At 43.1% G+C, this 71,722-nt stretch overlaps 2 protein-coding genes across 3 annotated transcripts; both read right to left on the bottom strand.

Moving 5' to 3' along the window:
• Positions 1 to 21,455: 21,455 nt before the first annotated feature.
• OTOR (otoraplin) lies at positions 21,456 to 24,044 on the bottom strand. The gene is made up of 4 exons (XM_003983798.3): positions 23,903 to 24,044; positions 23,404 to 23,543; positions 22,406 to 22,516; positions 21,456 to 21,521 (listed from the first exon to the last, which is right to left on the bottom strand). The coding sequence occupies exons 1-4, from the start codon at positions 24,015 to 24,017 to the stop codon at positions 21,498 to 21,500; spliced, it is 390 nt and encodes a 129-aa protein (XP_003983847.1). The 5' UTR covers positions 24,018 to 24,044; the 3' UTR covers positions 21,456 to 21,497.
• A 7,136-nt stretch (positions 24,045 to 31,180) lies between these two features.
• SNRPB2 (small nuclear ribonucleoprotein polypeptide B2) lies at positions 31,181 to 43,175 on the bottom strand. Of its 2 annotated transcripts, none has more exons than XM_003983797.5 (7): positions 43,040 to 43,175; positions 41,439 to 41,528; positions 40,941 to 41,113; positions 35,995 to 36,135; positions 33,504 to 33,554; positions 31,999 to 32,087; positions 31,181 to 31,547 (listed from the first exon to the last, which is right to left on the bottom strand). In XM_003983797.5, the coding sequence occupies exons 2-7, from the start codon at positions 41,500 to 41,502 to the stop codon at positions 31,388 to 31,390; spliced, it is 678 nt and encodes a 225-aa protein (XP_003983846.1). In that variant the 5' UTR covers positions 41,503 to 41,528; positions 43,040 to 43,175; the 3' UTR covers positions 31,181 to 31,387. The 2 variants fall into 2 exon arrangements, with proteins under 2 accessions (XP_003983846.1, XP_006930031.1); XM_006929969.5 differs by lacking the exon at positions 43,040 to 43,175 and adding an exon at positions 42,596 to 42,999.
• Positions 43,176 to 71,722: the final 28,547 nt, after the last annotated feature.

Here is a 71,722-nt window from a genome sequence, read left to right as displayed (position 1 = left end):
TTAAAAGGAAACTGTGTGTAGGGGTGCCTGGGTGGTTCAGTCGGTTAAGCATCCAACTTTGGCTTAGGTCACAATCTCACAGTTTGTGAGTTTGAGCCCCACGTCTGGATTTGTGCTGACAGCTCAAAGCCTGGAGCCTGTTTCAGATTCTGTGTCTCTCTCTCTTTCTGCCCCTTCCCCATGCTCTCTCTTTCTCTTTCTCTCTCTCTCTCTCTCTCTCTCTCTCTCAATAACAAATAAACATTAAAAAAATGTTTTAATAAAATAAAATAAAAGGAAACTATGTTGGGGGGCCTGTAGCTGGTATATTAAATTTAAAAATATGCAGATTATAACCTGCCAAGTGGGGAGACACAAGCTATCAACACAGTGTCAATCAGTAGCTTTCTCAGCATCTGAGTTTCCTCTTTGAGGAGGTGAAAACCCTGGGATCTTTGTGATTGAAGGCAGTTTCAGTACACTCACACAAAGAAAGTCAAGTCACAGTATTAACTCCTTACATGTCCCAGAAACAGGAGCAGAGATGTGCAATGAGTTGGGGGAAAGACGGTCCTCTGTCCTAGGTCATGAGGGAGCTGGGGATAGAGAACAGGGTAGCAAGCATCTATTACTTACAAGGTGGTTGAGGCAGAAGTCACTAATTTTTTGCAGGCTCAACTCTAAGTGGTTATTTTAAAAGGTGCTCCAGGAAAAGAAAGTGGGAACTTGGGGTGCAAATCCTAAACTCAGGTCCTGATCTAAATGCCCAGACTCTTTCCCTCTCTCTCTGCCCCTTCCCTGCTTGGTCTCTGTCTCTCTCTAAAATAATAAACATTAAAAAAAATTTTTTTTTAATTTTTTTTTCAACGTTTATTTATTTTTTGGGACAGAGACAGAGCATGAATGGGGGAGGGGCAGAGAGAGAGGGAGACACAGAATCGGAAACAGGCTCCAGGTTCTGAGCCATCAGCCCAGAGCCTGACGCGGGGCTCCAACTCACGGACCGCGAGATCATGACCTGGCTGAAGTCGGACGCTTAACCGACTGCGCCACCCAGGCGCCCCCCAAAAAAAAAATTTTTTAAAAAGGGTCGCCTGGGTGGCTCAGTCGGTTGGGCGGCCGACTACTGCTCAGGTCGTGATCTCGCGGTCTGTGAGTTCGAGCCCCTCATCGGGCTGTGTGCTGACAGCTCAGAGCCTGGAGCCTACTTGGATTCTGTGCCTGCCTCTCTCTCTGCCCCTTCCCTGCTTGGTTTCTGTCTCTCTCTCTCTCTCTCTCTCTCTCAAAAATAATAAACATTAAAAAACAAAAAACAAAAAATTTAAATGCCGAGACTCTGGATGTGAGCAGGGCTGTCATACCATAAAATACTTATGCAGCAACTCAAAAAAAAGCTGTTTTTTTTTTTTTTAATATCAGGAACATAGGTCTAAATCTCCATGATCTTGCATCAGGCCGTGGTTTCTTAAATATGACACCAGAGCACAAACAATAACAAAGAAAAGAGATTAGTTTGATTCATTAAAATTTGCAACTCTGGTGCATCAAAGGACAGTACTAAGAAATTTTAAAGACAGTCCACCTAATGGGAGAAAATAATTGCAGATTATATATCTGAGAAGAGTTCAGAAACCAGAATATAGCAAAAGAAACCCTCCAAAGACACAAACCACTCAGCTGAAAAATGAGCATAATACTTCAAGAGTCATTTCCCCAGAGAAGATATACAAATGGCACATAAGCTCATGAAAAGATGCTCAATATTGTTAGTTCTAAGGGAAATGCAAACCCAACCACAATGAGATACCATCTTTATATACATTAGGATGGCTATAATAATAATAATAATATTAATTGTTGGAAAGGATGTGGAGAAATCGGAACTCTAATACATTGCTGGTCAAAAAGTAAAATGGTACAGCCACTGTGAAAAACATTTTGGTTGTTGCTCAAAAAGCTACACGTACTATTACTGTAAGACCTAGCAATCCCACTCCTCTGTATAGACCCAAGAGAAATGAAACATCCACACAAACACTTGTCCGTGAATGTACATATACGCATTATTCAAATAGCCCCAAAGTGGAAACAACCTGAATGTCCATGAACTAATCGACAGATAAATAAAATGTATTATCTCCATACAAAGAATATGACACAGGAAAAGAAGAAATGAAATACCAATATATGCTACAACATGGACAAAGCTTGAAAATATTATGCTACGTGAAAAATCTAGATGACAAAAGGCCACATACTGTGTAATTCCATTTAGAGAAAATGTCCAGCATAGGCAAACCCATAGGGACAGAAAGTAGATTAGCGTTCGCCAAAAGCTGGGGGCAGGGCAGAACAGGGGAGCTACTGCTTCCTGGGTGCAGGGTGTCTTTTTGGGTGATATGCTCCAGAATTAGACTGTAATTATGATCACACAACCCTGAGAACGTGTTAAACACCACTGAGCTGTCCACTTTAAAAATGGTTAAGGGGCGCCTGGGTGGCTCAGTCGGTTGAGCGTTCGACTTCAGCTCAGGTCATGAACTCATGGTTCGTTGAGTTCAAGCCCCCCTTTGGGGTCTGTGCTGACAGCTCAGAGCCTGGATTCTGTATCTCCCTCTCTCTCTGCCCCTCCGCCGCTCATGCTCTGTCTCTATCAAAAATAAATAAACATTCAAAATAATTTTTAAAAAATGGTTAAAAGGGTGAATTTAGGTTGTAGGAATTTTTATTTCAATTAAGAAAGAAAAGAAGAAAAACGAATATGGCAGAAAGGAGAAAACAATTAAGAAGCCTGGTGCAGGTCTGTGTCCACAGCTGCAGCAGGACTGGACAGACCACAGAGCGGTGGGTGGGCACATCACAAGCACCCACAGCAGGAATCTTTATCCTGAGTGGTCTGTGAACTGCTAAAATTTAGGAACTTGCTACTGAAAGAAGAAGGAGAAAACGAATTTGAGGAATCAATTGGTGGCCTCTGTCAAATATCCCTTGACTTTTATCTTTAATGTTTTCTCAATAAAGCCACCAACAGGGAAAGTAAAACCAGTACCATGTAAAGGCCGGGGCCAGAACTATAGTCGGTATTTCTGCCGATCATTCCCACAAGGTCAGGCGCCGTGCCAGACTGAGGCTTTGTTACGATCCAGAGCTCTGTCTGCCCTCATGCATTCACTTGGGTCAGCTAATGCTGCATTGGCAGACTCTGTGTCCTTTCGGGTACATTCCTTGTCATGAGTGATACCTGAGCAGCTCTTGTTAGCGGTACGCTCCAAGGCAGGGAAGAACAGCTCTTGCTGCATAACTTCCTGTTTTAAAATAACATTTTTCCTGGGGCACTTGGGTGGCTCAGTCGGTTAAGCATCCAACTCTTGGCTTCGGCTCAGGTCGTGATCTCCCGTTCACGAGTTTGAGCCCTGCCTCAGACCCTCTACTGATGGGATTCTGTCTCCCTCTCTCTCTGCCCCTCCCCAGCTTGCTGTCTATCTCTCTCTCAAAATAAATAAAAATAAACTTAAAAAAAAAACTGCATGAGAATAACTTTTTTTTTTTTTTTTTTGCCTGTAAACATGCAGTTTGGGAAATTCTCTTGGAGGACAGCTCATCTCTGCACCACATTGTTCCACCAGAGCAGCTCAAAGGCTCAGGGGGGGCATCTTCTGAAGCCTCGCTCACTCGCACATCTGCTGCTGATGATACTGATGGTGGGTGATCAGTGCTGATGGTCTGCTAGGTTTGTGGCCAGAACATCTACAGTAGCCTTTCCATGAGGCTGGTGGCAGGATCCCCAGGTCAAGGATCCTGGGAGGCCAGCGAAAGTGCATTGCCCTTTATGACCTATCCTTCCAGCAGTCACGGGCCCACCAGGAGCAAAGGGAGGAAGAGAGACCCCCCACCTCTTGCTGAGAGAGAGTCTGTGTCCATTGTAAGAAGAACATGTTGATGGGACCATCTTTGGAAATTACAATCTTCCCCAACAAGCACAAGATTCAGAGTGTTCCTACCCAAAACCCAGAGTGCGTGCGTGTGTGTGTATGTGTGTGTGTGTGGTCTTTCTTCTTTAACCAACTCATATCCACGGGCTCCCTGCTGCCTAGAGTGTGACCTTGGCAAAAGCCCCTTATCTCTCCATGTCCCTGGCCACGGGACACCTTGAGAGGTGCCAGGCTTTATTTAGTACTTTATAATGAAATCCGCAGAGCTCTGAGGGTTATAAATCATGTTCCGAGAGTTTCGGCTTTGTGCTTAATGGCAAAGCTAAGACGAAATGCCTCCCTCTTGGGTTTCCAGCAAGTTATTAACTTGGGTTAGAAATATTACCACTCAGCAGTTTCCAAAGTTTTCTAATAACCCTTTCATCTTGTTAGTACACATTATAGATCTCTTCTCTCTCTCTCTCTCTCTTTTTTTTTTTTTTGTGTCCAAATGAAGAAATTCAAATTATCCTTCTTGGACTACCCTGAAGTACTTCTTTTTCCTAAGATTCTGCTTTTTACGATCCTCTCCTCTAACCAAGCCAGGCTTCTCAGTCTCCTTCCTTTTGACCACATGCCCAAGTTGTTACTCAGATAACAGACCATGGGCCACACACAGGGCATGATCCTGACAAGAGCTTATCAGTGAGGAATTCATTCAGCTGCAAGTAACCAAACTCTCAGCAGCTTAAATGGTGATTGATCTGCCTCACATGAAAAGTCCATAGATGGCTCCCCCTTCAAGTAGTGAGAGACTAGCTTATTTTTTAATATTTTTAATGTTTATTTATTTTTGAGAAGGAGCATGAGGGAGGTGCAGAAAGAGAGGGAGGACACAGAATCCAAAGCAGGCTCCAGGCTCTGAGCTGTCAGCACAGAGCCTGATGCTGGGCTCTAACCCATGAGCTGTGAGATCATGGCCTGAGTCGGACGTTTAACCAACTGAGCCACGCAGGCCCCAAATAGACTAGCTGATTGGATAGCATTACTCTCACCAAAAGCAACCAGAAAGGCTGGACAAAATACAGGAAATGTGTCTGAGCCATGAGAGTTTCCAAGGTGGTGAGGACTGGAAGGGAAGTGCAAAGAGCCCCGTCCCACCAGATCAGTATATCTGAGATTGTGTGGGCACCAGCCCATCAGAATGGAGCACAGTCCTGAGGACAGATGCTGTTCTGGGAATTAACCTTGTACCTGTTGGAAGCCCTGGTGATCCCAGAGAAGGGGCTTGTGAGATAGGGGTGTCAGTGAAGGGACACTTGAGGGATTTTCAGGGAAGTGGACTATTTACCAGCCAACAAAGCAGTCTTTCAAAAAATTAACTAGTACCAATAAATCTTGGAGAAGTTAACTAACTACCTGCCATTAATCTGAGACAGGCAAAACCATCTGTCCGAGTCAGGTATACCAGGGTATCATTTGTGTACCATGCAATGAGTCTGACAAGTTTCTGAGAGGGCTTGATGAAGTCACGGGATGAGCGAAGGTGCTGAGGTTGCTACAGCAGAGCGCGGCCAAGGCTTGGGAAAGCACCACACAGCACCCCCGCCTCTTGATTCATTTGGTTATGAAACAAGTATGCATTGCCTGGAGCCCGCTCCAAGTATTGGCAATCTCCCACACGTGGGGCTTTAAGAAAATGGGGGAGCCACCCAAACCTGGATATCGTCCCCAGAAACCTGCCAGCCTCTGTAATCCCTTCCTCTGGCAGAAGGGCACTGTGCTCGTGGTACCTGTACAATGTCGAGTATCTGGTCAAGGTTCCAGAATGGCTACTCTAGTCCCTAATGCACCTGTCCCCTTGGGAAATGGGACTCTGGGCCCGGCAATCTGGAACGTGGGAGTGCCTGGGGAGCAGGTGCTTTGAAGGAACAGGGCACTTGGTTGGGTCATGCTGGGAAAGGGGAGGTGGACACCTCCAAGTACTTGGTCATTTTCCTCCCATTTCAATGTGAGGCCGCACTGCGGGCCAGGTTAGCTTCACTCTTTGTTTTAGAGAACAATTGTGCTTCTAAAACTGACTATGAACTTTTGAAACTTTGAAAGCAGAGACAAATCTCCACTTAGAGCCAGTCTCCCTTTAAAAAAAAAAAAAAAGCCTATTTCACACTGTTTTTATCTTTCCCATTATATTTTGGTTTGACCTTTAAGTAAAGACCTTTCTTAACCTGGCAGCCATTTTATTCAGCTTCCGACTTGAGAAAATGTTCCCTGCCTGTTGAGGATGGAGGCGTTAAGCAAATGTTTGCCTAACCTTTGCTTCGAGCATAATCTTACCTTTTAATAAAATACACCCAAAAGGCTGCCCTACAAGTTTTTCGTAGCTCTGAGTCGTGTTCATAGCAGGAAGTGGAAGAATTTAAGAACTGTTTTGTTTGAATAGTTAAGTCCTAGCGCGATGAATCTGAAAGGGATGTGGCTCGGAATGGTATAAGAAGCTTTGAATATGAAATAGAGCCAAATACCATTCCATCTTGCTGCTGCGGGGATGTGAGTTTGCCAGGAGGTCTGAGCACAGTTTGGAATGTTTGCCACCCTGAAATGGGAATAGACCTGAGCTGTTGGGAAGAGAAATCTTTCTGTTCTGGCTTTTCTCTTTGCTCTCAGGGCTGGGGTGGGGTGGGAACCTGAAGGAAATCTCAAACTTTGCACCCCTCTCTCTTCCACCATCTCTTCCCCAATGAATAAGGAATCACAAATCTTTAAAAAAAATTTTTTTTAAGGTTTATTTATTTTTGAGAGAGACAGAGCACAAGCAGGGGAGGGGCAGAGAGAGAGGGAGACACAGAATCGGAAGCAGGCTCCAGGCTCCGAGCTGTCAGCACAGAGCCCGACGCAGGGCTCGAACCCACGGACCGCGAAATGATGCCATAAGCCAAAGTCGGAGGCCCAACCGACTGAGCCACCCAGGTGCCCCAAATCTTTTTTTTAAGTTTACTGATTTTGAGAGAGAGAGAGAAGGAGAGAGCTCACATGAGTCGGGGAGGGGCAGAGACAGAGGGAGAGAGAGAATCCCAAGCAAGCTCTGCATGGTCAGCATGGAGCCGGACACAGGGCTTGAACCTGGGAACCATGAGATCATGACTTGAGCCAAGATCAAGAGTCAGACGCTTAACCGACTGAGCCACCCAGGCGCCACAAGAAGGGTAAATCTTACAGGTCAGAATCCGAGACCTCCAGTGAGTTCTACTAGCGGAGAGGGACCACTGGGCTGAGAAGACACACGGCCTTGCCCTGCCACGTCCTGCACCCCTGCATGCCAGGCCTTCTTCCCACGTCCTGTTCTGCTTCCAGCTTCCCAGCACAGGGCCTGCCGGCCAAGGACAGCACCAGTCACATGTTTTGTCTTGGTTTAGAAATGGGCCCTGAGACCAGGATACGAGCAGAATTAATTTTGGGGGAGATGATTCTAGAGATCATAGTGGGGGGTGGGAAAGTGAGGTGGAGAAAGAATAGACAGGCACCGAGGGTGTCTTATCAAGAAAGTTCTCCCTGTGGACACCTGGCACTGAGTTTCACCTGGCACCTCTGGGAGATGGTGTAGTCTCTACACCCCTCCGAGGATGGGGGTGCTGAAGCTTTATACACCTACCCCCACCGGTCGTTGGTTAAGGGCTCCTCCCAGGAAGTGTCAATCCCCTAATACCTCTGGACCACCATGAAAGGGGAGAGCAAACTCCGGGGACTATAAAGGCTGCCAGGCAGAGATGCAGGTGTCTTGGACCAGGGGTCAAGAGTATCTGCTCTTCTTCCTCTCTATTGTTGTAACTTCTCCATCTATACTGGAGTGGGATGAGCCACCTGTCACATGGCGACTGGCATCTAGCGCCACAGACCCAGGTGGCCGAGACTCAAAGAAGCAGGAACCAGGAAACCGTATGCAGACCTACCTGCCAGTCCGAGCCACACTGCCAATCCGGCCTGTGCCTCAGAAGCTCTACATCAGGAAATGGGGGCATCTTCTGGTGTTGGCCTAACATCCACTAAGCTGCTATTCACAGCTCACTTGTTTCTTTCACCTTGTGGGTGCCCCTTCCTTGCAGGAGACGCGAGGGTGTAGGACCTGGAGCACCCAAGCCCACATCCCAACCCCTAGTGTGTATTTTAGCCATCCGATGCCCTCCTGTTGTTCAGTGTCGATTTTGAAAAATGTGATACTAAAAAAACAAGAAAACCAAAACTACTAAGTCACATGAGGGCAGGAGGTTTTGAAGAGAAGGGCAAGAATGTTTTTTTTTTTCCTTTTAAACTTAAATTCATTAGCAACTTCATAGAAAAAAAAGATGGGGGGGGGAGGCTGCCTGGGTGGCTCAGTCAGTTAAGCGTTCAACTTCCGCTCAGGTCATGATCTCACGGTTCGTGGGTTCAAGCCCCACCTTGGACTCTGTGCTGACAGCTCAGAGCCTGGAGCCTGTTTCAGATTCTGTCTCTGGCTCTCTCTGCCCCTCCCCAACTTGTGTTCTGTCTCTCTGTCTCTGAAATCGATAAACACTAAAAAAATAAAAATAAAAAAAAAGAAGACACAAGCCCCATTCAAACTCACGAGCCATAACAAGCAGGGGTTATATTCAGGCTTCCAGTATGAGATAAAGTAACACATTTCAACTCAGGCTTTAGTTCTCCAATTACGTATCTCTTTTAAACAAACCCGCAAGTGTAATATGTGAGGGCTGCATGGCCTCTTTCTCCCCTTCTCAGAACTGGAGTGTGCGCTGAAAAGTACATCGCACCTGTACTTACTAACGTCTAAGTAAATTCTTGCTCCAAGGAATGAGAAATGTCAACACTAGGCTAAGCACACAGTGTTTAAAATTTAATTGTGTAAGGGAGGAAAACATTTCCCTTCTTACCTTCTAGGTTCTTTGGATGGCCTAATAATTGAATTGACATAAAACAGATTAACAGGAGAAAAACGGATTTAATTTTGTCCACACAGGAACTCATAGAAGCAGGATGCTTGGAGAAGTAACCAAAGCTAGCAGCTTTCTGCCTTTTACACAAAGAAACAATAAGCTGTGAAAATTGGACAAAACCAAGAGGTTTGGATTTGGGTAGCTGGTTAGTGAAGAGGTAGCCTGTAGCTTATGGAGACCTCTCCGCCCGAAATTCCCTACCTCTGGTGATCAGGATGCCTCCTCCCCTCCAGGGGCAGGGAGGGTATCCTTCACATGGGGAATTTATTTCCTGCTTTCAGGGGGACAAGGGAGGGTCAAAGTGTCCTTCTTGCACTGGCTGTTTCTTAAGTAACTTTAATTCAAAATAATCAATATGCCAAATGGCATTTTTTGGGGTGATATATTCTGCTCCCCCTCAGTTGTATCCACAAATGTATAGATACTCCATAAATATAAGCACACAGTGCTTAGGAAGCTCTCCCAAGAAAGGTTAAACAGGATGACAATAGCAAAGGAGGAGGGGGGAGATAAAGGGAAAAAAGAGATTCATGTCGGGTAAAGACAGTTGATGCTATTGAAATTGACAGTGCATACATTACTGACGGGTAAGGAAGCACTATTTTTGCTTGAAAAATAATAGGACATTGTAATCATCTTCTGGAAGAAGCTGTAAAGCCAGGAGGACATGATAGCTGTTTGAAAAGCAATTAAGCAATCTCCTAGAGGAGACTGAAAGGGATGTAGGAAGAAATGCAAATAGCCTTCAGCCCCCATCATGTGTCAGCCCTTCACTAGCCCTGAACCTTCCTGCAGCTGATGAAGGGCGTTTGGTGAAATGTTACATCAGGAGCAAGGGCGTGCACAGCTACAGCATGAAGCAAAAGGACCGTGTTTCAAATTATAAAGAAAGGGAATTGCTGATGGTCATTTGTAACGAGCTGATTGCAAAATGGAGGTTCTCTCTGTGCTGTCATAGCTCCAGACGGTGTGGCGTGCATGTGTGAGGATAATCCAACTCTATCTAGTGGTTCATTACAAATTTAGAAAACAAAGTACCTGGATGGCTCAGTCCGGAAAACATGCAACTCTTGATCTCAGGGTCCTGAGTTCAAGCCCCATGTTGGGGGTAGAGATTACTTTAAAAAAAGAAAGAAAAGAAAACAGAGGAGAGGAGAGGAGAGGAGAGGAGAGGAGAGGAGAGGGGAGGAGAGGGGAGGGGAGGGGAGAGGGGAGAGGGGAGAGGGGAGAGGGGAGAGGGGAGAGGAGAGGGGAGAGGAGAGGGGAGAGGAGAGGGGAGAGAAGAGAAGAGAAGAGAAAACACAGGGCCAGATAATTGCCTAGGCCTTCCTAGCATTTGTCGCTCATTCAAAATTCACCTGCTGATTAATATCACCGCTTACAGTAGGCTTTCTCCACTTGAACATGACTGACGTTTGAGTCTGGATCATTCCTGAAGGGGGGGCCACTCTCATGCAGGATAGCGTGTTTAGAAACATCTACCCTCTAAATGCCAGTAGCATCTCCTCCGTTTGTAACAATCAAATGTGTCTCTAGACATTGCCAAATGTCCCCAGTAGGAGGGAGGGCTGAGGTCAAAATCACCCTGGGTTGAGAATCACCCTGTTAGATCAAGCAGAAACCCAGACTTTTTTCCTTTACTCCTATTTCAGCACGGTGTCATGGACAGCTTGTGAGCTTGAAGCCAGGCGGTCTATCTGCAGATCCTGCTCTCACGCTTTTAGGTCAATGATCTGGGACACTGAGCCTTATACCTTTCAGACACTCTGTGGCACCCCTAGAGGGGGCTGGGAATTGTGTTAATTTTTTTCTAGAGGAATTTCTACTCTCCCAGCTCAAGGTGCTATTGCTGCTTTTCTATAAGTGAATTAAATCAAATGAAACAATCTCTAAGCTCTGCAGGGTTCCATATTCAGAGCAAATATACAAAATGGGTCTGAAAGTGAAATGTCAGCTTTCCCCTAATGTGTGAATTTTCGAATCAGTTGAATTTATGAGAAGATCAGCAGTAAAGGCATAATACTACCCCTATATCTATGCCATGTGACAGGCAGATTTTAAGATTGCACATATTTGGAGGAAGGGGTGAGGGTGGAGAGTCCACCCAAAGAGGTGGCCCTGATATTGATGATCCTGAAAGCTATGAAGGACGTTCACAGGGTGGGCAGCCGACTCCTTTGGAAAGGTCTCTCTGTATGCCAGATCCCAAGCTTACCACTAGGTGTCACCCTGGTCCCTCCAAAGTTCCTCACTACAGCTACAGGGCATCAAAGTTTCAGGGACCTTGGAAGCTGATCAAGGGAGAAATCTGAGACTGGATTAGCCCCCACTGCAACCTTTAATCAGACATGGGCCAAAAGAAAGTTTAGCTTTCTTGCTGGGTCCAGACAGCCTCGGAGGCGGGGTGGGGAAGCCTCATGCAAGACACTGGTTTATAGGTGGTGTTCCAAAATACTGGTTCTTTTCTCCCGTGATCATCTCTCTGCCTGCTTTGGTGGGATTCAGGGACACATCTCACCTAGAGTAGTAGCCTTCTGCAGGACAGATCAGCATTGCAAGTCTATCCAGCTGGCCCATTCTCCTTGACCTACTGTCTCTCGAGGAGCCAGCTTGTCTGCATGTGTGGCCCCTGGGAGTCAAGACTCAAGTCCTGTCTTCTAATCCATGTGTGGTGGCATTAATCATTAGCAGTAACATAAGTCTCAGGGAAAGATCTAGAGTAGGCCTTAAATCATTTTGTCTCCAAGGGCAGGGGAGAGAAGAAAGACCTGGGAACCCCTGAGTGACTGAGGGTCCAGTGAGGTGAGTGGGTGGACAACCAGGGACTACAACTCGGGTTTTCTGCCCTTAGTTTATAGAAATCTATAAGGGGGTGGGGAGGATGTGCCTGGGTGACTCAGTTCATTAAGCATCGAACTCTTGGTTTCGGCTCAGGTCATGATCTGGTGGTTCTTGGGTCTGAGCCCCTCGTCAGGCTCGACTCTGCTCCTGTGGAACCTGCTTGGGATTCTCTCTCCCTCTCTCTCTCTGCCTCTCCTGCTTGTGGTCACTCTCTCTCTCTCTCTCTCTCTCACTCTCTCTCTTTCTCTCTCTTGGAAAATAAAACTTAAAAAAAAAAGTAAAAAAGAAATCTAAAAGCTGGCATGGATTCCCCCCAACCCAGCTTGACACAGAATTGCTTAAGCAGATTAAAATTCCCATCTCCACGAAAGCATTTGGCCAGGATAAATTCACCTGCTGAAACAAGTAGGAAAAAGGGGAGCGAGAGTAAGAAGAGATGAGAGGCGGGGAAAGCGGGTGAGATATTAGTAGCCTCGTCTTTACCTCCCAAATACACTCATTCCAGCACAGCTTACACTTGCAAAGAAATGATTAAAACAATTGCTCACGTGTGACAGAAAAGTCATTTCCATTTAGAAAAATATTTAAATCACAGCTTGGGGAGCATTTCTCTGTCTTTTTTAATGATGGGTTAGAGGGGGGATGCTCTAAAGCGTGCGGATCGATATGATATGTCATTTTCCTGATTAAATTACTGACATACGGTGGTATTTGCAGGTGATGCAGCTAAGACGTCGTAACGTTGGAAGGCCTTTAAAATCCCCAAAATTGTATTTCAAGGGAAGAGCATGGAATAGTATTAGCTTGTGTAATTTCTTTCTTACTTTTCTTCCTCACCATTTCAGACAGATGAGACTGATTGTTGAAGAAATGAGATTTTCTTCCTGGTGTTCACTCTTATTTCTTCTCTCCACTCAGAGCTGAAATGCCCACCCCTCCAGAGATTTGTTTAAATACTACATGAAGGCGCTTGATATTTCCTTGTATTAAATCAGATCCGGGAGGGCACAAGCGTCTGCTCAGCCAATAAACATGAGAAGCAATAAATGCCCCCATTTATCTAGGGTCAGGAGTGGGGGTGCTGAAGGCACCGCCATCTTGACTTCTCTTTCTTCTAAGCTTATGAAATATGCTAGGGTTTTCTGAAACTTGACTGCACAAAACCTGCTGCCGAATTTAGTCACGCTGCCAACAATGAGCTAAATCAGCTGTGACTCAAATATTTTTCACACAGACTGTCTTCACAAAAGCAGTTGGGGCAGGGGCTGAGGGGGGGTGGCGAGGGCCCCAATAACTTGGATGTTTCTGGTAAAGTCAACTTGAGGCCCAACATTCCAACAGTCACCCCAGTTACCCCATTTCTCCTAGCGTGTCTGAAAAACCTTGCTAAGCCTGGTTGGGAAAGGGTCTTATAAGTTCATGGTCAGGAATGGAAAGGATAGGTTTCCAATCTTAATGTCTGCCAGGGATTCTGATTTACCTCTCACAGGTTTGCATTCCCAGCCACTTGGCCCTTGAACAAAGGGTAGGACTTTTAACAAAAAGGATCGCTGTTAGTAGGAATATCCTGCTTGACCTGCAGGGATGAGCTCACGGTGCTTTCCTGGGATAATCAAAGCCCTGCCTTACATTGTCCTTTCTTGCCATTTGCTGACGTTTGTTCATTTGTTCGTTTGTTCCCAGCAAGTAGCCAAAAAAAGGGAATTCAAAAGCTCATACTCTGAACATGAGGTGTCCCTACACATCTATAGACTCATTAATTAGGTCAGTGTCCCCAGTTTCTGCAGGACTGCAAGAGCTTCACTCAAAAGGACCCCCAGCTACTTACTTATTAGCCAGCCCAAGCATATGTCACAATGCCCAGCACCCAGACGGAGTATCTGAAATCAAGTCAAGTCGCCGTTGGCGGGGCATCAGATAGCAGAGAGAATCCGGTGGCTTGCTGCCATTTACAACATTCTCTGAGGATAAGGGAGGACGTGCGAGGGACGGGCTGGAAGTTGGAGAGCACTGGGGCTTTATCTCAAGGGAACAATATCCCCCTGGTTTGCTCTGTTTTGCCAGGTGTTTTTTTAAATGTCTCTTGACAGACCAGAGACATTCCCCCGATAATGAAGGCAGGGAAGACGCACCATCCCAGACATTAGATCTCGCATTCGCCAAGCTCTGCATGTGTGTGTGTGTGTCTGTACTTTCGTGCTAAGTGTTTGCAGTATACCTTGCACACACCTTCAAAAAAGCCATGGAGAAACACAAAAGTGTTCTAGAAAGAAAAGATGCTCAAGATGTATTTTTGATTCACTTAAAACAACAACAACAACAAAGAACCGTAGTTCCTCAAAAGTTTCAAACGTGTTTTAAAAGCCTCTCATTTTGAACTTAATTCTACTACCATTTATTACATACCCACTGGTGTATGCTGGGTGATTTTTACATACTGTATCTTATTTAACCCGATCCTTATAATCACCCCCCCAAAGTTAGTTATTATTATCTCAGAGGCATTATTATTCCCACGTGTAGGCGACTAAAGTGGGGGACAAAGAGGTTCAATGACATGAACCTGGCCACACAAGCAACAGAAGTCTGAGCCATCATGTCACACAATGTGCAAGACCCCCAAGGGGTCTCAGGTCTACAACAGTTCACATTACAGGGATTTCACCGGCTGTGACATAATATGGGGAACCCACCAAATGCAGCCTATTCAAATTACTTGTATTTATTTTTTAAATGACTTGGATTTATCATAGGATCATTTAACACAACAAAGGTGCAGCCCCTAAGAAATCCTGTTCTCTAGTAATTTAGTCAGAATAAACTTCCCAGGACCCCTGGGTGGCTCAGTCAACTAAGCGTCTGACTCTTGATTTCGGCTCAGGTCATGATCTCACAGTTCATGAATTCGGGCTCTGCTTGGGATCCTGTCTCTCTCCCTCTCTCTCTGCCCCTTCCCCGCCTGTGCTCACTCTCTCTCTCTTTCTCAAAATAAATAAATAAACTTAAAAAAAAAAAAAGGATAAACTTCTCATTAGCATGCATTCCACACGCGCACATAATTTTTAGAGAAGTAGAAGCCACGGTACCTCAGTCTCAGGTGGGTGCCTGTTGAGGTCCACGGAAGCCTTCTCTCTTCCTCATGTCTTGTGCTTTGGATCCTGTATAAGGCTCTTTTCAGAGTAAGGGTCAAAATGTCTGGCCGGAGACATGAACTTCCAGCATCAGGAGAGCGGAGGAACAGTATTCACCCCTGCTGTCAGACGGAGTCCATGAAGCCTTGGAAACACAAGGCGCTTGTGGTCTGGTGGGACACGCCCCTTCCAAGGCTGATTTCCCAAGAGGTGTTGTTATTTACACCCTCACTAGGATGGCTATATGCAAATGAGACAACCCAACTTTGTTGAGCCTAAATAAGATTAAGTTACATACTAACATCCATCTGGCTATAGGTCTCAAAGATACACAAATACATAGATATATTTGATTCTTGTAAGAATAATGTCTTGATTCTTGTAAGGTATGGTGGCCCTCAGTGGGAAGTAAATGACCCTCACTTGCTGGTGTTAATGAAGGGCTGTGGCCAGAACCGAGACTTCAAATCAAAATAATACACTCCACGTCAGGTCACCAAATTGCTAGTGGAATGACTTGGGACTATTTCAGGTAATTTCAGGTGTTTTTTCTTAAAGAGATGAAACGACAAAAAAAAGCATGCAATCTGGAAATATCTTTGATTTAGAAATTCCAGATGGTCTGAATGGGAAATTGCAATTTCTTATCAGTGAAGCATCTGGCAGATTACAGCACAGCTCCTTGAAGGAAGGCCGTCCTCCTTCCAGCCCTCTCGGGTCAGGTAATACCGCTGCCACATAGGGGCCCCGGTCCTAGGGCCCCTGGATTCTATTCCACACCCCCATTATACTTAAGGCTCGCAACAACCCAGCAAGGAAGATGCTGTTAACCCCATTGATAGCTAAGAAAACTGAGGTCCAGCAAGGTCCAAACCGGATCCAAGCATGCATAGATAGGGGACTACAGCGCTGTAAGAAATATAGCCTATCTTGTTCCAGGGTGCCCTGGGCTCTCTTCTCCTCCAACTTCTCTGAGCTACCAATTACACAGTTCCCTTAAACAAGATTTCATTTCATTTTATTGCTTGCCAGTGTGTATCATGCCCTGACTGTTCTCACCCCTGATGGCTTTCAAGTACTTCTCTTGTCCTGTGCTGCCAACTCCTTTGAATAGCTCTGCTGTAGGCAAAGTCTCACCATTTGCCCTAAATTGGCTCCTGAAATCTACTTGCCTGTGCTACTCATATACATCCCCCGGTACTGTTTGCTGTGTTCTCTGAGGTCAGGGAGGATGAAATTCTTTTTTTTTTTTATTTGTTTCAGGTGTACAATATAGTGATTCATCAATTCTATACGTTACTCAGTGCTCATCATAATAGGTGTGCTCTTAATCCCCTTCCCCTATTTCACCCACGCCCCCATTCTCCTGTCCTCTGGCAACCACCAGTTTGTTATCTGTAGTTAAGCATCTATCTTTGGGGGGCGCCTGGGTGGCTCGATCAGTTAAGCGCCCGACTCTTGGTCTTGGCTCAGGTCATGATCTCATGGTTGGTGAGTTCAAGCCCTGCATCAGGCTTTGTGCTGACAGTGCAGAGCCTGCATGGGATTCTCTCTCTCCTCACTTTCTGCCCCTCCACCACCAGCACGCATGCTCTCTCTCTCTCTCAAAATAAATAAACTTTAACAAAAAAAAGGGTCTATTTTTCAGTGTGTCTCTTTTTTTGTTTGGTTTCGTAAATTGCACCTGAGTGAAATCATATGGTATTTGTCTTTCTCTGACTGATTTATTTCACTTAGCATTATACTCCATCCATGTTGTTGGGAAAGTCAAGATTTCATTCTTTATGTGGCTAATATCCCATTGTATACACATAAGAGATGGTGAAATTCTTATTTCTCTCCCAAGAGGAGACAGTACAAGCTACATGGAAAAATTTAAACACCACACACACACACACACAAACACACACACACACACACCCTCAGCTTGGGAATACCAAGGAAACCTACAAGTTGGAACTCCTTCATTCCCTAGGCCTAGTTGTTTGAAGTTATTTTCTTTCATGTCTGTTGGGAGAGGTCATCAAAAGGATGTGACTGCCAATTGACCCTAGAACTGCACGGGAACAGTCCGTAGAGGTTCTTCACCTGTCTTGCAGCCACCCATGACAAGCCTCCTGTGTAAGTCCCTTGCTTAAGGAAACTGTCACCTACCCTTATGGAGTGGTTTGCCCCTTTCCTGGTCTCCCCTTGCCCTCCCAGGGCCCAGTTTCAGATATCATGGGAGCTCCTGAGGTTGCAAAGCAACAATGTCAGTGATTGAGAACATCTGAGAGATATGATACATTCTTGCTCATGGGGCACCTGGGTGGCTCAGTTGGTTGAGCGTCTGACTTCAGCTCAGGTCGTGATCGCACGGTTTGTGGGTTCCAGCCCCACAGCTGCTTTGTTAGAGCCTGCTTCGGATTCTGTGCTTCCGTGTCTCTCTGCCCCTCCCCCCTCAAAAAAAAAACTAAATAAATATTACAAAAAATAAAAAGATATCCTTGCTCATTGTGGGAAGGGAGGAAGATTCCCCAAGTGGGGATGCATCCTAGAATGCCTCACTGCACCCCAAACTCTCAGTCCCCTACCCCATGGCTCCCTTTTCTCTAAGGTAGAGAGATCGGTAGACTACCAAGCCAGTGCCTGCTACATAGGGGAATACTGGTTTAGGAAAGTTGAAATCCTGCCTTTTAACCTCGGGAGAGCTGCTTCAACTCTCAGGTGCTCTAGCTTTTTTAATTTATTTCTTTATGTGTAAGATGAGAGGAGGGAATGAAAATCAGTGTTGCTCATAACCTTTAATGTCAAAGGGATTCAGAACATGCTACCCCAAAATATGCCCCTTTGACATATTGATTATTTTGAGCTGAAGGCAGTTGAGAAACCACAGATGCAGGAAGGGCTCTTTCTGCCTAAAAAACAGGTCATAAAATTTCTCATGAGAAAGGTGCCCTCCCTGCACTGGAAAGAGAACCCTCTTATCACCAGGCACTGGGAGTCGGCACTGAAATGGATCTGTACAAACAACCTACTGAAACAACCCTTATCTTCTGCTGGTTCCCTTGTATATTTCCTAGTCACTGTCCCACGATTTACTGCCCTGAGCCCCAGCCACTTTGTCTTGTCATGTCTCACAATTTATTGTTCATTGTCTCAAGAGGTATAGAAGTATGTGGATCTCACGGCTTCTTTGGGTCTTCATTTTCCCATCTACATGTAAAAATATTAAATTAAACACATACGGTTTTCTCCAGTAATCTGTCTATGCCAGTTTAATTCTTAGGCCCAGCCAGAGACCCCAGCAGGTTAGGGACCCCAGCAGGGTCTTTCCCCACAATGCATACACGTATCTTGAATCTGGGGACTTATTAATATGCCGATTCTGATTCAGAAAGCCTGCAGAGGAGCCTAGAGGTTCTGCCATTCCAACCGACACCCAGGTGGGGCCGCGCTGCTGCCGGGCCAGGGATGGCACTTTGCCTTTTGAAAGGCTAGATGGTGTTTAAAGTCCCTGTGGTGCTTTCATTCTGTGTGATGGGGTTTTGGAGTGGTGATGGCGGTCCGGAGCTGACGGCCAAGAAGGGATTCTTGAGACATCTTTGGTACAAAAAGGTGATTTTTATTGAATAAAGCACGGGGACAGGACCCATGGGCAGACAGAGCTGCACTGGGGTTGTGAGGAGTGACTGGTTATATACTATGGAGTCAGGGGACATAAAGTCAAACGGAGGCCTCCTTGAAGGACGTCCTTGAAGGACGTTCACATGCCAGAGAGGACAAAGAAGATACCAGAGGCCTGGCTATGTCAAACTAAAGTTGTTTTTTCTCTAGTAAGGCGTTAATGCTAAGACAGTAGGGCGTTCCTGGAGAAATGTTACACTCTGTATTTGCCTCAAGTATTTGTCAGTGGGCTGCAGGTTATAAGGACATTTAGTTTTACCTGCCAATTCCTTCTTGCCTTTGTTCCCACCTCACTATGGAGGGGACGTGACGTTGGGGCTCTAGGAAACCGGAGTCTAGGTTTCTGGAAATTAGAATATTGATAAGATTGCCTTTCTCTTGTAATTTACTAAGACATTTGTAACCTGATGGAGACTGTCCTGCATGGCTGTGATCTCTATCAGTTAACCTTTGGTTTTTCCCTTTCCTTGGTTCTTGGGCAGCCGGGAGTGCCTGAGGAATGTCACGCCCATCCCACCTGGGGGCAGGGAGGTTGTTTGTGGGGTGTCAGTTTGCCTTTTGCCCTCTCCTCATGTTGCGACAGATAGGCCCCCAGGAGACTGAAACCAATCAATGACCTCAAAACTCCTGGATGAGAACGGTTCTGGTGAATGGGAGCCAGGTGCGGCCAGGAGGGCCTGGAACCAGGAGCCGCATGCTCAGGGAGTGAGGTTAGATGCATGAGGCCAGACAGATGGGGCTTTGGCAGACTGAGGGTGTCATGGGGGTGCTGGGTGTTTCAAGGGATAATGGGGGTGCCAGCAAGTGAGAAGCAGATAGAAACAGAGGTAGGATAATGTCTCTTACCTCAAAATTGTGTTGAGTGCCCTGGATACTGCCTGAAATATTTCATGGAATACAGTACTAATGAGGGAGCATAAGCCAAGCTGATACCCCATAAGCCCATTCCCCTCCCCACCCCCCCACCAACGGGATATGTGTGACATTCTTCAGGCACTCCTGGCTGCCCAAGAACAAAGAAATAGGAAAAATTTTAATTAAATTTCATCTTATCAATCACATCAATAGCCTAGCCTCCAGAAACCCATAAATTCAGTTTCCCGGAGCCCTACCATCACCCTCCTCTCCATAGTGATGTGGGTAACAAAGGCAGGAAGGAAATGGTAGGTAAAATTAAATTTCCTTATAACCTGCAGCCCATTGACAAATACTTGAGACAGAGTATGACACTCCTCCAGGAATGAGAAGACTCCCTATTGCTTAACATTAATGCTTTGCTAGAGGAAAAAAAGAAACTTAGCTTGACTATTGCCAAGCTAGGCCTCTAGTATCTTAGGAGTCCTCTTTAGCATATGAAAATCCTTTTGGAAACCTCTGTTTTGCTTTACCACCACCCACCCCCCCCCCAAACTGAATATTATATAATCAGCCACTCACAACCCCAGTGCAGCTCTTTCTGCCCACAAGTCCTGTCCCATGCTTTGTTTCATAATATCACCTTTCTGCACCAAAGATGTCTCAAGAGTTCTTTCTTGGCTGTCAGCTCTGGACCCCCACCACCATTCCAAAACCACATCAATAAGACAAACAAATAGACTGGTGGGTTTGCGTTTGGGGGGCTTTTGGGTGGTACCATTTTACTTGATGGTAAATTCCCATAGGAATTTGGCAAAAACATATTCATCCCAAGTCACGGTGGATGCAGCTGGAAAAATGACCCTGGGGTCCCAGTCTCCAACTTGTCATTAATGCCCTCCTCCTCACGCTTGTGGGATGAACAGACCACCGAAAACTGAGGAACCAACCCCATTTCCAGGCCCCTCCCAGACTTCTGATACCCCAAGGTGAAAAATGTCTTCAAAAAATTTTGAAGCCAGAAATTGTGAATTTTTTTGACTACAGGCATTTTAATTACACGTAAACAAAGACCCAGGACTACATAAAAAGAATTACACCAGGAATACACAATCAAAGCAAATTTCCAATTAAATGTAGAAAAACTTGTGGGCCAATTGGCTCACCAGATTTCTTCACACATCACCCTTGACTGGGAGGATTTACATGGGAAGAGGAGATTCAAAGTTGAAACAGAAGTCGAGAAATAACTCACATGCTTTTCTTTCCCTCTGTCTTTTGACTTGACAGCACATATGAAGGGGAAACTATTCTACTACAAATATTTCATAAGCTACTCCACCCTTATTACATATACACATACTTATTTAAAATTTGGGGAGAGGTAAATCAATCATTTAGAAGATAAAATTATTCAGTGGAAATAATGGGTGAAATTTTTTTAAGTTTATTTATTTCAGTAATCCCTATGCCCAAAGTGGTGCTTGAACTCACGACCCTGAGATCAAGAGTCACATACTCCTCCAACTGAGCCAGCCAGATGCCCCCGTGAAATTTTTTTAAAGAGAAAGAGGCATAGTCCAAACGTCTATGAGTCTAAACAGCTCCCCCACTCCCACCAGCTTTATATCCCAAAGGCATCAAATACTAAAAGCGACAACAATCCTAGACAACAATCAACAAGAATACTCCTTGATGATATAGCCCCGTTGGATATAACACTGCAAATGGCCAGAGAGACAAATAATTAGAAAACAGCATGTCCAAAGGAAGACTTATGACCTACCAAGTTTATATAAGGAGCCAAAGAGCTGGCAAGAATTACCATTTGGAAATAATACAAACAAACCATCTTCTATATGCATCCCTGCATAAAAGAAGATTCTCTAGGCTGAAAAATAATCTCTGCTTTCAGTTCTCCCACTTGAGCCAAACATCGCCCTGCCGCAGAAAACTGAGTGGAAACCCCTCCTTCATCTCCGACCGCAGGCCCCGAGGGCCCAGCCCTCCTGTAAGGTAACAAAGCCTCGACACCAAAGTTAGGAATTAGGGATATGTATTTTTGTTGTTGTTGTTGTTATTTCACTTCTTTTTCTTTATTTCTTGATGTTTCCTTTCTATTTGCAGGTTTGTCTACTTGCTCACTCACAGAAGAAGTCAATATCCTGGGGGGGAAAAAAGCAAAACAAAACAACAAACAAACAAACAAACAAACAAAGCAAAGATTGAACTGAGCAGACAGGCCCAGAAAACAGATATCGTTTATTTAAAAATCACAGGTAATCAAAGGGAAATTTGGATTTAAAGTAAGGATGAACCCCAAAGAGTATAACATAATTATCACTTTGAGTCAAAAACTTCTTAAAATGAAGGTTCTCAAACACACTTCAAATTTGTGGTTAGTTGACACATTCAAGTTCAATGCTTAGAAGCAATGACAGGTGAGCCCGGTGTGTGGGTTGGGCAATGTTTTGAAGTTATTTCATGCAGCAATTAGCTCCAGGAGAATCTCTTCAAAACAACCACCCTGCAAAGTAGCTCAAAGGGGATCTTTTATTTCTGTTCTGGGGTTTGCAAGACCCCCGGGCATTGGAAAGAGTATAATTTCTTTTTCAAACATAAGTAGAATCTATTTACCACAGAAATAAATCATCCAAAGATTTCTTTTTCCAGAATGTTTCGATTTGATTAAATACAGGCGCTAATTTTTTCCTAGCCCAACTGTTTTAGTAGATAAATGTAACCATCAGTTAAGAGTGCGTTCATAACTATTTTATTTTCTTTGTGACATGGCCTCCTTTCTAGGATAACTTGTATCTAAAAACAAAAGGGGGGTGGGGGGTGTGTGGGGAAAGTTCACTACTCTTTCAATAGTGAGAGTAGGTGTGAATGCGCTCCCAAACCTCCCTGTTTCAAGGAAGCCCTCATTGCAAGTAGGGGCATTTGCTCCATGCATCTTGTAAGTGACATGATGCATTTTTAACACCTGCCTGCATTACCCCAAGATCTGAGTCTTTCTCTGGCCTGCCCTGAGCCCTGAGACACTTACCGTGGTGGGGACTTCCTTGGTAGCTTCTTGGTACACATGTTGCTCCTCTACCAAGCTGCTGGGGAAATACCCCACGGTTCCCATCTCATCCTCCTGGCCATCTCCATAAACCTGAGTGTCCAGAAGAGTAACAGTTAGGGGAGGGCGGATATGAGCACACTTCTAGAAAACCCACTGGCATCACATTTGTTACTAAGTGCCTCGCTTCCCCCTCTGGGTTGGGGGTGGGGGTGGGGGTGGGGGACTGGGACCCAAATCTGAAGTTCACTCACAGCAACTAAGTCAACCCACGGAAAGCATGTATCTGTTTTTCTGTGGCCTGGTCTTACCAGGCTCACTTAGCATTCCTTTACTTTATGCAATCTTGTGAGCTGCCTGTAAACAAAGTCAATAAATTTCGTAAAAAGTGAATAGGCATTTTGACTCTAAAGGACTGTCACTTCTCAGTTGTTAAAAATTCAAATGCACAGATCCTTGAGTGAATTTAAGAATTAATCCTTCATTACTTGAGAATCTATCTGTGAGGCTGCAGAGGAGGAACAGGAAATCAGTCCTGCTTCGTCCCTCCCTGGGGCCCACCCCTGCATATTTGCGCCCAAGAAAGCAGATTCTCTGGGATTGAAGCGGGTGTGAAAGCTTCCTTTAAAATATTGAAGCCGAGACTGACTGCCAACACGCATGCGTTTTACTTGGCAAATCCGCTCAAACATTTTTGAGTAAGTTTCAAACCCTTTGAGGCATTCAAGCCCCTGTGCGGTTAGCTGGTCCTTGCCAAAACATCACATACGCCTACATTTGGCTTTGTTACGGAATTGTCTTTGTTTCTTCGACATGCGATAAAAGCAAATATCTGTGAATTTGTGCACTTGTCTGCCATCTCTCCATTGTTCTAAGGAGCTAGTTTTAAACATTACAATGCATTGAAGGTAAGTCCCAGAGAAAAAGTTAAGAGCACCGTATGTCAAGATGTATGTGTATTTGTAAGAATCTCCTCTTACACTGCCAGCCCAAAATTCTCCAGCTCCATTTTCTTTTACCAGCTTTGAGTAAACATAAATCTGCTGCCCTTTTTTAACATTAATGAACCTACAGTCGGGGGCATTGAAATCTTCTTGAGCTCTGGCCAGAGAAATAGTATCTGGAAGAAAAACAAAAACAAGAACAAAAACATTGCAATGACTACATTTTCGTCTCCTGGAATTTATAACAGTAAAAAGGCCAAGCTTATCAGAAAACTTGGAAATCAGAGTGATTAATAACTCCCGGCTCACAGCTCCTGTTTAGTTCAAGAAGAGTAATCTATCCAAGGTATTAAAGCTATATCCAACAGAATCTTAACCAAGTAAATTCACCAAAGGTACAGACCAGGAGAAACAATGTTAACACACACGTCAGAGAAGATTCACTAAGAGCCCTATTAGATTTCACGCTGTTAGTGGATTTTTTTTTTCAATTATATAATGGAAAGATAATGAAAGGCATAAGAAAAGTCCTTACACACACACTCGTCATCTGCACACAGCTTCTTGGAAGCAAGTCTGTCCATAAATATTCCATGCACGGCACATATGGCCACAAGACCGGGGAGAGAAAGTAATAAGAGTCTTGCCATCTTCCCTTTTTGCTGTTTTTGCTATCGTTCTTTAACTAGAAGTGGAAACTGACTGCAGTGGTTCCTGTCTTTTATGTGGAAGCCAGACATCTGGGCAAGTCCCCCCGGCCAATGGGAAGGTGCCCACCGTTCCTTCCTCTGCTTTCATAACATCTCCTGGGCTCCAGGAGCTATTTTGCATCTGGTTTTCCAAAGAGACTCAAAAGCTGTGTCCTTTTTTATACACAAATGATATCCAAAAATGGTCCACCATTGCTTTAGCTGTGGCATATCACATCAGCAAGGCATTGTGCAAAGAACTATGAGAATTTTAAATTGTTTAAAACATTTTTTTTACTATTGTGGTGATCATGCAATTTTATTTTTCATTCTATAATTAATATATCATATTTATTGATTATGTATGTTGAAGTATCCTTGCATCCCAGGAATAAATCCTACTTTGTCACAGTGTAAAAAAAAAAAAAAAAATAAAATAAATAAAACAATTTTTTTAGCTCAAGTCTCATATTCTCTCAACTTATAAGCAAAGATGTACTGACTCTAGGAAATCTGCTGAAAATGTGAGATCTATATCCTTAGTACACATATTTTCATTGGAACAAATCCAATTAATAAACACCTTTATGGGGCACCTGGGTGGCTCAGTAGGTTAAGCGTCTGTCTTTGGCTTAGGTCATGATCTCGTGGTTTTGTGAGTTTGAGCCCCGCGTCAGGCTCTGTGCTGACAGCTCGGAGCCTGCTTCAGATTCTGGGTCTCCCCCTCTCTCTCTGCCCCTCCCCCTGCTTACACTCTGTTTCTCTCTCTCTCGAAAATAAATAAACACTAAAAAAAATTAAAAATAAGCACCTGGATTCATATAATAGATAAACTGAGGATGCTTAAGTTTACAAATCACTTATGACAGGATTCTCAGAAGTCACATCTGTCCTGGGGCAGACATGGTGTGTAACACATGAGCTGTTATCACATCTAGACCCTACGATTGGGGAAAGGAAGGGATAGGCGGGATGGAAAGAAAGGAACAGTCTCTTTTTTCCTCTCTGAGATCTCTGAAATTCCGTCTCAAAATGCTCATGGATAGAGAAAGGAGAAAGCAAGAGGTTTCTGTTATGGCCCTTCTTCCTGCTTCCGGGAATCTTTCCCATGGAGAGAGGGGCACTACTAGAAATCGCCAGAGTTGAAGTGCCAATACACAGCTCCATCTACTCAACAACTATTTCCTGAACACCTACTGTGTGCCAGGCACTGTCCCTAGGCACTAGAGATATAGCAGTGAATAAAAAAGGCCCTGGCCCCAAGGATTTACTTTCTCTTAGGAGAGACAGATTTTAGGTAACTGCTTTTTATAGTGTTTGGGGCTGGTATCTCTTTCATAAGGTGCATCCCACCTTCATTGTTTCTAGAACAGAGGTCCCTGTCAGGATGCCCTGTCCAACTTGGCTGATGATGAGATATCAGAGCAGAACCTCCTCCTCCCTCCCTCCAAAGGTGAGGGACAAGCATTCAACTTACAAAATAGTTTTGTACAAAACTGGGGATAAACTGGTAAAGCAAAAATACTCATAATAAAAGGGTTTTCTTCGGGGGTGGGTGTGTATGCATGTGTGTGTGTTATTATCAGGGGGCGATCTTTCCTACAGCTGGCCCAGATTTGGAAGCTTGTTTAATTCAGCGTCTTCATCGTAGATGAAGCAACCGCGGCCCAGCAGAGGCCAGAGTCACCTGTCTTAACCACCCCATCTAAAGCTTCCCCAGCAGGACTGTGTCCAGAGCTGTCTCCATTCATCCACTGTCACATTAGAATGGAGATGTTACATTCCTCATTTCCTGTTTTACTTCGAGGAAAGGATGAGTTAGAAATCATTTCTGAAAGCAAACTGCCAGGGCACTTTTCCTTCCTATAATCTAGGGGCCTAAGAGGGTCTCTGGGAAAACTAAAGCATTGATTGAATCTTCTTAATCCCGATCGGGCAGCTGTTTTCCAGACCGTTACAGTCTCAAGCCAGCCCTCAACAGGAGAGTTAAAAGACAATTGCCGTTTAAGAGGCACTTAACAGAAATGGGGGCTGCGCAAACTCAGATTGCCACACCGTGAACAAGCCGCTGCAAAGCGGAGGGAAACGTTGAATAAAGCCAAAACTAAGCCATCACAACAACTTAGCAAACCAAGGCTGATGCTAACACAAAGCCATTAGTGGCTATTCGAAGGTGAGAGAAGTAAAGAAAAGAGATGTCAAGCCTGCTGAGTGCATACTGGGTAGGCCTGAGATGTCCTAGCATTCTGTAGTGGGCAGAGATGGGATGGAAATCGCAGTTTTGCTTGCGCATGGGAAGTTAAACTTACAATAACTCAGCGGTCAGTTGTACCTGGAGGCACGCCAAGGCGCACAGATACCCAGGGTCCGGAGACGTGATCTGTCCTGAGCGTGCTTACTTTCTTTCGATTTTCAGATGTATTCTCCGAGCATTTAATCCCCAGATGACATTCTCCTGCTTTAGTTACTAAATTAGTTCTCAACCTGGAGTTCTTAAAATGGAGGCTCTGGCTGCTTCAAGGTCTAAAACTAGGCTTGGGTGGTGGATAGGGTGGAAGCTGCCTCTTTGCTGTGACCTACAAGGCCCTGGATGATCTGGGCCCTCTGCCCCCCTGAAGTCACTCCCTGTCACTCTCTCCCTTGCTTGCTCTGTTCCGGCCACACCAGCTGCTCTGTCTTTTGAAAGTGCAAAGCTCGTGTCTACTTCAGACCCTGCTGAGCTTATGGCCGGAGAAGCTTTCCCTCCACATATGGGCACTCGGGTCTCTGGACAATATGTCTCCTCACAGAGACCAGTTTCACAAAGCCATTCTTGCCATTCTCCAACCCAATCAGTCCATCATGCGACTGTGGTACGTTCTCATCACTTACCACTACCTGACATGCCTTGTCTATTCAGGTGATGGCACTTGTTCCCCAGATACCACAGTGAAAGTTCCAGGAAGTGGGGACCTTGTCTATCTTGCCCATTCCTCCATCATTAGCACCCAGAAAAATCCTCGGTACTCAAAAATAGGTATTCATTGAATGAATGCATGACCCTCCTGAAATTGTATGCTTTTATTTTTGTTTTTCCTGGGGAAAGCCCTTCGGTTTTATTACATTTCAAAAGAGGTTCGGGACACCTGGGTGTCTCAGTCAGTTAACCGTCTGACTCTTGGTTTCCACTCAGGTCATGATCTCACTGTTTCGTGGGTTTGAGCCCCGTGTCGGGCTCTGCGCTGACAGTGTGGAACCTGTCTGGGATTCTCTCTCTCTCTCCCTCTCTCTGCTCCTCCCCCACTCACACTGTCTCTGTCTCTCTCTCAAAATAAATAAATAAAAAAACCAAAAGAGGTTCATAGGATGCTTTTGTAGTATTTTGGAGCCCCTAATGGCAGAGAAACATTGAATTATTTTAATAAAAGTAAAGGAGAATTAGATCAAGCCCTTGAATGAGATTTTCTGTAGTTTCCATCCTGCTGGAGTTTTTGTTTATTGGTTTTTTAATTGAGTTGCATTAATGGCAAAAATAGGGGTGCCTGTGTGGCTCAGTTAGATAAGCATCTGACTCTTGATCTCAGCTCAGGTCACGATCTCCTCATTCATAGCACCCAAAAATTAAGACTCACTGAGTAAATTAGGACAGAGACTCTGGGGTTTTGCCACCAAAGCATGGTTCCCAGACTGGCACCTTCAGCATTGTGTTACAAAGCCCCTCAGACCCCACTCCGGTCCTGCCAGATCAATGTACAGCTTAACACGCCTCGCAAGTGATTTGGAGAAACATGAAAGTTTGAGAAGTACTGCTCAAGGGCAAATCAATTACAGCACAAATTTTAAGCCAGGGCTTCACATTCCTCATCAGATATTTGCTGGCTACAATATTTCCAAGGGATAAAATATTTGCTAAATAACCACACAGAAAATACTTTAAGCTTTAAAGTTAAAAAACATGAGCATCTTACAACACTTTCCAGTTTTTACCCCATCTTCTACTTATCAATATGCTGCTTTTGAAAAATACAATTTGAACTAATGATTTAATCATTACAACCTACTTCATAAAGGTAGAAATCTGCTTTGTTCGTTCTTAGCTCACGTTGGAATCACTCAGGGCCCTTAAACAATATTGATGACTGGGTTTCATGCACAGAGATTGGGATTTAATTGATATGGGGTGTAGATTAGGCATCAGCATTTGGAAATGTTTCCTGGATGATTCGGATATGCAAAGTTGAAAATTAACCTTGAAGTTTAGACCCACATTAGCCGGGCACAACATCTACTTCCTCCCAAACTCCTGGCAACTCCCACAGATGGCAAGGGAAGGAAGGGCAGAAGATCCCAGCTTGATCAAATCAGCTTCAAAGTATAGTTGGCTCCTTTTTTCTTCCCCTTCTTCCCTCTTGAAGTCTTGCTTACCAGAGTTTGGCTACATTCGGGGAGATTTAAGCAAATAAGTAAATGCATGGAGGTTAATGGGAGCAGAGAAAGAGGTACAAATAAGGAGAGGAGGAAGCCCAGAATAAACTTGGAGTTGCTGGACTGCAAATAGAGGTACTACTGTAAATTCATTTTTAATATTGTATAGATATATTGTATAGCTAATATTGTACATAGCTATAGCTAATATTGTATAGATACAGCTGAAATTAGTCTCTACATACAATTAAGATCATGAAAGATTACACACAGGCTGAGGAACAGACAAGAGACTGAAGAGACACAATTACATATCACATGATCCTGGTTGGAATCTTGGGTCATTTTGGGGACATCAGGAAAATGTGGATCAGATGGGATACTGGATTTCCTGATCTTGCTGGTCATACAGTAGTTATGTAGCGGGGTGGTCTTGTACTTATGAAATACACAGAAGTGTTAAGGGGTAACAAGGAGTCAAGGTAGCACACTCCTAAATGGTTCAGGTACGTTTATGGGAGCCGTGTACTATTTCTGCAATTTTTATATGAATTGGAAATTATATCAAAATAAAAAGCTTTTGAAAGTAATCAGATGTCACTCCTGCACTCAAAATCTTCTGACAGAACGTGTCCACACAGACTTGCATGTAAATGTTCATAAGCTTTTATTTCTAGCAGCCCCAAATTAAAAAGAACCCAAAGCCCATCCATTGGTAGAACTGCTGATGCGCGCAATGGAGATGAACTTCAAAAGCATTGTAGACAGGGCACAATTATAGTGACACAAAGCAGATCAGTGGTTGCCTATGGTCAGGGATGGGGCTGGGGGCTGGGGAATAGATCGACTGCAAAGGGAGCCTTTGTTTACGAGGGGTGACGGAATCCTCTGTATCTTATCACACAACTGTATACAATTGTCAAAACTCGTCAAACTGGGCCACTCCTCAAAACTCATTAGAAATGGGTGAATTTTAGTGTCTGTAAATAACTCAATTAAAAAAAATCTGAGTTCCCCATTTCATAGCTTAAGCGAGTCCTTAAAAAGTCCTACATATTCCCCTTACTCTCACCTCACTCCAGCCACCTTGACCTTTCTACTTTCTCTCATACAGACACTCAAAGCAGGGGCCATCTGTGAAACCTTTTCTGAGACAAGATAAGGACAGTCACAGAGAATAAGGAGTTAGAAATTAGTAGCAATTGGCATTGCTCTAACAACCAGAAGTATGGTCTTATCTAGCAATTCATTGTTCGTACATTTTATAAAGGTACATGAACTTGACAACTAAGTTAAAGTTATTCAAATAAGAGTCAGATTCTAAATGTAGCCGCTTTAAGAATAAAAACGATTTTCCTTTTTCCTCCTTATGTACACACAAGAGTGATGGGATAAAAACCTACATGTCTAAAAGCAGACTTCCCGTAAGTATACAAATTCTAACTTTTGTTCAGGGAAATAGTGAGAAACACACACAAAAAAAATCAAGTGTCACTTTAATGTGTGCTATATGTGCAAAAAATTGTTCACTTTTAAAGATGCCCATGGTTCTACTAGCAGGGGACTGAATCATAACCCTAGGTATGAATCAAAAGCTAAAGAAAATGACCTTTGCTATTAAAGAATTAAAAACTGGTGTTTGAGAATTACGAGGTATCAAGATTAGAACTGGCAACCTTTACAAGTCAGCCCACGTGTCTTAAAAAATATTATAGATTGCAACTTCTTTCCCTTGGAGGTCTTTCAATGAAGAGGTTAGATTATTAGCCAAGCAGGTATTCCTTCAGAACAATTCCACATCAAGAGGATGAGAACATAAAATGAGAAGTTCGAAGACAGCATTCCCTTTCCCTCTCTCTTGCTGGAAAACATAAGTACAGTTACTCCGAAATGACCTTTATTCAATTAAAATTTTTTTTTTTTCAACGTTTATTTATTTTTGGGACAGAGAGAGACAGAGCATGAACAGGGGAGGGGCAGAGAGAGAGGGAGACACAGAATCGGAAACAGGCTCCAGGCTCTGAGCCGTCAGCCCAGAGCCTGACGCAGGGCTCGAACTCACCGAGCACGAGATCATGACCTGGCTGAAGTCGGCCGCTTAACCGACTGCGCCACCCAGGCGCCCCGACCTTTATTCAATTAAATGCTGAATGAAAAGCTTTGTGAAATGCCTACTGACTGCAAAAACAAAAAAAAACAAACAAAAAAAACCAATGCTCATTTATTTGAAGAGCACAAACTTCAAATTTAGATCCTGCCTAGGTCTCGTTTTCTTCTAACACCCAGGACAAAAATTTTTTTTTAAAGTCTATTGAGACCGAGAGAGAATCCCAAGCAAGTTCTGTGCTGTCAGTCGCAGAGCCTGACACAGGGCTCGAGCTCATGAATGATGAGATTGTGACCTGAGCCGAGATCAAGAGTCAGATGCTTATCTAACTGAGCCACCCAGGCACCTCTATTTTTACCATTAATGCAACTCAATTAAAAAAAACCAATAAACTAACAAAAACTCCAGCAGGATGGAAACTACAGAAAATCTCATTCAAGGGCTTGATCTAATTCTCCTTTACTTTTATTAAAATGATTCCATATTTCCCTGCCATTAGCTGCCCCAAAATACTACGAAAGCATCCTATGACAGGTTTATACACCATAAGATGTGTTCTAAACTAGTGTAGGCATTTGCTGACAGGACAGTGAAATGAATGAAACGTTATGTATAGAGTACAAATAATAGTTTATTGTACAAAATTAAGGCCTTCATATTTCATAGTTCACCAGGCTAAACAAAGACCAGCTATTTAAATCATTCAGCAAAATTTCACTTTCACTCCCCCTCACCCCCAACTATTAAAATGGGTTGACCAAATGTTATCAAAACAAACACTATAAATAACACCAAGTCCCTTAAAGACAACTATCCCATGTTATTTCTTGGCATAGGTGATCTTCATGGCATGGGAAGGTGTGATTTTAAATCCCTGTAAAGCATCCCTGGCGGCTCCAGCCTGTCCATCATTTTCAAATTCAACAAAGGCAATGTCATGCCTTCCAGGTACCAAACGTACTTCCTTGAAACCAGGAAATCTGTAAAAGGAGAAACAATTTACATAAATGCTATCAAATACATAAATGTCTGTTCTGTGTTTAAATTTGCTAAGCAACTTCCTAATACTGGTCTAGGAAACGTAACATGACCTACCAGAATCCTGAGTAGGTTGAAAGAGTCTAAAATATAATTAGGAATACGGTGAAAGAAGGGTCGGTATAACATAAGCTAATTCTATTCTTGTCATTGTATCAAGGCTTGGTTTCCTGTTTTACTCATCAATTAGAATTAGTAATTCAAACATCAGAGGTACTTCAGCTTTACATATGCTCACTCTGCAGACGGACTTCAATTCAGGATTAATCCCCAACCAAATCTGTGACCCTGGAAGTACTGCTGTGTGATACATAAATGGATTCAACCCACGGAAGCGCTCCACATCCTGTTGGGAGGATTTCAGAACACACATTGGTTTGCGAAGAGACTTACTGATTAAACAGCATGGATAACATCATCTCATTCGTTTCTTCCGGTAAATTATTAAGGAATAAAATATAGTTTGGAGGGTAATCAGGGACCTATTATAAAGAAAAAAGCAAAGTTAGCTTTCAGTATGAAAAGCATAGTACGCCATTTAGCTCTCACATTAAAATCTAAACTTCAGAGAGCTACGTTCCAGTTTATTAAGGAACACGAAATCGTAGCACTACATCAAACACTAAAGCTGAAAAACAAGGACACCATGCAAATAAACATAAACCTAACAGCAACTAAGGAGGCGTTCAAGTCACTTTATGCAAATTTGGATGACTGCAAATCTCATTACGTTTTAAGAATTTAATAGTACTGAAAACAATGTTTCAGTTGTAACGGGAGGACTCTGCCATCTGGATTACATAGTTGAAAGACCCTAACTAGAAAGGCAGCAATGCCCCCCATCTTCAGCTGCTTACCCGAGGAACAACACTCAGATACTCAATCTTCTGCATTATTTACAACCTCCCAGCGTTTAAGAAACTCTGGAACTACCGCTTAGGGCCACGACTGGGTGACAATGTTTTCTGCGAGTAAATGAGACCTACAGAGCATCTACTTCCATCCAAGTAAGTAGAAACAAACACCATTGTTAGATATTAAACTAATTCTCTGGCACCCCGACCTGGGGTTATGAGGACCTAGAGACAGGATCATCCTGTACCTGAGAGCCTATTTGTCTTCAGACTACTTTCATTTAGAGAAGACATGATGAGTAAAGAACAACTTAAGGCTTAGAGAATGAAGTACTGGCATTTGTAAACTGTACTATAATTGCCGAAAGACTTCAAAGAAGAGAAGTAGATAATATAGGAAGATGTACACAACTTAAAGTCAGAGAAGGAAAGCTCAGAGATGCAAGGAATTCTCTGGATTTAAGGATCTTGTCAGACCTGAGCATCCAAGGAACCAAAGAGAAAACCATTAGTATATAATTGAAGCTTTCTCTTTGAGGCCTCCAGCAGGGAGATTTGCTAAAAGGTTTCTAAAACATCTATACAAAGGGACATGTATTTATTCTCAGAAGAGCGAGCAAGGGTAATCGTAAACAACTTTGTTCTATTAGAAAAGATGGTTTAGTGTTTCAGGCAACTAGTATGGAAAGGGAGCCTGTCACCTGGCCAATTCCCGCAAGCTGTGTGTCTGTAAAGCCCTGGGCTTCAGACGTACTGTGGAGAAAACAAAAATGCTTGCTCCCAGCCTTCGCAGAGTTTAAAATCTGTCATTTTGATTCCATCACTGAATCATTATGGAAAGCAAAGAATAAAGTGAGGTTTCATTTTCTCCCCCTTAAAATAACTAAAATGTTTTGAGGAGTGAGTTTCTATATTAAAGTGCTATATAATTTAATGTCTTGTAGAGGAATTATTTTCAGTTTCTGGAGACATGCAAGTTGTGTATTATCGTAGTGGTTTATGATTTTATTTTAAAGAGCAAGCACCACATGGGAAAAATATTACCTGAGGATTTGGTGTTGAATTTCCTTGGGTATTTGCTGCATTTGGTGTTCCCTAAACAAAACAAAGAGAAAACAGTTATAACTTCCAATCACGTATGCCTGGGTGGCTCAGACAGTTAAGTGTCCTAACTCTTGATTTAGGCTCAGGTCATGATCTCACGGTTGTGGGATCGAGCCCCATATGGGGTTCCATGTGGACAGTGCAGAGCCTGCTTAGGATTCTTTCTCTCCCCCTGGCCCTCCCCCACTCGCACACGCTCTACCTCAAAATAAACTTAAAAAATTTTTCCAATCGCTCTAAAAGAGTTTATAATTTTAATTACTGCATAAAATTAACGTTAGTTTTTAAAAGACCACCTACTAAATGGGAGAAGACATTTGCAAATGACATATCCAATAAAGGGTTAAGTATTCAAAATATATTAAGAACTGATAAAACTCAACACCCAAAAAACAATCCAACTAAAAAAATGGGCAGAACACATGAACAGACATTTCTCTAAGGACATAGAGAAAGCCAACAGATAAATGAAAAGATGTTCAACATCACTCATCTCCAGGGAAACGAAATCAAAACTACAATGATATAACACTTCATATCTGTCAGAATGGCTAAAATCGGAAACACAAGAAACCACAAGTGTTGGTGAGGATGGGGAAAAAAAGGAACCCTCGTGCACTGTTGGTGGGAATCCAAACTATGGAGGTTCCTCAAAAAATTAAATCCAGTAATTGCACTACTGAATATTTATCCAAAGAATACAAAAACACTAATTCCAAAGGATAGATGCACGTCGATGTTTATAGCAGCATTATTTACAAAAGCCAAAAATTATAGAAGCAGCCCAAGTGTCCATCAGTAGATGAATGGATCAAGATGTGGTGTATGGGGGGTGCCTGGGTGACTTGGTCGGTTAAGCGCTGGACTTTGGCTCCGGTCATGATCTCATGGTTCATAGGTTCGAGCCCTGCATCAGGCTCTGTGCTAACGGCTCAGAGCCTGGAACTGGCTTCAGATTCTGTGTCTCCCTCTCTCTCTGCCCCTTCCTGGCTCACGCTCTGTCTCTCTTTCTCAAAAATAAATAAACATAAAAAAAAAAAGATGTGGTATATGTATATACAGATATATATATGTATGTATATGTATACATATATACACACAATGGAACATTATTCAGCCATAAAAAAAATGAAATCTTGCCATTTGCAATGACAGGGATGGAGCTAGACTGTATAATGCTAAGTGAAAGAAGTCAGAGAAAAAGAAATACCATACAATTTTACCCATGTGAAATTGCAGAAACAAAACAAATGAACAAAGGTTAAAAAAAAAAAAAAAAAAGAGACAAACCAAGAAACAGACCCTTAACTACGGACAACAGACTTGGTGGTTGCCAGAGGGTGGTGGCTGAGGGGGATGGGTGAAATAGAGGCAGGGGATTAAGAATACACTCCTCACTTATCATGATGAGCACTAACATATAGAATTGTTGGACCACTATACTGTACACCTGAACTAAGAACACTTATGTTAAAATTTGAAAACTTAAACCCATTAACTTAAAAAGATTTCTTATTCCATTTTAAGAACTGCCACCTTAACTGACTAAAACTAACTTGTCAGTTAATTTTGAAAGATCTAGTCCTAAATTTTAAGGACTATATCATAAAATTTAACCTCTAACCTTTAAGATTATAAAATAATTCATTAAAATTACATATTTATAATATGTAAATATAAAATTACTGAGAAATATATATGGAGAAACCAAGAACCTGTCTTCCTTTATTTTTTTTTTACTTTATTTTGAAAGAGAAAGTGCAAGCAGGGTAGGGGCAGAGAGAGGGAGAGAGAAATCCCAAGCAGGCTCCACACTGTCAGTGCACAGCCTGATGTGGATTCCATCCCACAAACTGTGACATCATGAACTGAGCCAAAATCAAGAGTCAGACACTTAACTGACTGAGCCACTCAGGTGCCCCTCTTAATTTTTTTTTTAAAGCAAGTACACAAAAGTCGACCATTATACTTCGTGAAACTGATTTCTAATCACTTTCAATCCAAAAGTAACTACTTTTATTTGGTATTTTAAATTAGATTTCTAATTTCCAAATTGTTTAAGGAAAGCAGTTTTGTGTGGCATACTCAAGATTAAAGATAGTATCCACAGTATTATTTACGGGCAGAAGTTGAGAAATAAGCCAATAGATATTAACAGATTTTGAAGAACGATGGAACTGGATGCCAAATTCAAACAAAACTGTTTCATATAAATCTGCAGATGTACAGGTTTATGTTTTAATTTGGTGCTTAAACAGAAGTCTTGGAATCCTATAAGAACTCAACCATTCCAGCTTCTTAAAAGTCCACCTTGAAACACACATAGGCACAAACATACACACACGCCTCGGAGACCCTCCCGTAAGTGGAACACGGACCCCTCCATCAAGTCTGCAGCATCAGCAGACCCAGGAGCTTTGGTCTGTCTTACCTGGCCAGGTTTTTTGTTGGCAGTTGTCGCAGTCTGTTCCACTGTTTTTGCTTTTTTCTTTTCCTTCTTCTTTTCTTTGTCGGCAAAAGTGCCACGCATTTTAGATATTATATCAGAATCTGTTTTTGCATACTGGATTCGCTGTTTTAATTATGTGGAGACAGGTTACTTTCAATTACGCTGAAGGCTGTTTACACTACTCATTAATATTTCAAATTTCATTACACAAATACACTACATGCTAGTTTGTAACACATCCCTAAGGAAATCTGTCTAACACACACCCAGTGAAAATAAATTGTGGTCTATGATTCACAATTTTTAGACAAAGTCAGACTCAACTAGGTTTATCAAAAGAAAACCCACACATTTTCAAATGGGAATAACAGAACTTTGCAATGTCTGCACCACTGCTTCTCTCCATTTCATAAAACAGAAAAGTGCATTGGAAAGTTGTCTGCTGCTTAGCAGGGAGTCTCAATATAAGGGTCGAGCTGTGTCAATTAGCTGTAGAATGTGTCATATGGAATTTGAGATTTTCAAAGTTAAGTACTAAAGATTGAGAAGAATTTCCCTTTGAATCCAATCTGCTATTTTTATATATTTTTTAATATTTTTATACATTTTTTTAAGTTTATTTAATCATTTTGAGAAAGACAGCAAGCACAGGAGGAGCAGAGAGGGAGAGAGAGAATCCCAAGCAGGCTGCATACTGTCAGCACAGAGCCCGATGTGGGGCTCAAACCCATGAAACCGTTGCGATCATAACCTGAGCTAAGAGTCGGACACTTAACCTACTGAGTCACCCAGGTGCACCGACCTATTGTTTTTCAACAAAATGACCAATAGCGGCATCAACTTAAACTGTAAAATGCTTTGAAAAGAAACAAAGGATGGCACCGCAACTAGGCACCCAGGCCACCTGCTCCTTCTTACTATGCCCGAGCCAGCAGGGACATGCTACTGAGACAGCAGGCAGGCGTTTAAATTTTTTTTTTTTTTTTCAACGTTTATTTATTTTTGGGACAGAGAGAGACAGAGCATGAACGGGGGAGGGGCAGAGAGAGAGGGAGACACAGAATCGGAAACAGGCTCCAGGCTCTGAGCCATCAGCCCAGAGCCCGACGCGGGGCTCGAACTCACGGACTGCGAGATCGTGACCTGGCTGAAGTCGGACGCTTAACCGACTGCGCCACCCAGGCGCCCCCAGGCAGGCGTTTAAAAACACTGGTCTAGGAGAGCATTTTGTAAACATTAATGTACTTTCCAACTACCTTGAGTGCTTGTAAGACTGCAGATTCTGATGCAGTAGGTCTGAGTGAGGCCTGAGATCCTGTACTTGTACGAAGCACAAAGTGGACGGTGGGGCCCACACTTCGAGTAGCACGGCCGTGGCTTAGAGCATTACCACACAGCTAGATTCAATCAGCCATCCCAAAATTGGCGCTAGGAGTTACAACTATTTTCTAGGGTGCATCTATCTGCAAACGGCAACTTCCACTTCAAGGAAACCTTTCTTCTCTGTAGCTGAATGAGCTGAAACAAGTTCTCTGACCATATCAAAACACAAGAGTCCTACAAATTACTATCTAAATTTGCCTTACAGAGTAAGAATTTAATCTCAGTCCGCAGGGAAACCAGAGACCTTCTAAAGTATCATGGGTTTAAAGGAGGAAATTTGTCAAAATCAAAAGCAAGTCTGTCTTTTCTTTACCTCAGCTAGAGATGAGTATACTGGGGCAGCAAGAGGAGAGCATGCCTACCCTCACCTTAGTATTCAGCACTTTCTCTGGCTGCTCCCGGCTGCTGCAGCACAGGGTTTCTAAGTGGTCTTATCTCTGCAAACAACTGTGGTTTTGCATGGCATTATCTAACCAGAAGGAACAGACTTAAACTAACGCTAACTTAGTCCCAAGGACTCCCTCTCATCTCCCCTAGTTCTTCAACCTTCTCCCTGACCTGAACAGATCTTGGGTGATCTTGGGTCTATCCTTATGACACAGTCACCTGTGAAAATCTCTGACCTCAGCCACCATTCTTAGCTGCCTGGTCTACACTAGTGATTCTCAAATCAGAGGTGATTTTGCCCACAGGAGAAGGCTGGTGCTACCGAATGGAGACACTGTGGGTCGCCATGCTACTGGCGTGTAGTAGATAGGGGCCAGGGATGCTGTTAAACACTCTGCAATCAACAAGATAGCCCAACACGACAAGAGTTACTCAGTTCAAAAGGGCCAATGCTGGAAAACTCTGGTCTAGACTAAATACCCATTAGCGATAAAAGCAGTACACCCAGAGCTTAGAGAAGGGGCAAGTTTTACATTTATGCTAAAGGTTCTTTAGGAAGATGGTTCTTCTGTTTTTGGCATTAAATAACCAAATATCCTTGAATTAGGGTTATGAGTTCCAAGTTATAGCAAATTTTGTTCATTTCTGATCTGGTATGTTGGGAGTTAAAACAGAAGAGTAACCAAAACCACCTAAATAAACACAAACAAGACAGCGCAAAGAATGTTCTTCTCCCTCTTCCAGGATGTTGGAGATTTGGCAGTATCTGCTACCTTCCTGAAGGCAGAGAATGGAACTCATAAACTACTTTCAATGCACTATCAGTCTACTGGACTTTTTCCATTGATTTAAAATCATTAGTTGCCAAAGTGAAGCCAGTGCCAAACACAGCCATTTCTAGCTTTCCTGTATCTGAGTAATAGGCACATGCAAACTTGTCATCTCAACAAAACAGCCTTAAAATCCTCTACGGGATGAAATTGTTCCTCCACATTAATGTAATTTTAGACTTAAACTAAAACTCAGTCTTACGCTCCTGCCAAGTGAGATCTCCATTATGCTATTTCTTCATACGCACTAAGAAAAAAACCCTGGTTTCAGGAAATACCGTTTTATCAAAAAGGAGGTACGTAGGCACAATCCCAGTTTTCTGAGGTGGGCTTTTCCACACAGATGATGCCCATCAGATACGAAGTGATGGGAGAAAGGGAACTTGATAGAAAAGGAAAACTTGGCTCCAGTAACAAAAAGTGCCCACTCCTGAATTAAACAACATGCTACATAAAGGCCCTCAAACTACAGACCACAGCCAACACCGCCTGTTTTTGTAAATTAGGTGTTTTGGAAGAGAACCACATTCATTCACTAGCATACCACCTATGGCTGCTTTTCCTGCTATGAAGGCAGAGTTAAATAGCTGCTGGGGGCACCTGGGTGGCTCAGCTGGTTAAGCGTCTGACTTTGACTCAAATCATGATCTCCTGTAAGTTCGAGCCCTGCATTGGGCTCTGCGCTGACAGCTCGAAGCCTGGAGTCTGCTTCAAATTCTGTGTCTCCCTCTCTCTCTCTGCCCCTCCCCTGCTCACACTCGCACTCTCTCTCGCTCTCAAAAAATAAAATAAACGTAAAAAAAAAAAAAAAAAAGTTGCTGGAGAGATCATCCAGCCCACAAAGCCTAAAATATTTACTACCTGACCCTTTAGGACAGTGTTCGGATCCCTAGTTTAGAAGAAAAAAAAAAAAAAAATCACAATAGTGGGTGTGATTGCACTGCCACTGGTTATATTAATATAACCTAGGTAGGCAACTTCTGTGCCTCATTCTCCATTTCTAAAATAAAGGGATTAGACCAGTAACTGCACTACCGACTATGGGCCAAATCTAGCCCATGGCCTATAAGGACTTTTTTTTTTTTTTAAACGGTTTTAAAGGGTTGTTAAATACACCCACACACATACACAAGAATATGCAACAGAAACTGTATGTGCATACACCTATAGCCTCAAATATGATCTATTCCTTTATGAAGTTTTTGCTAACCTCTGAATTAGCCCAAAGGATAGCCAATCTGCTTACATCTTACAGGTACTGAAAATGAACACACCGGGCACAGAGCCAGTTTATGGCAGAATGATGACCCAGGGCTTTGAAACTCTGGGCCTTGGCTTTCCCCAAGGCCCCTCCCCATCCCAGTCCCAGAAAAAAGCACTCAGAAATCCACACCCAAGGTACTCTGTATTCATTCACACATTTGGAAACCCTTGCTTTATACCCTGTCTCTACTCTAATCCAATCCTCTACCATCCCTTACACCAGCGGCCTGAGTTCCCTTACATCCTCCCAGCCCTCCCACACTCCAATCTTCTTCCAGCAGCTAAACGTGAATCTCAGTATGTCATTCCTTAGTTTAAAACTTTCTACGCATAACTATTTCACTTCTGTTCACTGTTATTCACCAACAAAACCTATGAATTTAAACCAATGATTTTTTCTCAGATCACTGCCTTTTCTAGACTGTCTAGCTTCTGATAGGAGTTATTTCACTATGCTATTTTCTGAAACATCAACTGGATTTCCTTTGACCATGATTTTGTTTTATATTATTTTATAAGTTTACAAAGGTTTCTTTTTAACGTTTTGAGCTATTAACTTCTAGTTCTTTCAAGATAAGAATATTGCCAATACTGCCATTGTTTTTTTTAAACGCTCTACATCTTGGGGCACCTGGGTGGCTCACTCAGTTAAGCCTCTGAATCTTGATTTCGGTTCAGATCATAATCCCACAGTTCGTGGGTTCCTGAGTTTAAGCCCCACGTTGGGCTCTGTGCCGACTGTGTGAAGCCTGCGTGGGATTCTGTCTCCCTTTCTCTCTGTTCCTCCCCCACTCTCTCTCTCTCAAAATAAAAGTAAACTTAAAAAAAATAAACACTCTATATCTCATTGTATTTTGTTATTGCCTGTCTGAACTGTCATAAACTAAGTGAATTACAAACTCTACTACTAATGTGTTTCTATAAACATAAATGTGTAAATAAAATAAACCAAACTTGCTCTAACACATAATTAAGGCAGAAAGAAACACCCAGTTTCATGCATATGTCTATAAACTTAACACACCATCAACAGTGATTATACCCAAAATAATAACATCGCCTTACCATTGGTTTACCATAAAATGGAAATCCTTGTAACTGTCTCAAGGCATTTGTGGATGAACCCAGCTCCTTAAATATAACAAAGGCTTGACCCCTCATCTTCATGGTCTTTAAAGCTACAATATCTACCACGTGGCCAAACTGAGAAAACAGGGCATACAGGGATCTCTTCAATTCTGAGCAAAATTAGAGGGGAAACAAGTTATTTGTGAAAGAAACAATGACAAAATTCTTCATAAAATGACACTGTATCGAGTACCCTCCATCACACACTTATTTATACAAAGTTACACATTTTAGTAAACATATTCCACTTATTTTCCGCCCCTACCTATTTTTGCTTTTAAAAAGCCTTGAAATCCTCACACAAAAAGAAACAAGGCACTGTTGCGGGTACTGACAAAGAGGACTACATGACAAGTTTTGAAGCCGCACAAGTTTTCAGATGCTGGTAATTAAACACGCTTTGGTTGTGAATAAATGTTTTTTTAAAGCACTTACCTTCTTTTTTAATTTTGTCATTCATATTGTTGATATAAATTGTATGATTTGGCCTTATATCCATGTTTGGGGTTAAACGGTCCAAACAGCCTAAGGAGATAGTAAATAATTCGGTTATAAATGGAGAGCGTTAACTCACTGTTGTATGGCATGAGGACATAAGGATTATTAACATCTCAATTTTCTTTCAATCCCAAGTGCAGAAAATATTAGTTTGTTAGCAGTCTTTAAAACCTCTCCAACACTTGCTAGCCCTTTTTAAACAAACAAACAAACAAACAAACAGTTCTCCAGCTCAAAACTTGATGGAGCACCAGGACCTAGGCAGATTTCAGTTAAGATTATTTCAACCAATGCATTTATTTTTATACTTATCTTTCACTTGTGACAAGCAATACAGTTTTTTCATCTGCCTCACGAAATAACTTTAATTTTTAATGAGATTATTTTAGAATTGAGATTTTAAGAAAAATAAAAAAGAAACTAGCAAATGTATGCCCAGTAAAAATCAAGACGCAACATTAACAAAGTTTGCCAAGCAATACCTCATGGGTGCACTTCAAAAGCACTTCGTACCTATTTATTAATTTATATACACTATCACCAGCTGTCCTGACTCTAAGGTTAACTCTGCCTGAATTGAAATTAGGGAGCTCAGAGAGAGCAGTACTGCGTGATGGTTAAGAGCTCAGACTCTAGCACAGACCACATCTGAATTCAAACCCTATCACCAGCTGTTCCTTAATCTCTCCGGTCCATAGCGGTAAAACGGGGCTGGTTTAACAGCATTTACCTAGTAAAACTCAGAAGACAACGACACATAAACTTCAAGCACAGCTCTGGCACGAGCAGTAAACACTTCAAGTAGCTGTTATTATTAACGGCTATTACAGGTTAAAGGACTTGCCCAAGGTCAGATAGCTAATAAACATCAGGCCGGGCAATTCCGCGGGTCTCCTCGCCCTTCTCTTTCACACTCACCTCGCTACTTAACTTTTTACGTTGTTTTCAGATGCAAACTGTGACCTCGCTTTATTTCCTTGGGTGCCCCCACATATTCCTTCATTTCACAAATTTTAGGCCCACTGCAGGGACCGCACTTAACAGGTGAAAGGTCATGCTTGTCAGGCTTGCGACCCCCGCCCCCTACTCCTTACCCGAAAAAGGGCTCACGTCGCGAAAACGACGAGAAGGAATTGCTCGGTCAAACTTAAAGCAGATCCCTCAGAGGAAAGACTCTCGCAACATTTCATGTGGGGTTTGATGGTGGTCTGCATTAGAGCAAGGGCACCGAGAGTCCAAAAGCGGCTTCCCGCCTCTTCAGCCACAGGCACGTTCGACCATAGCCCCAGTTAGCGGCCCCGCGATCCCCGATGCCAACCCTTCCCACCGAACACAAGGCTCCTAAACTCGGGGTCCTGGCGGGACCAGCGCGTCAGTCTCAAACTCCCCCCGCCCCCTCTGCGAACGCCGAAGCGAACGCGCGCCGGCTCCACCGCTGCGCCCCGTCCACTCCCGGCTCCCACAAGCGGGCATCGGGCCCAGCGGCGGCCGGTAGCGGGGAGGTCGCAAACGGGCAACGAAAACACGTTCCAACTCACCTGAGGCCTACGCCGCTCCCGCAAAAACCGAAAGCCGGAAACCGAGCCGCTACCGGAAATTACGTTACCACGTGCCTCAATCAAGTGCCGACAAGTCGAGGAGTCGAGCACGGAGTCGATCGATGCCCTGCCGGCTCCTGCGGCTGCAGCTGGGAATCTCTCTGCGCATGCGTACACCGGGGGAGCCGGAGGGGTGTCTAGGGAAGGGGAGAAGTTTGTAGGAACTTCATGGATTAAACTGTAATAGTGGGTAGTGCAGTGAAGGAAAGTCATTGATTCCTTACCCAGCCATTGCTTTGTGCACTTTTACCCCACACAACGGTGCCTTTCATCTTTCCAGATCCTATATAGTTTTACAGACAGCCCCTCATACCAACTACTGACAAGGTGCCCTGGTTTTGCCCTTCTGGGATCTCTGGTGGCCTCTGATTTAACCTCATCTTTAACCTCCCAAGTGTTCTCGAATTCCCGAGACTCTTGAGGGAACTCTCCTGAAACATTCCGCTGATGAGCTTGACTCTCAGAAGCAACTCAGTTTGAGGCTCCAAAGCAGAGGGAATTGATGTCTCCTGCTCTCCAGTAATAGCCAAGCAAGCACCCCTAAGATCATCTGCCTAAACTCAACTGAAACAAAACAAAACAATTCCTTACCACCCTTCCCATCTTTTCTCTCATACAAAAATGCCTAGATTGTTCCGGGACAACACAAGTTGTTGTTGATGCCTAGCTGAATGGGAATCCAAAAGAAGTACATGCGGTCATTCTTCTATTCATCAAACGTGTGTAAAGTATTGATGAGGTTTGGGAATGGTGGGGGTTTGGAGCTGATGGCCAAGAAAAAATTCTTGAAGGTGTCTTTGTTGCAAAAAGGTGATTTTAATTAAAGCATGGGCCCCAAGGGCAGAAAGAGCTGCACTGGGGTTGTGGAAAGTGACAGGTTATATACTATGGAGTTGGGGCGGTAAAGTCAAAAGGGGGGGCCTCCAAAGGGACTTTTATATGCTAAAGAGGACTCCTAAGATACCAGCGGCCTTGCTATTGTCAAGCTAAGGTTGTTCTCCCTCTAGTAAGGCATTAACATTATGACCATATGGGGGTCCTGGAGAAATGTTACACTCTGTATTTGCCTCAAGTATTTGTCAGTGGGCTGCAGGTTATAAAGAAATTTAATTTTACCTGCCATTTCCTTCTTGCCTTTGTTCCCCACATCACTATGGAGGGGAGGGTGATGTTGGGGCTCCAGGAAACTGAGTCTGTAGGTTTCTGGAGATTAGGCTACTGATAAGATTGCCATTTTCTTGTAATTTACTAAGACATTTGTAAACTGATGGAGACTCATGTCCTGTAGGACTGTGATCTTATCAGTTAACCATTTGTTTTCTTTCCTTTCTTTGTTCTTGGGCAACCAGGAGTGACGGAGGAATATCACCCAAAGGGAGGGGTTGTGATAGCTTGTGCTTGGCCCTCAGCTTGCCTTATGGTCCCTCATCAGTATCATCTGAAATATGAAATAGTTGTTAAGAGGCAAGGGAAATCTAATCTAGTATCTTCTGTTAACCTTAAAAATAAAACTGTTATTTCACCAGAAAAAAAAAAAGTTTGGGAATGGCAGGGAATTATAAAATTCAAGATAAAGAAGTTACGGGAAAACCATTGGCCAACCCCACAAATACAGCAGAGGAATTTCATTTTTATGGAGAAGAAGGAGGAAATTGGGCAGGTTGTTTTGAAGGAAAATCCATTGTGTGTGTGTGGGGGGGTGACAAGATCTCATGGTTATGAGGGTTTCTCATTGGATGAGTTGCAGGGATAGTGAATTTCTTGTAGAAGATGCAAAGTACATCTTTTTCTGTTGGGACCTGTAATTGATTATTCTTTCCTATGGAGGATTCTTTTGTTGGGTCTGTAACTGACACTAATTTTGGAGCTTGTAATTGACAATGCTTCCTGTAATTGATGTGGTATTCCCCTTTCTAGCCTACCCAAACCACTTTAGTGAGGTTTTCCTTTATTAATTTTCCCAATTCCCCTTAACTAATCTCTCGGAGCCTGCTTTCCTCATCTGTAAACTAAGGATCATAATAGTACTTCCTTATGGAAGGATTAAATATAAGGTGGTTAACACACTGTCAGACACAAAATAAATGACTTATAGATGTTATTTCTAAATGCTGTCTATGATTTGTACATACTGATTAAGGAGCCAAATAGGTTTTATAAGATGGAGATTTTTATTTTTTTTTTTAAAGATCACCTGAAGTTGCAACAACTTGAAAATAATGCAAGCTTCTTGAGGGTGGGGATTATCTGATTTGTTTTCTCAAGTACCCTCAGTGACTAGAAAAGTACCTGGTATTCATTAATATGTATTGAATGAATGAATGAATGTGCATGGAAAATTAGGTAGCACTAAACAAATGTGATATTTCATGAAGATGCACATAAGTGTAGGAAATAATGATAATCACAGGGATGCCTGGGTGCCTCAGTAGGTTAAGCAGTTGACTCTTGGTTGACTCAGGTCATGATCTTGGGGTTCTTGAGTTTGAACCCCACTGTCAGTGCGGAGCCTGCTAGGGATTCTCTTTCTCTCTGTGTGCCCCTCCCCTGTTCTTGCTGTCTCTCTCTCAAAATAAATAAACTTCAAAAAAACATGGTAATCACAGAAAAGCATTATTTTCATGTATATATTGGAAGAAATGTAACTAGTCCTGTCTCAGTTAAGGAAATATGAATGAATAAAAAGGGAATATCCTTAACACCTTGAAAGAGAATATAAACTAAACAAAAATGATTTCTGAATAACAAAGGACAAGCATTAGTATGAATTAAAATTACATTAACATAGGTATCTGAGCAATTAATTAATTCTGTTTGACGCTGCTGTGGATAGCTAAACTTATTTCTCTGAAAATAAGCTATAACCTGATAGTATTATACAAGTGCTTCTGGCCAAGAACTCCTCATAACTGTTTAAAGAGGATGAGGTAGGACTTTGCCAAGATGGGAAGAAAATACCACAGGAAACACAGAGACCTAAAGACAGAGTACACATCATGTTATATTAACAACTAAATAAAGGCTACCACACATTACTATGCTGGGAGGAAGAAATCCTCTAATGCCAACTCAGTGACAATGATCTTCTAAAAAGACAGGTTCTTCTAAAAAGAGCCAGTGCATTTTCCTGTCCTTGGGCAATTGCTTTGGGCTTTCCAATGGTCTGTTAATGATCCTCCAAAGTTTCCTGAATGATTTTGAGAAACTGGTAATTGAAAGCAGGAATGAGAAAGGACTAAAGGGGACAGAGGAGCTTTTCTGGTCTTGTGAGAAGCCTTGCATGGCCTGGTTCTAGAACTACAGGCAGAGCATTATAATATCTGAACTTTGGCCAAATGCACTGTAAAGCAGCTGAGGCCAGACCCCTGGTTCCCAGACCTATTTTGAAAGCATAAGTGCAGCTATAGTTGAGTTCATTGCATGATTAACTTACCTTCACTTCCGTTTTGTCCCCTACTTAATTATGTTTTATGCACCTCTTTTCAACCAGAAATTTTGCCTTTTCCACTCCTACTCCTTGTTTACTGACTGATGAAGGTAGTAACCTAGTGGGGACTGGATGCTAACATTTGTATTGAAATTATCTGAGTACCTGATCACCAGATCCCATGCCTCATTGCCTGAAGAAAGCATACCTCCAAATCGTTTCAAGGCACCCCCCTTCAAGTTTTTAAGAAATCCCTTACCCTCCTCCTTCCCCAAACACATATCAGCTGTTTGTAGGCTCAACAGGGCAAGGCAGTTTTGGGAATGACCCCCTGCCTTCTCCTTGGGCTCCCCTTCTGATGACAAAGCTTTATTTGCCTTAGAACCAGTGTCTCAGACATTGGCTTCCCGCTCATCGTGTGCACGGACAAGTTAGAGTTTGGTAATACAACTCTCATTCCTTTATAACCAAATTCACCTCTTGAGGGTCGGATCAAGAATCGGTGTCAAAAGCTTACATGTTTTTAAAAATAATAGAAAAGCAAATGGGTTTCCTTGGAGTTCTGCTCAGTCCAGTCTCTCATATTTCAGTTAAACAACATGATTGACTTTCCTGTGGAACAGGTTTTTTATCAAACTAAACCCAGAGGCAGTGCTATAACACCTTAGCCAAGCTTTATGTGTCTACTGATGATGAAACTCACTTATTTTAGAGGTAGAAGAAAAATGACTACAAACAATAGGGAATAAACCGTGTCAAGAGTCCTAAATTACGAGGATGATAACCGAGGTGTCTCTTAGTGACTCCGCATACACAAATATTTACTTACCTTATCTGCACATGTTTTATGTTTCTCATTAAATATTTTCCATATCTTGCTGCAGTGGCTCTGAGATGGAGCCATGTTTAAAGGAAAATGCATCATCAAACTGGTGGGTAAGTTTTAGCTTATTTATGTTAGATAGAGCCACAAATGTACCACAATTTGTTTGTAGCTTCTTTCTCTCCCCAGGTGGCGATTACATTACGAAATTTATGTAGAGTGAAATTATTTTCACAACAACCATTAAACAAACCCAGGCATTATTGTTGAGCACTAAATGAGGTTTACCTTTTCCTAGCTGGGTGGGATTATGTTTGCTGAAACTTTCTAAAAAGCACCCCCTCCCCCCCCCCCCCCATTTGGGGAAGAAATCATTTTGTGCAATTATTTCAGTTCACTTTGGCCCTTCCCTTTTACTCCTTTTGGACATATTCTTGTTTTCAGGGAAGAAAAAAAAAAAAAAAACCAGAAATGACTACCACCTCTGATATGTACTACTGTGTTACTGTTAATAATGGGGTGTCATTCACATCCAGATAGGAATCTGAGATAGGCTATAATAATATATGCATTCCTTAAAGTTTGGAAGCAGTAGTTTGCCTTTGAAGACCTGATAACTAATCAAAAGAAATGCGTGTGTATGTGTGTGTGTGGGTGGGGGGTGAAGGGACCCTGAACTTCTCACTGTTCAATATTAAGATAGGGGCAAGTTGTGCTCGCCATGGTGTCATCTGACCTCCCCTGAACTCTGCTACAGTAACATTGTAGCAGGATTCTGGAACAGAGAGTCTTGACACCTAGGCTTTTCTTTCCAGGAAGCAACTTTAATCCTGCGGGCACAGCTCAGTTGGGTTGGTACCCAAAGAACTGAGCCCTGAATGCCATGTGGCATAGTTTTTTAAAAATATATGTTTACTTCTTTGTCTCCCATATATGGTAACACACAAACATGCAGTCTGATTAAGTGGTCTCATGTTACAAGGTCCTGAGGGATGCTGTCACCTACATATCCAGGTTGCCTTGAGGCTTTTTTTCTTTCCTTAGGGAGGGGAACCCTACCATAACATCACACACCTGCCATTCCCTTCAGTACTAGCAAAATAAGATGCCAGTCCCATTAGGCCCACCTGACAAGCAAAATATTATGCAGATAACAAGTTTTTTTTAACCTTCTTTTTTTTTTTTTTTTTTTTGAGAGAGAGAGAGCACAAGCAGGGGAGGGGCAGAGAGAGGAGGAGGCAGAGGATTCAGAGCCAGCTCAGTGCTGACAGCAGACAGCCCGATGCAGAGCTTGAACTCATGAACCATGAGATCATGACCTAAGCCGAAGTTGGATGTTTAACCAATTGAGCTACACAGGTGCCCTGGAAAGTTTTTTTTTTTTTTTTTTTTTTTTTTAATGTTGGACTTCAATTATGGAATTTCAAATGTGATATATCATTGATTTCACAGGTATACTCCAGATATCCTAATACCTAGTGCTGCTCAAACATTAATGTCTACATGGGTCACCTAGGGATTTTGTTAAAATCAAATTTTGATTGAGTAGATATGGCACGGAGCCTAAGAATCTGCCATTATTGCAAGCTTCCAGGTGAGGCTGACGCTGCTGGTCCCCCATGATATTTGGGGAAGCAGAATCCAAAGCATTTCCTCTTTGACAGAACTAATTAATTGGTGGGTGATCGAGCATCGCACAGCTGTTAGCTCTGAAGCCACAGAACTATCAGATACAGGCTATTGTCCTCTTGTGCAAACACAAATCAACTATTTCTTTCCAAGGAGGTATTACTTATCTGAAACTTTATTTTAACTGCCTTCTACTGGGCATTTGGAAATAAATCTTAAATGAGAGTGAGGAAGTTTGGAATTTGTATTCCTTATTGAAAAGAGATTGCTTCATTTTTCGTGAGGCTCAGGGTCGCCGTCTAGTTGGTGGTAAGTCATATCTGTGCACAAGCATTCTGGTTCTTCTCTCTTTCCGGGCTCATGGAGGGCTTGCACTTCTCCACACCTTTGAAATTTGTGTCAGAGTAATGTGACTTGTCTTGGCTACTGAAGCCTTAGGACATGAGGGTTGCATCACCTCCAAGCAGGAACATCAAGAGCTTGTGCACAATTTGCCAAGTGCCCTTTTCTTTTTTTTTTTTTTTTAATTTTTTTTCAACGTTTATTTATTTTTGGGACAGAGAGAGACAGACCATGAACGGGGGAGGGGCAGAGAGAGAGGGAGACACAGAATTGGAAGCAGGCTCCAGGCTCTGAGCCATCAGCCCAGAGCCTGACTCGGGGCTCGAACTCACGGACCGCGAGATCGTGACCTGGCTGAAGTCGGACGCTTAACCGACTGCGCCACCCAGGCGCCCCACCAAGTGCCCTTTTCCTGGCTTTGTGATCATGGAGACATATCCTGAGATGGAATCGCTGTCGGATTTAGGTCCCTGAGTGATTTCAATGATTGGACACCTACCCTACACATACGTGTGCTGCTTCAAATTGGTTGTGTAACATAAGCAAGGAATAATCAACTGAGATTCAGCGGGTATTTGTTAAGGTGGCCTAACCCATCCTGACTTATATAGGAATTGAAACCATCTCTGAGAAGTAATTCTTAGAAAGTTCAAGAGTGTGGGGCTCCTGGCTGGCTCAACTCTTGATCTCAGGTTTGTGGGTTTGAGCCCCATGTTGGGTTGTAGAGATTACTTAAATATAATAAAATCTTTTTAAAAAGGTGGAGGGGGGGGTGACTGGGTAGCTTAATCAGTTAGGTGTCCAACTTCGATTCAGGTCATGATCTCACGGGGTTCGAGGGCTTAAGCCCCACATCGGACTCTGTGCTGACACCTCAGAGCCTGGAGCCTGTTTCAGATTCTGTGTCTCCCTCTCTCTCTGCCCATTCCCTGCTTGCACTCTGTCTCTCTCTCAAAAATAAATAAAACGTTAAAAAATATTTTTTTTTTAAGTTCAAGAGTTTTACACAAGTAGTTTCACAATCATGGACTGGTTTTGAGTGCATATGAGGTTATGTAGCTGAGGTGGCTCATTTCTTTTGAAAGGGAAATCAAAGTAATCAGTTTATAACTGCAACTGGCCCTTAAACAATTCGAACTGCGTGCGTCCACTTATACGCAGATTATTTTTGATAAATTCAATACAGTACTATAATTGTGTTTTCCCTTCATTATGGTTTTCTTTCTTTTTTTTCTTTTTTTTTCAGTTTATTTATTTATTTTGAGAGAGACAGAGAGAATGCAAGCGGGAGAAGGACAGAGAGAGGGAGAATCCCAAGCAGGCTCCCTGTGGTCAGTGCAGAGCAAGATGTGGGACTCAAACTGCAAGATGTGGGACTCAAACTCACGAAACCATGAGATATGACCTGAACCGATATCAAAGAGTCAGGAGCTTAACCAGCTGAGCCACCCAGGCACCTCCCTGGTGATTGTCTTAATAACATTCTCTTGTATCGAGCTTACTTTATTGTAATATAGTATATGATATATATAGCATACAAAATATGTGTTAATCAACTACTTATGTTATCAGTAAGGCTTCTGATCAACAGTAGTAGTTAAATTTGGGGGAAGATGAATGTTATATGCACATTTTCGACTGCGTGAGGGTTCAGCAAGCTTACCCCTACCCCCTGCCCCCCACCGCAGTAGGATCGACTGCATATGATCTGTGTTTTGAGTGACCTTTGTGTAGTAACCTAATCCTGGATTTACTGGGCATATATGTTAGATGACTTATATAAGAAAATATCCTGCAGTCTAGCTGAGAGAAGAATTTGTGGTTGGTAGCATTTTCACATACCTTCAGAGAAGGGTTCTGAAGAAACAAAGAGATGTCATGCTCACACTCTATTTTAGAGTGGTCAGGATATCGCCTTGCGACAAGAGACCAAGATATTATAATACATTTCAGGCAAGATTTAACATCATGAGACAGTTTGGATTCCTATCACAAAGAAAATGAAGGAAAAAAATGAAGCCTCTAGTTTGAATTGCAGATTATTTTTGGACAAGACAACCCTGGAAATTATTTCTGTCAAGGGAATCCAAAACAATTATGTAAATGAGCCTGGTGCTTCCTATTCTATTTTGTTTAAGGTGAATGGGGATCAGTTCAACTCTTGTAAATTTCCCTAATATCTACTGGCAGAAACATCATCACATAGGTTAATGAGTTTATTAAAATGGATGGTGAAAAAGTAAGAAATAATATTTATCTCTTACTGATATGGGACAGTCTCTCCTTAATCAGTCTCTTTTTTTCAGTTTTAATATGAAGCTACTTTCTGACCTTTAATGTTACCAAATTACTTCAGCTCCTGAAAGATATTAATATAGCATAATACATTTTGTCATTTCAGTAGAAGGTTCTGAGTAAGACTGGTCAGTTTCGGAGCCTGAAAAAAATTAGTTCTAAGTTATTTCCTCGTGACTGAAATTGCAAACGTCAGATTCCATTACAGGTGGCTAACAGTGGAAGACTTCCTCCCTTCATTCAACCTAGGGTATCTTGGAAATCTTTGTGCACTGTTTATATAGCTTAAAAAGCTTTGTATAGCTTTATATAAAAAGCTTTATATAGCTTACAACAGGACTAAGACTTTGGGATACTCTTATCTTTACTGAACACCTACACATAGTGAATCCTGTGCCAGCCACTGAGGACGTGATTGTGAGCAGCACAGACATGCCACCTGGTCTCATGGAGCTTCCAATCTCTTGGAGGCGTCAGATCCATAAGCAAATGTTTGCGAACGGCCACTAGGGCGGTGTTCCCATTACTATTGCTGTGTAACAAACCACATGAGTCTAGGCCTCATGGACTCTATGGGTCAAGGATTCAGGGTGTGGCTACGTGATTCTTCTACTCCTCCTGGAGTGACTGACGTTACTCAGTGGGACTCAGCTGGTGGATGGATGGACTGATCTAGAGGCTCCAAACAGCTTCACTCACATGTTTGGTGGTAGGAGTGGCTAAAAGACTGAGCTCACATGGGACTTTTAGCTACTCACTTATCCGAGTGGTTAAAAATCTGAGCCAGTGGGGTGCCTGGGTGGCCCAGTCGGTTAAGCATCCGACTTCGGCTCAGGTCATGATCTCGCGGTCCCTGAGTTCCAGCCCCGCGTCGGGCTCTGTGCTGACAGCTCAGAGCCTGGAGCCTGCTTCGGATTCTGTGTCTCCCTCTCTCTCTGCCCCTCCCCTGCTCATGCTCTGTCTCTCTCTGTCTCAAAAATAAATATACGTTAAGAAAAAAAAAAATTTTTAAAAATCTGAGCCAGCATCCATGCATGTTTTCAGCTTGGTGGTCTCAAGGTGGTTGGATTTCTTATAACGGGGTCAGCTTCCTCCAGACCACATGTCTCAACAAAATTAGGTGGAAGCTTCATGACCTTTTTGGACCTAGCCTGGAAAGTCACACAAGACTTTTAGCAACTTCTTGTCTGTTAACAAGTGAGTCATAAGGCCAGCCTAGATTCAAGGGCAAAGAAATTGGATCCCATTTCTTGGTGTGAGACTAGCAAATTCACACTGCAGAAAGCTTGTGGGAAGGGAGATATTATTATGGACCTCTTTTAATGGTGAAAAATGTGTACTTAGAATTAGCTAGCAGGACTCAGTTCAGATGATCCCACTTTTGTTGGTAACATCCAAAGTACCATAGTTGGGAACTAGCTGAACATATGCCTTATTCTCATCATCAGGATTGATCAAGGGATTGACTTCGACCATATCAAAGTCATACAGTTTCTTTATAGACTGTTTGATCTGGTGCTTGTTGGTTTTGACATGCACAACCAATAGAAGTGTGTTCTTGTCTTCTGTGTTCTTCATGGATAACTCAGTGGTCAGAGGGCTTGATGATGGTATAGGGGTCAATCAATCAAGCCTGTTTCTCCTGGGGGCATTCTTCCGAGGATATTTGGGCTGCCTTCAGAGCCACAGTGTCTTGGGCCATCAGAAGTTGGTTGATAGGCAAATCTTCTTTATGACTATCTTCACAATGCAATCTTCTAGAAAAAGAAAGAAAGAACACAGGGGATCCTCGGTGGCTCAGTTGGTTGAGTGCTTTTGACTCTTGATTTCAGAGAGTCATGAATCCTGGAGTTATGAGATCGAGCCCTGTGTCAGGAGCTGCTCTGAGCATGGAGCCTGCTTCAGATTCTCTCTCTCTCTTCCTCTGTCCCTGTCTCCTGATGGTGCTCTCTCTCTCCCTCTTTCTCATTTAAAAAAGAAAAAGAAAAAAACCCCACAGAGTTGGAGAGAAAGACTTTACAGAACTGTAGGTAAGAAAGAGTGGGCATTTAGAAAGGTAGTAAGTAAGAGGAAGGCAATGGAGACATCCCTAAGCAGAATAAATACTCCTCACAAAGGCAATGTGGTGAAGAGGAATTTGCCAAATTTGAGTAACTAAAAAAACAAAAACAAAACAGTTGTAGCTGGAGCATGGAGAGAGTGAGGGAGAGGGTGAGGTTCAAAGATCAAGTAGCATCTTGCAAGCCATGTTAAGACATCCGAATGCTATGCTAAAAGCAGTGGAAATCAGATGTTTAAGCAGAGAGTGAACATGATCTGAGGCTTTGCGTGGATCTTTCTGAATGAATTGAAGGGATCAAGTCTGGGCCAGTGAGGAAATATTTGCAGTGCCCACACTGATGATAAGGGTGGCCTGAATTAATATGGCAGCAGAAAAGTAGACAGATTTGAGTTCTAGTTAGAGATGTAATTGACAGATCTTGCTGGCAGATTGAACGTGAAGAGGGTAGGGATTGGGAGATGTATTGGTTTCCTAGGTCTGCTGTAACAAATGTGAAAGGTTTTATGTCAAGGGGTTTTAATGTTTTTATTTTTATTTTTGAGACAGAGAGAGACAGAGCATGAGCAGGGGAGGGACAGAGAGAGAGGGAGACACAGCATCCGAAGCAGGCTCCAGGCTCTGAGCTGTCAGCACAGCGCCCGACGTGGGGCTCAACCTCACGGACTGTGAGATCATGACCTGAGCTGAAGTCGGACGCTCAACCGACTGAGCCACCCAGGTGCCCCAAAATGGAGCAAGGAGGCCATTAAGGAAATGGGCCCTTATGCATGTCCTCACTAAATAAAACCATGAGCCTTTGAAATGGGCCAAACTCCAAATACTCCAAGGACTTTGCAACCCGCTACAGTAACAGACTTGGCTTAGTGATAGCTTAGCAACCAGCTATGTCTACCAAGATGTTTTCTGCCACCAACACCAATCAAAATCTTTGTAAACAACCTCTACAAGTGTCCCATTTTGTTTTTTAAAACTCCTGGCTTCGAGGCGCCTGGGTGGCTCAGTAGGTTAAGTGTGCAACTTCGGCTCAGGTCATGATCTGACGGTTTGTGACTTCGAGCCTCGCGTCAGGCTCTGTGCTGACAGCTCGGAGCCTGGAGCCTGCTTCAGATTCTGTGTCTCCCTCTCTCTCTGCCCTTCCCCCACTCACACTCTGTCTCTGTCTCTCTCAAAAATAAATAAACATTAAAAAATTTTTTTAAAAATAAATAATAAAAAAAATAAAACTCTTGGCTTCTGTTCCTTAGTGGGACACAATTTCAGTTACTACCTGAATCTATACTCCCCAAATGATACTCCCCATCACTTTGCTTCAGTCATCACATGGGGGACTCCTGTGTGTCTGTCTCTGTGTCTCTTCTCTTCTTAGAAGAACACCAGTCATATTGGATTAAGGGCCCACCCTACTCTTGTATGACCTCGTCTTTACTAATCACATCTGCAAAGACCCTATTTCCAAACAAGGTCACAGTCACAGATGTCAGGAGTAAGGACTTCAACTCACCTTTTTTTGTGCGGGGGCACAATTTAATCCACAATATGAGGAAAAGAAAGGATGCCCCTCAGGTTCCAGCACAAATCCTTGAAGGAGTAGTAGTGAATGGTGTTGAGGCGCAAGCAGGCTGGGGGAGGCAGCTGGGGAATCCAGCATTTAAGTTGAATAGGTTAAATGTCACTTAACAGTGAGATGCCCAGGCGGGGATGTTAAGCAGGTAGTTGGGTAGATAAGTCTAGAGATCTCTGGCTGGATATTTGAACAAGAAGCCCAATGATGAGGGAACTGTATCCTGCTAGGTGACAAGCAAGAGAGTGCAGGATAACTGGTTGGTGAGAACAGAGAGAAAAGCCTAGAGCCCAGGGGACCTCCATTGAGTATCTCAGTTCATAGAAGAGAAAATCAAGGCCGATGGTCTTCTAGTAAATGTTTAACAACTTGTGCTCACTTTGCCAGCACATATACTAACTACTAGCTCTCCAGGGGGAGGAGAGGAGAGAAAGACCTGATTTGCAAAGTTCACCAACTCCTGTGGTGTCAATATTCCTGCCATGGTCACTGGCTTGAAAAATTCTTGAAAATTTAAAAATCGATTTCTTACAAGCTGGTACAAGCTGGCTTGAACACATCTCTCCTGCTTCAAGCTAAACCATCAGCCTACCCTTTATGGGCCTTAGCGTCTTTATCTATGAAATGAATGGCTGCTCCAAATGGTTTCTTCAAAGTCCCTTCCTGCTTTCACATAGTGTAAATCCTAACAGCAAAACTTGGGGTCTGTCCTGATGGTCATGGGCCCTTTGAACACAGTATTTTCCAATTAAACAGTTGAATGGGTAAGGTATAAGTAGTGACACTCCTGTTCAGTGACTGTCAGCTCCTGGCTTTCAGATTTATAGGCAATCACATAGAGGAGGAAGGCTGGAAACTACTCTCTCACTCTCTGGAGTCCTGTTGGCAAGTCTAAGCTCTCTTTATCTCTCCTCAATTTGCCCTGCCCTTGCCCCAACAGGTCAACTACAGGCTACCCCTTGGACAAGGTCTGCCCTTGAGTGTGAAGAGGTCCATAGAAGCCCTGAAAGAGGACTCAGGCCACAGACAGAGGATTCTGAGGTCTCTGGACTCAGAGCATAATCTGTTCAGAGAAGAGATAGAGGTTCTGGTGGTTACAACTACTTGGCCCCATGGACTTGGAGGGGCTTCTCTTCCCCCTCTTGCCTAAGGGAGATGTTGTCAAAACACATGGATTATATGAAATCAAGTATGGTTAAACCTTGGTTTGTGAGCACAATTTATTCTAGAAACATGCTTGTAATCTAAAGCTCTTGTGTATCCAAGCGAATTTCCCCTTAAGAAATAATGGAAACTCAGATGATTCGTTCTACAACCCAAAAAATATTCATATAAGAATGATTACAATACTGTAATATAATACAAAATAACAAGGAAAATACAAAATATAAAGAAAAATAAACAAATTAACTTGCACTTACATTTGAAAACCTTCGTGGCTGGTGTGAGGGAGACCAGAGAGAGGAGGGTTGTTGTGTAGGACAACTTTCACTATCACTAATGGAACCACTGCTATCTATTGGCTCAATGGGATCTTTTTCTGCATGGGGGCCATTGTATATACTTGCATAGATGTTGAGTACAGTAGAGTATTAATAAACTCTTGTCATATGCTGTATTTTTTTTTTTAAATTTTTTTCAACGTTTATTTATTTTTGGGACAGAGAGAGAGCATGAACGGGGGAGGGGCAGAGAGAGAGGGAGACACAGAATCAGAAACAGGCTCCAGGCTCTGAGCCATCAGCCCATAGCCTGACGCGGGGCTCGAACTCACAGACCGCGAGATCGTGACCTGGCTGAAGTCGGACGCTTAACTGACTGCGCCACCCAGGCGCCCCCGTCATATGCTGTATTTAATGTAACTGACAATAAGGCAGCAGAGGAAAGGGTCTATATCTGACCTGGAATGAAGCAAAGCATTCCTAAGCTTACTCTTGTTTGGAAAAGGAAAGGACTGTCCACGGGTGCTTTGAAGTGACAAAAAATACACTAGCGCCAATTGTGGGCACCTTCCAACATTCCGAAAAATCACGGATTTCTGCCAAACACTGTGGCCTACGACTGAGCATCCGAGCATGGGAGACAGTCACCCGCAATCCCACAGCAAGAGAGAGAGAGAGAGATAAGAACCATTGGCTCATTTGTGATCATGTGACTTTCGGTGTCACGTACTACTCATATTGCAAGACACTGCTCATTTATCAAGTTAAAATTTATGAGAAATGTTCGCTTGTCTTGTGGAACATCCACAGGAGAAGTTACTCGCAATCCAAGGTTTTATTATAATAGGAAAGAACCTACTACATGTGTGACACATAGTAGGTGTTAAAAATGGTGGACTCCATTTCTCCTCATGGTTGTATTTGACTAAAAGAGGTTCTTTCTATAGGAATTAAATATATATGTATTAAGCACATGCTTTATACTGTGGGAGACACCAGCTGTGTGTAATACACTATCTCTGCTCTCATAGGCATTAAAAACTTGTTGAAAAAAGAAGACACTTCAAAGGTGTAACTGATCCAGAAGGCACTTTATGAAATGTACAAAATGGTGCATGACCTGGCTGTATGGAATACAGAGAAGTGGGAGAATTTGAACTTGGAACTTCAGAGAAAGCCACACAGAAGATGCTCTGGGAATAGACAGACAAATAAGGTTGTATTCAGGGTCCATAGTCAAATTCAGGGACCCTGAGTGGGCTATAGAGTTGGAAAGCAATATTAAATAAACTGGAAGAGACAATGCTGATCAGCGTCTATCTTTGATGCTGGAAAATGAAGAGCTATTGAAGAATTGCTTTCTTTTAATGCTAAAAAAAGTCAAAATAGTTACTCAGAGATTTTTAGGGGTTTTTTGCATGCATATTGACCTTTGCAAGGGAGATGATCCAAAGGCTGTTAATGAACCAAGGCAAAAGAGGATTTATGAAAGAAAGGAGAAAGGAAAGAGAAAAACTGTGGATGGTCTGGGAAAAGTGAACCTTGGTTTACTCGTTTTGGGTAAACAGATTTGCTGGTAGCTAGATAAAAAGTCAGCTGGAGCATCTGATCTTGAGCAGGTTAATAAGGTATTGAATACAATCATTTTATTTCTTTTCAGATGTGGGGAAAGCTTACCTTTTAAGTGTGGCACACACATGTGACAGGCCATCTCTTTGGAATCCCTGCATATTTCCTTCATTAGCATCTCCACCTTCCTTAGGCCACAATATACCATGTCTTTCTTCAGAGGTAATTTAGTGATGGTATAGGAAATTTTCAAAATCAGGCAGAAAATCACCCTTTTAGTACAATTTTTTAGCAGGGGGTATCACTTCATGGTCAATTTCAATTTTTTTTTAACATTTATTTAATTTTGAGAGAAAGAGGCAGACCGTGAGGGGGAGAGGGACAGAGAGGAAGGGAGACACAGAATCCGAAGCAGGCTCCAGGCTCTGAGCTGTCAGCACAGAGCCCGAGGCGGGGCTTGAACTCACGAACCGTGAGATCACGACCTGAGCTGAAGTTGGATGCTCAACCGACTGAGCCACTCAGGCACCCCTCTTCATGGTCAATTTCATATGCTTTTTGCCTCACATCACTTTTTCTCACTCCTAGCTCCTCAGGGGTTTTGGGGGAAGCGGTTAAAGAAACACCAAAAAAAGAAAAAAAAAAGCAATATTTAGAGAAACAAAAATTCATAAGGAGCAAGTAAGAGGTCTTTCTAGAGTTGAAAGTTTGCTTGTGGAGGAGAAGCCTGGCTTGCTCTGAATGGTCCCAGAGCTCTTGAGTTAAGACCAAGAGGTAGACATCACAGAGAGACACGTTTTACCTTGTAGAGCACACTGAAAACCGTGCCTGCTGTCTCAGGGTGGTAAGTCCCCATCACTGTAGTTCAGGTGAGACAGGAAGGATCACCTACCAGGGACACTTCTGCAGGTATCTAAGCATGGAATGTGGGGCAGGAATGAATGGCATCTCGGAGCCTAACATTTAGCCTGTTGGGCTGCTCTGGTGTTCTATAGTTGTGAACAAATCATCTTAAAAAACAGTGTCTTGAGGGGCGCCTGGGTGGCTCAGTGGGTTGAGCATCCGACTTCAACTCAGGTCACGATCTCATGGTTCGTGAGTTCGAGCCCTGTGTCGGGCTCTGTGGTGACAGCTCGGAGCCTGGAGCCTGCTTCGGATTCTGTGTCTCCCTCTCTCTCTCTGCCCCTCCCTTGCTCGCATTCTGTCTCTTTGTCTCTCAAAAATAAATAGACATTTAAAAAAATTAAAAAAAAATAGTGTCTTGAGGGGCACCTGGGTGACTCACTTGAGCTGGTTGAGCATCTGACTCTTGATTTTGGCTTGGGTCATGATCTCACACTTCGTGAGATCACTCACTGTCAGCACAGAGCCTGCTTGGGATTCTCTCCCCCCCTCTCTGCCCTTCCCCTGCTCACACACTCTCTCTCTCAAAATAAATAAATAAACAATTAAAAAAATTAGTGGCTTGAGACTACAATAATCATTTGATTATTCTTTCTCACAGCTCTGAGGTTCAACTAAGCTCAGCTAGGCAGGTCTTGCTAGGGTATCTCACATCAGACAGTGGTTGGGGTTGGGATCCTCTCAAACACTCCCTCACTCCCATGTCCACACCTGGGTTGGCAAGACTCAAACAGCTGCAGGGCTGGAATGCCTGGCATCCTTGGGCATCTCTCTCTTCTGTGTGCTCTTTTCAGTACTGTGACTTTAGGGGAATGGACCTCTTACAAGGTGGCTCAGAACTAGAAATGCACATGTCAGGAGAGCAACTGACACAGAGAGAGAGCGCACATGTGCCAGGCAGAAGGCATTTTGCCTTGGTGATTCAGCCTCCAGAGTCCCATAGAATCTCTTCTGCTGTCCTCTATTAATTGAGACAGTCACAAAGACCTGCCCGGGTTCAAAGGAAGAGGACACAGACTCTACTCTTGATGAGAGAAGTGGAAAACTTCTTGAAGTTCATGTGGGACCAGAGATAGTCTTATATTCACTTTGGAAAACACGAACTGCCACATGAGCTATCTCTTGGATGAGTTTTCTCCCATTTCTGGATGGGATGTCAAGGCAACATAATCGTAACTCTCTTAAGGTGCCTCAAGCTTCTGGGGCCATGGATGTCTCTAAGATAAATGTCATAACAGGGGTCTGCAGTCTTTATCTGAGGAGAGATAGTTCTTCTTTTTCCCCAGTTCTTGAGATCAACCCAGAACTGAAGAAAGGGGAATAAACAGGACAGACCTGATAGTGACATTCATGAATAGTTCAGGGAGCCAAACATGGGGCTAGATGCATGGATATGTATCCCTCTTCGCTGGGATTCCTGTGGAGAGGGAAACACTCAGCACCCACTGATTAGCCTTAATCTACAGGTTGGGAAAGATGGATTCTACATTTCTATCCATTTGCATCAGTGGAGGATCACGTTCAACTGCTAACAACAGAGATTCATTTGCAGTAGGTGGAACTCACAAAGGTTTATTATATAAAACACAGCTGAAAATCAGCAGGGCAGGGCAGTTCTGCAAATTCTTTGTGGGCCAGTCTTCCCCGTATTTTTTTGCCCTGTTTTGCTGCTCTATTTTTCCATTTCCATTCAAAAGATCACCTCATGGTTCAAGGTGGCTGCTGGAGTTCCAGCTATTATATCCACATTCCAGGCAGCAGGAAGGAAGGAGGAAGCTTATCTCATTGTCTTTTATTTTGAGAGAGAGAGAGAGAGAGAGAGAGAGAGAGAGAGCAGGAGTTGGGGAGACAGGCAGAGGGAGTCCTAAGCAGGCTCCACACTTGGTGTGGAACCCAGCGTGGAGCTGGATCCCATGACCCTGGGATCATGATCTGAGCTAACATCAAGAGACAGAAGCTCAGTAGACTGAGCCACCCAGGCACCCCTCACTGTCTTTTAAGTAGGCTTCTCAGAAGTCTCAAACTATATCACTTTGAACAGAACTTAGTTTTATGGGCTCACCTAGTTACAAGCAAGGCTGGGAAATATAGTTTCTTAGCAGGAGATGTCTGAGGTTTTGTTTTCTAAAGACAAGAAGTGAAAATTAATATTTGCCTTATCTGTCAAATTTCTACTTAATGATAAAAAAAAGATACCCACCCAGTTAAATGAATCATAGAGACCTTTCTAGTGACATGTAAGTGTGGTAACATTTCTTCTTTTTGAGTGCCTTCAAGAAATCAGAGATTTAATTCAATATTTCAGAATCTGAGATGGGAAATAGATTTTATAGAATCTATTTCCACTCTGAACAGTTGATGACAGCATACAAAGCATGTTTTTAACACCCCCTCACCGCCCCCCACCCCACACTTCTCCAATTTGGCCTTTTGGTCTAAATGACTGAAGTCACAGCTAATGCAAGATACAAGAGGACAATTTAAACCTTAAAGAATGGCATTAAGTCTCTGCAGCATTCAGTGAGCTGGTCCCCGAGACTCTCCCTGACGTGCTGGCAATTTAGGTAATGGCCGCTATTAAGACATTTGCGTGTGTTACATACACACGAATGTGCATGCCCATCCACTCAGAGAATATCAGGAAGTGTTCTAGCTTTCTCCACCTGCAAACATCTAACCCTTGAAGGGCCACCTGAAGTCCCATTTCATTCCTGAATATTCTCCTAACACCTGTGTTCTGCCATGTCTCCCCTCTCTGTACTCAGAGACTGATTCTACTGTTTGCGTTTAACGATGAGTACCCAACATTTAACAAACATTAAGAGAATGTATGGGCTGCCTGGGTGGCTCAGTTGGTTGAGCATCCGACTCTCGATTGGGGGTCGGGTCGTGATCTCGAGGTTGTAGGATCAAGCCCGGCCTCAGGCTCTGTGCTAAGCATGGGGCCTGCTTGAGATTCTCTCCCTCTCCCTCTGCCCATGTCTCCTGCTTGTGCTCTCTCTCTCTCTCTCTGAAAAAAAAATTAAATTAAAAAAAAAAAAGAGAATGTCTAACATGAGTCTCAAACACTTTAGGACTTCAGTGTAGTCTATTAGTGCCATATGTAGGATTCTTATCTCTCCAAGTTGAGCATGAGCTCTTTGAGGGCCTCATACTTGTTTTATATCATTCCATTTTAAGCATTAATTATTTCCTGGGTTGAGAGATTGCTCTGGTACTAGGCATCAGAAACTAGAGGAGTCTATACTAACCGGGTCATTGCATGTTTCCACTAAGGAAAAGCAAAACAAAACAAAACAAAAACCTTATTCCAAATCTTTTTTTTTTTTTTTTTTTTAATTAAACTCTATGCCCAACGTGGGGCTCCAACTCAAAATCCTGAGATCAAGAGGTACGTGTTTTACTGACTGATCCAGCCAGGCACCGCCTTACTCCAAATCTTTGAGTGTCAAAAGCAAACTGGAAGACAGATTCCAGAATAGTGTGAAAATGGGAAAGACAGACAATACCAAGTGTGGAATCACTGGAATGGTCATTGTTGGTAGGAGTGCAAATTAGTACAGCCACTTTGGAAAGCTATTTAACCGTATCAACTAAAGTTGAACATAGGCATATTTTATGACCCAGCAACTCCACTTTGACTTAACTACTCAATAGAAATGCCTATCAACAACAATAGCAACACAACAAACGTGCACCAGAATGTTCAGAGCACTATTCGTAATAGCTCCAAACTGGAAACTACCCATGTGTCTTTCAGCAGTATAATGGATAAAGAGATTAAATAAAGTGTAAATTCAAACAATGGAATATTATAGGAAGACAAAAATGGGCAAACTCTCGCTGCATGAAACAACGTGGATAAATCTTACAAATATAACGTTGAGTGAGAGAAGCCAGGCATAAAATAGGCCTTGCTGTTTGGTTTCATTTATATGAATTTTAAAAACAGGCACACTAATCCATCCTATTGGAAATAAGGATAGAGGTTACCTGGAGTGGGAAGGGGTTGCCCATGGAAAGAGGCACAGTGAGGGTTTTGGGGGTGCTGTGAATGTTGTATTTCCCGGTCTGGGTGCTGGTGACATGGTTATGATGAAACACAAGCTGAGCTGTACACACGATGGTGCATTGTTATCTGAGTGTGTTACAGCTCAAAGAAAACATATTAGAAAACAAAGCCAGAAATGACAAGCTGTGGGATACAGTAGGTAATCACCCACCCAAACTTCCTGTGTTCCTGGGCATTATAAAAGGAGAGGGTTACTAGAAAACCTCCTAACTTGCTTATCACTCTAACATCCTATGGTTCTACGATTTTATTAAGAGCCCATCAAGGGGCGCCTGGATGGCTCTGTAGGTTAAGCGTCCGACTTCAGCTCAGGTCATGACCTCACAGTTTGTGAGTTCGAGCCCCCTGTTGGGCTCTGTGCTTACGGCTTGGAGCCTGCCTCAGATCCTCTGTCCCCCTTCCCCACTTGTTCCTCTCTCTCTCAAAAATAAATAAAACTTTTTTTTTTTTTTAAAGAGCCCCTTAGAAAAAGACTAGAAGAAGAGTTCTTTGACTCTAGGTCACAGAAAGAAATTCCAATTGCCAGGCAGGAGCCTGGGACCAGGCACCCTATGTGTCCGACCCCACTGTCCGGTGTCCCAAGACCTGGGAGAGGGCGGTGTGCAGCTGTGCAGAGCATCCTTTACTAAAGAGGCGAGAGAGGCTGGGAGGCTGGCTGCAGCTGCACCTTCTAGATTTCCTCCTCCCCTTCTCTTACAGTGTCCTCTGTCTCCCTTCCATTGTCAGCGGCTTTCCTGGCTGGCATCCTTGGTTTTCTGGGGCTGACAGCCGGCTGGGAGAAATGCCCCTTTTCTCTCCCTTCGTTGGCAGCTGTCTCAGTTCTTCTCATTATGGCTGTTCCTGTGAGCTCACAGGTCCTCTGTGTTGTGTGTTCTCCACCCACCTAATAGCTGAAGTTGCCCTAGTTCCTTTTCCTGGCGGCACACAGCATTTCAAAGTTAAATATGTCAAAAGTCTCCCTCTCTGCCTTACCTCTCAATGGCACACTTGTCCATTTCAGTGTGCTCCACTACACTGATGGCTCAGAAAAAAATAATCAAGGGATAAAAATCAAGAATAGAGATGCTACAGGGGCACCTGAGTGGCTCAGTTAATCGAGCATCGACTTTGGCTCAGGTCACGATCTCACGGTTCCTGAGTTTAAGCCCCGAATCAAGCTCACTGCTGTTAGTGCAAAGCCCTCTTCAGATCCTCTCTCCCCCCTCTCTCTGCCCCTCCCCCACTTTCCCTCTTTCTCTGTATCTCTCTCAAAAATAAATAAAACACTTATTTAAAAAAAAAGGATAGAGGTGCTACAAATGGGCAGAAGGATCGAAGGTGGAGACGGACATTGACCAGCACCTCCCAGCCAATCACTTAGTTATTAAGTAGTCTCTACTCACACGTGGGGACAGGTTACAGAAAACGCAAACAATGCCAGGTGTGCCCTCCACAAGCTCCTGACCTAAAGGGGATGCGGGATGCGGGCAAATGTAGAGGTAATCGACAAAGAGAAATCGCAAATGAATAATAATGCAACGATGAAATGGAAAAGACACAGGGACACAAAAGGGGACCGGGGGCCCCCAAGACAGTGCCAGTTGCATAAACATAGCCTTGTGGAAGGCAGACAGGTTAAAATTGGAATCACTTTCAGTGCAGTCCAAGTCTGAGGCTGGTTTGGGAGATTAATGGAGCATGTGGCAGGCTGGCTCCATAATCATGAAATATAGATGGGACAGAAGTTGGCTCTGTGAGTTTCACTTGGGGGCTTCTTTGGTGGAAGATTATTTCCAAGGGAGGGAGAAGAAAGAAGGGTGACTGTGTGAAGCTGAGGAAATTTTTGAGCAAGGAGAAATAACATCTAGTCCATGCTGGGAGAATTGTCAGGATAAAAATCGTGCAGGTTCTACCACTTGTGCTTGGAACATTGTGGGAACTTGGCCTTTCCCCCTCCCACCCCCAGTGCATGGTCTGGGCCCTAGTCCCGCCTGCTTTGGGTCTGATGTGCTCACCGGGTCTCCAGAGGTAGACAGGCAGGGGAAGTAAAGAGTATCAGTTTATTCCTTCCACCCTCCATTCCCACCCCTGATAGAAAACACCAGTCATAGGGTGCCTGGGGGGCTCAGTCAGTTAAGCGTCTGACTTCTTGGTTTCCGCTCAGGTCATGATCTCACGGTTTGTGAGTTTGAGCCCTGCATCGGGGCTTGGGATTCTGTCTGCCTCTCTCTCTGCTCTTTCCCTGCTCACTCTCTATCTCTCTCTCAAAATAAATAAAATTTAAGCATTCTTCTTTTTTCCTTTAATGTTTATTTATTTATTTATTTATTTATTTATTTGAGAGAGAGAGAAAGACAGAGCATGAGTGGGGAAAGGGCAGAGAGAGGGAGAGACACAGAATCAGAAGAAGGCTCCAGGCTCTGAGCTGTCAGCACACGCGGAGCTCGAACTCACAAGCCCTGAGATCATGACCTGAGCCAAAGTTGGACACTTAACCGACTGAGCCACCCAGGTGTCCGAATAAAAATAAACTTTAAAAAAAAAGAAAAAGAAAAAGAAAAAAAAATCTTAAAAAATAAAATAAAAAAATAAAATACCAGTCACTAAACAATCTAATCCAACCATTAAAGGATGAGCCAGATGTGGTGAGATGTATCTCATCAACTTTTAATTTCTGTGGTTTTCTGGACTGCAAACCAATTGGCTATAATAGAGAAAAATAGCCCAGGTTCTATGGGAAGTACATGAAGTAAAATACGATGCTGAAGACTGGATCTCACCACCTGCTTTCGGGATCATTGTCCACAAAGTCACCAAAAGATGAAAACGGGTACAAAACTTAATAGTAAATATGTAATAGTAAATTTACTGTGGAAATAGTAATATGTAATATGTAAATATGTAATAGTAAATTTACTATGGAAATAGTAAATTCCATAAGAGCAAACACTTTTATGGGGTTTACCATGTACCCAGCACGATGTTCTAAGTACTTGTTCGAACCACAACCCTGTGATTGAGTTACTGTAACTACGCGCATTTTAGAGAAAGAAAGCAACTGAAGGACAGGGATGTCCATGTCACTCATTCATTCATTTGACAAATATTTTTGAGCTCCTACCGTATGCCCAGACACAGGAGGTCTGCTCAATTGCAGTCGACAGAAGGCACAGTCACAAGCCTAGCCTGCACAGGCTGTCATAACAAAGTACCACGGACTCGGTGGCTTAAAGAGCAGTTTATTTTCTCACGGTTTTGGAGCCTGGAAGTCCCCAGAGAGGTGGTTTCTTCCAAGGTCTCTCTCCATAGCTTGCAGATGGCTGCCTCCTCCCATGTCCTCACACAACCTTTGCTCTGTGAATGTGCCTTAAAAAATTTTTTTTTAATGTTTAGTTATTTTTTAGAGAGAGAGAGACAGAGAGAGAGAGAGAGAGAGAGAGAGAGAGAGAGAGAGACAGAGGGCAGGCAGGGGAGGAGCAAGACAGAGAGGGAGACACAGAATCCAAAGCAGACTCCAGGCTCTGAGCTGTCGGCACAGAGCCCGATGTGGGGCTCGATCCCCAAAGATCATGACCTGAGCCGAAGTTGGACCCTTAACTGACTGAGCCACCCGAAGCCACTGTGAGTGTGCATTTTTGATGTCTCTGTGTCCTAATCTCCTCCTCCTATAAGGACACCAGACAGACTGGATTAAGGCTGTGGGTCTCATTTTTAACGTAATCACTTCTTTAAAAGTGCTATTTACAAATATGGTCACATCCTGAGGTACTGGGGTGGGGAGGTTAGGGCCTCAACATATGAATTGGGGGTGGGGTGGGCATGGACACCACTTAGCTCCTTAGCTGGGAAGACAATTGGATCCCTTGACCAAGGTCATGGAACCTTCACCTCATCCCTCTAAACTGAGGTTGGAAGGTTTCTTTCCCCCAGTAACATCAGAATCCACCAAGAGTCTAAACCCTGAATGCCTGTGGCGGGCGGAGGAGGAGGCTCACCGAGGCCGTTTCCCACATTGTTATCCAACGGTCTACTGACTGCAGTACAATGGTGGCTTGTGTGCACCAAGGGAAGCAACAGTGTCCAATTGCCCAGAGTGTTTGCTAAAAACGCTGAAAAGGAAACATCTGCTTATACTATATCCCCCCCCCCTTTTTTTCTCTCTCTGAATGCTTCAAAAGCGAATAAAGTGGATTTCAGTAACCCCGCCACACAAAGCTGGATTCATGCCTTCAGTAATCCCTTCTATGCTTGTCACATTCATTCTTGCTCTGAGGCACTTCAAACACTGTTGATTTATTCTTCCATGAATCTGAATGAAGGTAATGCTGCGGAGCCAAGTTGCCCTCGCTCTTCGGGTGGGATTTCACGGTCTATCTGCCAACTCATTAAAAACACCCACCCCTTCCAGTTTTCCGGATTTATCCTGAATGTAATTTCTCTTAGTCTTCTTAATCTTGAAATAAAGAGCTTTTGGACCCCTCGGTGTATTATATCCACCAAAATATTCTTTTACTTCAATCCCTCGAGATGATTTGGAAGAATATTTAAAAATGTTTAAAAGGGACGTGAGTGTGGCTGAGCAATCACAAGGCACTGGCTGCACAATGCTATCGAAATGTGTTCCCAACTTGAAATGTCCCGATCCCTTTAGAGGGCAGGGAAATAGACAGTTCAGACACAGCCACTCCTAGGAAGATAAAGATCCTGGTATGTTTCCACAGAACCATTTTTCTCTCTCCTTTTCAAGCCCTTTGTAAATATTCAAGATTTGGAAATCCAGGTAGTACACGGCATCATAACTGCTGGTCTGGAAGGGCTGCAGACAATTTGGTGCCGCATCTGACTCCCTCCTGCCGTAGGTTAAAAAGGCTGTCTTTGGTGGAGAACAAAGAGCAGCCATCTGCTTATTCACGAGCAGCCCCTTTTGTGCAGAAGAAGAAGCTGGAAGGATGTGCATTCTCTGCCCAGTTCCACTAGGGATTCCTTCTGTGACTTAAGAGATCATTTTACATCCCATCACCTCGCGTGTCTTCCCTTTAAGATGGCAGTGCTTTACCATGTTCCTCGCTCAGGGGAGTCTCGTGCAGAACAATTAAGGGTTAATTAATTAATTACAGAACAACCGACGAAGAGAGATCATGAGGATTTCTGCTGCATTTCCTTGGCTTTGGGTAAGGCTACCCCTAAATCAACTTTAATCAGAGGCATAGGCCTCAATTTTTCATTCGTAGTCACACTGTGAGGTTTCAAATGAGCATGAATCCCTTGAATATAATTTTTCCCAACTCAGATATTTTTTCCCTTGCAAGACTGATCTCTAGTAACTACTTCACTGGGTTAATCAATAAGTGTTCTTGCATTAAATTTCATAGTTCTGTTATGAGTCGATGAAAATGACAAGCATTTTTTCTTTGCTATTTAATGTGGGTTTTTGTTGTTGTTGTTACTGCTGTTGTTGTTGCATATCCAAGTTAAAAGGAAAAAATTCCATATGAGTTTGCTTATGTCCAGCTTTTTAAAAAAATGTTTTTAATGTTCTATTTATTCTTAAGAGAGAGAGAGAGAGAGAGACAGACAGAGCATGAGTGGGAGAGGGGCAGAGAGAGAGGGAGATACAGAATCCAAAGCAGGCTCCAGGCTCTGAGCACAGAGCCTGACACAGGGCTCGAACTCACAAACCGTGAGATCATGACCTAAGCCAAAGTTGGACGCTTAACTGACTGAGCCACCCAGGTGCCCCTGCTTATGTCCCTCTTTTATCTTCAGAGATAGTCCTGCCCAAACCCGGGACAGAATAATGGCACTCCTTGGATGCAAAATCAGTGACTTTGAGAAAGAAAAAAAAAATCTCTGACCACCTGCTGATTATCCAAATGCTGGTTTTCTAGGGTGAACGTGACCTATTTTCCTCCCCATCTCCCTCCTGGTGCTCACTCTGTTGATGGAAGATGGGCTTGAGTGCACATATGTAGACCAAGAAGGCTGCATGAATGGATATACTCCCTGCTGCTGGGAGGGCTGGCATGAGTTCTAAGCTCAACCCTAAAGAGTTGTAGTTCAAGTGCCTTTAATGTTTCAGACCAGTGATGCCCCAGGTGGTGGCTGAACTCTCATTTCCTTACCACCTGATTCTATTCCAAACAGAATGGGATCTCTCATTTGCGTCCTGCAGAATGCAAGATACAGTTCCTCCACCATATAAAACAGCCCACTTCCCCTCTCACAGCCACAGCAAATCACATCACTTTCTTGCTGAATGTAGAAAACTTCTCCCTTGGGCTAGAGGTGCAACCTCCACTGTTTCCAGTTTCCCAAAGAAATATGCTGTCACAGTCCTCAAGAAACATGTTCTACTTGGTGAAGACAGCTCAATTTTATTCAACTCATTCAATCAATGTTTATTGATGATCAATGTGCGACATCACTAGGAGCAAACTACTAGGAACAGAAAGAAGGTATCAGACACAGTCTGCCTCGATGGGGTCAGAGTTCATCTAGAGGATAAGAGCCACATAGCAAAGCAAGAAGGTTAAACGCAAATTCACTGGTCAAAGGAAATCTGGTCAAAGATGAGTAAACAGAAAAAGTTTAAGAGAAGATGGAAGTTTTCCTTTGGGGATTAAGTATCCAAAGTCCAAATCTGGGAATACTCAGAACTCATTCTTGCAGTAGAAATTCCTGTACTTTCGGGATGCCTGGGTGGCTCAGTCAGTTGAGCGTCCGACTCTTGATTTCGGCTCAGGTCATGATCCTAGGGTCGTGGGATCAAGCCCTGCTTCGGGGTCTGTACTGAGCATGGAGTTATCTGTACTGCTTGGGATTCTCTCTCTCTCCCCACGCCCCTCCCCTGCTCTCTCTCTCTCTAAGAAGAAATAAAGAAAGGAAGGAAGAAAGAAAGAAAGAAAGAAAGGAAGAAAGAAAAAGAAATACCTATTTTTGCTGGGTTCAGAAGAATTTCTTTTTGGTAAAGTCTTACAGATAAATCCAAATTTCTTCTTACTAATAGTGGAGTGAGTAGAGGGGTCCCAGAGATAATCCAACCCCCTCATTTAAAAAGGTTTATTTATTTATTTATTTATTTATTTATTTTGAGAGATCGAGAGAGAGAACGGGGAAGGGGCAGAGAGAGAGGGAAAGAGAGAGAATCTCAAGCAGGCTCCATGCTGTCAGCTCAGAGCCTGATGCAGGGCTTGAACTTACAAACTGTGATTTCATGACCTGAGCCAAAATCAAGAGTCATACACTTAACTGACTGAGCCACTCAGGTGCCCTCAACCCCCTCATTTCACATATTAGAAAAATCAAACTCCTAAGCTAAATGATTTGCCCAAAATCACATTGATAACAAATGGTGGACTGGGTCTAGAATTCAATTTTCCTGCTCAATCTCATGTTATATGGGAATAAAAAAATTACTATGTATTTACTGTAATTTCCCACTGTATTTTTTCCTAATACCTTCAAATTTGTGGAGAAACCTTTAAGCTACATTAATAGAATTAATTAAAATATAATTTGATAGATTGGAAAATGGCCACAGATTCTTTCATTCTGTTACCCCTTGAATGTTTTCTTTACTTTATGACTGGCTTTAACCAATAGGACATGAATGAGAGTAAGGTTAGCTGAGGCCTCAAGGGAGCTCATGCTTTGGGGCTTGCCCTCTGGCTGCTATTGGAACCCAGGCTCCATGTAAAGGAGCAGAACATAGCCTTCCGGATGATGAGAGACGCATGGACCAGTCAGACCAATTGCCCCCATCAGCCAACAGCCCAGGCAGCCCTCAGCCAAATCACCAACTGGCTACAAATCCATGAATGAGCCTGGCCGAACTCAGCCGAGCCTAGCACAGAACACCCAGTCAAATATTGAGCTAGATAAATGCTGGTAAGTCCCATAATAGTTGGTGATGGTTCATTGCAAAGCAAAAATTGGCTAATACAATGAATATAAGAATGAATAATAACCATTGAAGAAGTAAGTTCAAGCAGGAGGGTGCATGTTGCTAGTTGGAGTAAATGGTTAGAGGTTCCATTAAAAAAAATTTTTTTTAATGTTTCTCTATTTTTGAGAGACAGAGACAGAGTGTGACCAGGGGAGGGTCAGAGAGAGAGGGAGACACAGAATCTGAAGCAGGCTCCAGGCTCTGAGCTGTCAGCACAGAACCCAACGGGGAACTCAACCTCACAAACTGTGAGATCATGACCCGAGCTGAAGTCAGACGCTTAACCGACTGAGCCACCCGGGTGCCCCCAAAGGTTCCTTTTTAAACCTATACTTGATATTCTAGAGGGCAGAACCTTAGTGCTGAATTTGCTATTTTATGAAGGAAAAGACAGAAGCTGTATGTTATCCTTTCTTCCCAGGAGAAACTTCCTTATGAGATGGAGACAACTTCTCATTACACTTGTTTCCTAATTTAATTTCGAGCCTTGGCCAATAACTGGCCACTAATTAACATGAAATTGCAAATGAAACTTTCTATTAAGAGCACACACAGGCGTCTACACATGCACACA

Source organism: Felis catus, chromosome A3 (assembly GCF_018350175.1).
Source record: "Felis catus isolate Fca126 chromosome A3, F.catus_Fca126_mat1.0, whole genome shotgun sequence".
Taxonomy (NCBI): Eukaryota; Metazoa; Chordata; class Mammalia; order Carnivora; family Felidae; genus Felis; species Felis catus.
This window is presented reverse-complemented; position numbering and strand designations above follow the sequence as displayed.

Coding starts and splice junctions, on each gene's coding strand:
- OTOR (XM_003983798.3), bottom strand. CDS start 24,017: ATGGCAAGACTCTTATTACTTTCTCTCCCCGGTCTTGTGGCCATATGT. Junction 23,544..23,902: donor TGCAGATGACGAGTGTGTGT/GTAAGGACTTTT, acceptor TTTTTCTTCCAG/ATACTATTTCTCTGGCCAGA. Junction 21,522..22,405: donor CCAAGGAAGTCCCCACCACG/GTAAGTGTCTCA, acceptor TTTCCCCCCCAG/GATATTGACTTCTTCTGTGA.
- SNRPB2 (XM_003983797.5), bottom strand. CDS start 41,502: ATGGATATAAGGCCAAATCATACAATTTATATCAACAATATGAATGAC. Junction 41,114..41,438: donor TGACAAAATTAAAAAAGAAG/GTAAGTGCTTTA, acceptor AATTTTGCTCAG/AATTGAAGAGATCCCTGTAT. Junction 32,088..33,503: donor ATTCAACACCAAATCCTCAG/GTAATATTTTTC, acceptor TCTTTATAATAG/GTCCCTGATTACCCTCCAAA.